Here is a 72089-nt window from a genome sequence, read left to right as displayed (position 1 = left end):
GCGACTTGAGCCCCAATTTTCCACTACTTTAAGAGAATCCCATTTTAAGGAACTTGTTGATTTGCCTGACGTAACACTGTCAGGCTCTTCGGTTTTATTTTACTCAAAAGCCAATCTCCTTGCTTTGTTGAGTGCTTTTTTTTCTTTTGGTATTATCATAGTGAGCTTAGAAAAATAGCGCGAGAGTTTCTGCTCTTTTAATCTTGGCATAAGCATAGTACGCTTAAAAAATTAAACAATATTTTTAGCTTTTGTATCATTTGGCATAATCATTGTAAGCTTAAAACAGTAACACATATTTTATGTTCATAAATTCCAACATCGACCTGGGATTGTTATCATTCAACCTATCGTTAGAAAATACATCGGATACAAATACCATTCTTGCCTGTCTAGAAGACTCCCCCTTAATTCACCCTCATTTCTCTAAAAGAAAGGGGAAGAGTACGGAAAGAGTAGTTGAATTGTCAGGTATCATTTATAGTGAAAGATTTCTGTCTGAAAATACTTAAAATATTGATTTTTGTTTTCAACTTCATGTATTACATTGCAATTTACTTCGTGAAACTAAAATTGTTCACACTGTTTGTTATAAATGAGTCGGAAAATATGAATAAATAGCAATTTATTAAATGTTATTTTGCCATATTCAAACGATACAGCCAAATAACCATAAATAAGATGGTATTCCAACTGCTGACTGTGAATAATATCGTTTATTAACTGCTTCCACCTATTACGGCTAAACAGCCAGAATTATATTGCACCAACTAAACCAACTTCATGAAACCGCATCGTTCCTTGCGGCTGGGTACATATTATAGCCGAGAGGGTTAACCTGTCAACCTCATGACTGATAGAACGGGAGGTGGTTGGATCCCAGCGTTGACACCACAAAATCTCCTAACTGTCCTTGAACACCTGAAGAATTCCCAATGTCTTGTGCACATCTTAATTTAATGTTATCTGGATTGTTAGAATAAGATACTCTCACTCAAGCTTTGATGGCAGCACCGTAGCTCCACTGTCAAGTTAAATTTCTTTTTAGGGTTTTGAAATCATGCTAGCTAAAAATGGTTTACAAAAAAAAAGGAATAATTTTGTATTCATGGTTTTTAGACCATACTAGTTGTGAACTGTTTCAAAACCGTAAAGGTAAAAATTGCTCTAAACTATGAACTTTGCGTAAATTGGACAGGATAATGAACTGGACAGACTACTGCCGGTTATTTAACTGTGATTTTCGAAAGAAAATTCTAACCGAGTGTTCAGTGCATGTAATCACGTTCCTCACTCACTTTTCCCTGTTATAGTTTTATTTACCAATTTAATTGTTTTCCTTTCATTTGTTTACTGACAACACATAATTTCAGGAGCATATGAATCAATTTGATGGATTCATTGCAAAACAATTTTGGCAAAAAGGGACATTTTTAATAATATATTCCTACTAATTTTTTAGTTTGTCAATTTTATATAATTTTTTGAAGGAGAACTACTGTTCAACTAGTTCGTGCGACAATATCAATGTCGTCAGCGAATGCAAACATTTGGACAGATTTATTAAAGATTGTTCCGCGGGTATTTATATTCGAGTCTTTCACAATCTTTTGCAAAGCAATATTGAAAAGCAGACAAGCCAGAGCATCCCCTTGTCTAAGTCCATTAGCAACAACAATAAGATCGGTAAGATCATTCTGAACTCTGACTCTGAGTTTTGTTTCAGATAGGGAAATGGCTGTCAGATTGACGAGTTTCTCTGGTACTGCAAACTCTCTCATTGCTTCGATGAGTAGATTTCTGTTAACGGAGTCATAGGCGGTCTTGAAGTCAATAAAAAGATGGTGTGTTGCTATGCCAAATTCATTGGTTTTTTCCAAGATTTACCTTATGTTGAAGATCTGTTGTCGATCTTCCACTACGAAAACCGCATTGGTAATCACCTGCAATGCTGTCAGCGTAGGTTACCAGTCTCTTGTAGAGTATATTGGAAAAAAGTTTGTAAAATACACATAGGAGACTAATTCCCCTATAGCTAATAGCTGCTTGGTTATCAGAAAATATAGTAACAGGAGCATCAATAATTTTTTTACAGTTCAGTTCATTTAACATATTTATTATCCACATAAGTTCTCGAGCTGTGTCAGCTGCAGCAAATAATTCAGCCTCACATGTTGAAAGTCCTACACATCTTTGCTTTCTACTTTTCCATGTTATAAGAGAATTACCAATCATAATTACACATCCTGAAAAAGGTTTTCCTCCTTTCTGCATTGCCCCAACTTGCATCCGCTCTACAATTTAAAAAACCGAATTCTTTACAATAAAACATGGCCCTATCTTTTGAACCGTTCAAGTATTTCAAAACTCTTTCAGCCAAAACAAAATGCCTTTTTTCAGGACGCTTATTTAATTGTGATAAATAACTGGTTACAGAAGCAATATCTGGTCGGGTTCTATTTGCTAAATATAAAAGTTCACCGACGATTTCCTGAAAATCAGTGTGATCAACTAAATCATCAGTAGGATTAAAACATCTATCTTCACCTTTAGCTATGGGAGTATTTGCTTTCTTATATTTTTCGAAACCATATTTTTTAATTAAAGTTTCAATGTAATGAGTTTGAGATAAACCAATTCCGTTTTCTTTTTGTGAAATCTCAATGCCTAAAATTTTGAATCATTAGTTGTTTCTTTTAATTCAAATGTTTGATTAAGTATTGAAATAATTTCCTTGTATAATTTCGAATTATTAGAAAATATTGCCAAATCATCTACGTATACACAAATTGCGAAAAAATCATTATCATTAATTTTAGTAAATACGCAATTCGCGATCGCAACGAACTACAGGGGGCGTTGTTGTATGAGACTAATACCTGCGATTTCTATATGAACAGTCATTCAGTTACTCTAGAGACGTCGTTAATGTAGCACGTAGCATTGCAACGTTCCCTCTTTATTGTGGCTAATTAAATTTAAAAAAGAAAAATGCTTGATATTCTTTCTTATGCAAACGAAAACAAAATGGTATAAGTATACATAAACACATAATGTTATACCATGTAATTTTTCAAAAAGAGTATTTTGAGAACAATTTTTATCAAAAAATTATAAACTAAAAAACGGAAAGTAAAGAATTCTTAGGATAAAAAAACGATTTTAAGAATTCTTTACATTGAATTAAAAACTTTCATATTGTTTCTTTTTTTATTATTCTTATAGTTCTTAATCAGACGTAAAAAACCATTCTGTAGAGAACCATCATCAAATGAAAAAAAAATATTTACAAGCATATTTTTTATTGTAAAAATCATTGCACTTACCTGATTTATAATTCCCGGAGAATTCCAAAATGATAAGTTCCTTGTTTGAAATTTTTATTCTCAAATAATGGATACATAGTTTATCCCTTCATTACTTTTAGATAACATACTACACAGCAAAATTTTATAATATATATGAATTTGAATATGTAGCTAAAGACAGAATAGCTGAATTCTAGCTGAACTTATTCTTTTAAAACTAAAAAATACTTACCAAGAAAACGATTGAAATTAATTAAGAATCAGCCCAAATGGCACTATTTCAAGTAACTTGGATAATTTTTTATTGTTGTTTTCCGAATTATATGGATACAGAAATATATACTATTCTATAACGAAGAAGAATATGCTATAACTATTACAATTCTGTATGTTCTGAATTCATATTTATTCACTGGAATGACGAAAGCAATGTTGACTTCACTTTAATTCGTAATGAATTGAAGACAGAAGAAATGCATTTTACCTTAATACACACATCTGTAACAGATCCGAACTCGGAAGTCATCAGTTGCAAGTTTGTTGATAATAGAAATTAAAAATAATTGAGGAATTTTTCTTCAAATGTTTGGCGTGTTCTGTTCCTGAAAGATTTACTAATATTCTGGAGATTTTTTTCAAATTCTTCGGCCTTTTCCTTAGGGAAATTTTGTTTCTTATTTGCTGCTAAAAAATGGCGTCTGATATCGATGGAACTAAATGAAAACGTAATGAATTAATGTCTGATATTTAATGTCTCCCGCTAGACGGCGTACTCGAGCGTTGCGATCGCGAATTGTCAGATGCAAGTTGAGTGAGACCAATCTTTTTAAGTTCATTCTTTAACTTTATATGCCAATTTCTACCAGATTGAGGTAGACCATAAATACTTTTATTTAATTTGCGCACTTTATTTTCACCATATTTATCTTCTAAACCTGGAGGTATTTCCATGTATACAGTTTCATCAATATCACCATATAAATATGCAGTTTCAATATCAAAAAATTTAACAAATAAATCCAATTTTGCTGCTAAATTAATTAATAACCTAAATGATTCAATATTTACCGCAGGTGAATATGATTCAGAAAAATCAACATTTTTTATTTGATTAAAATCAGCTGCAACCAGTCGCGCTTTAAAAATTTTGTTATTATTTTGTTTATTATCGTCATTTTTAATTGTGTCCACCCATTTACTTTTTATTATTTTTTCCCTCTTAGGCCTTTTAATTAATTCGAAAACCTCCATCGAAAGAAGTTCATTTTCCATTGTTGTTTTCCACTCCGAATGTTTATTACTATTTATCGCAGGGTCATAATTTTGAGGAATCCTTTCAAGGCTAAGTTCGTGTTCACGGATATTTTATTTTTTATTCTTTCAGAACGTCTTAATTTCGGAGTATTTTCGTTTTGCGAATCGGTACTTTCTTGAGACGATTTATGAGAAAAAGAATGTTCACTCCTTGATTCGGTTGGAGGGGAGTTTTGGGTTTCAGTTTCGTTTTGCGGTTGAGATATATTAAACTGGGTCAAATCCTCAATGTTCCATATGCTACATTCATTTTTGTTTGCTAGAAATTTACTTCCTCTTAATGATTCATTAAATTTAACAGATCGCTCTTCAATTACAATATTTTTATCGACATCATATATTCTATAAGCGCGCCTTTCTCTACAACAGTGATTCTCAACCACTATGCCGCGGCACTTTTGTGTGCCGCCAAATTCTTAAAATGTGCCGCCAAATATTGGAAATGAGGCAATAAAAATTATAATGATTTTTATGTATACTTTTTATAATTTGTCCATACTTTCACCGCGTAAACATCTTTGTCTTGTCTCAGACAATCTTAAAATAAGTTAGAATAAGAAGGAAGTGTTTAAATTGTCTTTGACAACTTAAAAAAATATTGAAATTATAGGTAGGAAATTTAATGACTATTAAAATTATTAATTAACAAAGGAAAGCAAGCTAAATATTAACTTCCAAACGGAAATAAAAACTAATCATTAAAGTAAGCTATGCAATAAATAGTTATAAAAACAAATTAACAAAGGATTACTAGCAATAAATAAGCCAACAATTAAGAATTAGCAAAAATACTAGTTTACAAGAAATCACAAAAAAATAAGAATTAATGTAAAAAAACGAACATATAATAACTATAGAAAACAAGCTAACAATTAATAACTAGCAAAAAAATAAATAACTGTTACTAACTAACAAAAAATTAGTCGGAAGATATAATTAATCCCTTAATAAACGTGCTTTTGTAGTACATATTATTTTATTTCTCATTCAAAATTATTATCACAAACTATTTAACACAGTGTATAATAGGTAAGTAAACAACTTTTAAACTAATTTTTTTCATTTTTTACCGTCAAATTTCGAAATCGTTAAAAGTGTGCCGCCACAACAAAAAGGTTGAGAATCACTGCTCTAAAATACCGACGAAAATCCCACGTTTTCCCGGAACATCAAATTTATTTCGGAATTGTTTAGGTATATGAAAATAAACGATGCATCCAAATACCTTTAAGTAGTTAAGTTTAGGTTCTTTTCCTGACCATATTTCAATCGGAAGATTTTGTTTACTTTTACGCGGTGTAAGATTAGAAATGTGAGTGCTAAAATTTATCGCTTCAGCCCAAAACTTTAATGGTAATTCACTTTCATATAAAATATCCTAATTCTTTCTACTAATACACTTATGACTCGCTCAGCACGCCCATTTGACGGTACTGTTTTTTCATGTATGATCCCGTATTTTTCTAAAAAAAACTATCAATCTCGTTATTGACAAATTCTAGACGGTTATCTGTTCTGAATCTTTTGATTTTCTTATTCATTAAATTTTCATACCTTTCTTTAAACATACAAAACATTTCAAATACATCATTTTTATGCTTCAAAAAATAAGAAAAGTGCATCCCAGAAAAATCATCCACTAGAACTAAAAGATATCTTGAATTCCCTAATAAATCACAATTTATTGGGTCTGCTAGGTCCGCATGAATTAACTCTAATATAGAATTACTTTGTGCGATATTAATTGTTGGATGATTCTTATGGGTTACTTTACATATGTCACAAGATTCACAATGATAATTTTCAAAATCTTTAAAATTTATGCCAAGGACATTTTGCATTTTAACCATGTATTGCGGATTTATGCCAAATATTATAAGTATCCAAATTACTTACATCATTACATTCTAACTCAGAATTATTTAAATCGTTATAATCAAAAAATTTAGGTGAAACGTTATTACAGGGTTCCATTAAAATTTCAAAACGATTTTTTACTTTTACAGCTTTTAAAACAATGCGATTGTCATTACTTAAAACCGAAATATTATTACCTTTAGATTCTATTTTATAACCTTTATCAATTAATTTAGATACTGAAATTAAATTGTTTCGTAAATCTGGTACAAATATTACATCATATATTGTTAGATTTTTTCTGCAATTATCAACTGTTGTAGCTTTTACAATACCAATTCCTTCAGAAATTAAATTTGACTTCTTTCCTGCTAGTTGTATTATTCCATTAATATAACTTATGTTTTCAAAAAAGTTTAAATCTTTTTAAAGTTAAATCTTACATGGTTTAAAGTTAAGTTAAATCACACATGGTAATGTGTGAAGTAGCACCAGAATCCATTTTGAAAACAGTTTTGTTTTTACCGGTAGCACTGGAATTTACGCGATGTTGTTCTTGTTCAGCGGTAAGCGCGAAATTTTCACTAGAATGTTTATCTTGATTTTCAAATGCACAATGAGCGTTATTGTTTTTGGTTTTGTTCATATCCGATTTATAGTTCGTAAATGTTCTTTTTTCTTGAAATGTTTGGTTTTGATTTCCCTCGTTCTTGTTTCGGAAATAGCAGTCTTTAGCTAGGTGATTCGTTTTATAGCAGATGAAACATTTCTTCCTGCTTCCATTTCCATATTTATATTTTACTCCGAATGCTTCTGTTCGTCTAGGAATATCATTCTTTAATTTTGATAAGATGTTTTCTTCTTCCCGCAGTATTTCTAAAATTTCATCCATTTGTTTTTCACGTTGGGTTTTCAGGATTTCTTTTATTTTTGCAAATTTTCTTCTTAATTCTCTAACAGTATAATAAACAAGTTCTCTTTCAGAAATTTTCAATCCCAGTGATGAGCATTTCGTTTGAAGTCCTTGTGATCTTGCAATATAGTCTGAAACATTTTCTTTTTCTTTCATTTCAAGATTTTTACTTCGTTACTTGCATCGATTTTTCGATCTTCTGTTTTACCAGTAAATGTGCTTTGAATTTTTTCCCATAGAATTCATGCGTTAGTTTCGTTTGCGAACTGAAGACTTTGGTCATCAGAAAGCGATAGTTGTATGTATGCAAATGCATCATCATTGTTTAGTGTTCATTGTTCTCGCAATTTTGGATCAACGGGGGCTTCTTCAGTTAGCACATTTGCAATTTTCTTAAGTGTCAGCAAAGCCTTGATTTTAATACTCCATTGATAGAAGTTGTCATTGTTCAGCAGTGGGATACTCGGCAGATCCCGATTCATTTTGGAATCCAAACGAAGTATGTCACAGCGAAACTAAGTGAAACTTTTTACTGCGTCATAATTTTCAAAACCACAGCCGTGCTGCCAACTGTAGTCCGTGGATCGAGATTCAGACAGAAAGTAAAGGTTTAATAACAAAAAGCAAACAAACACATATAAATTTAAGAAGAACGCCATCTGGCGTTATAAAAAGAAAAATGACTTCGTAGCAATCCTTCCCTGGGAATGACAACAGCTTACATTAGCTTACTACACCAAAAATGGTTACAACTATACACCAAAATTTTCTGTTGTGTACTTAACTATATGGAGGCTTTTGAATTACGTTCGAAATTTTCTTGTAAAACAAAATTAATCATATTTATTTAATAAGATTTTGTATTTTCAGATCCGATTTTTACTTTACTTTATAAATAGCTTATGCAGTTTCATATATTAATATTAAAAAAAAATACCCAGAAATCAAAAATTAATTTCCTTAACTGATAACTGCACACAGGTGCTTTGAAATAACCAAAGATGTGTTCTTAAGTTCCTTTTCAAAAATGAAGTCGAAAAACATAAACATAAGAAACATTAAAATAAGTTAGAAAGAAACAAATTATTGAAATCTGTCGAATCACTAGTGATAAAAGCGGAATAAAAACATCAAATCTAGTTTGATTGTAACAAAAACTTGGTAATGTTTCTAATTTTTCAAACTCTCTGGGTTTATTTTTTGGAAATCAAACTTTCAGTCTTATTCTAGTTACTGATTCGTTGCAATTCAGTTTTTTTGTTCAACAGAATTTTTTTTTCTTCATATTTTCTTGGTATTAATTTAAGACTTATAATGTCTATACCATTTTACTTCGTTTTTTAAAAAATGTTCTTAAAAATGCATATTAAGGGTAGTTTTTATATGGAGAACCACAGAAATACGAAGGATGAACGTTAGAATTTGAGTACTAAACAACTGATAGAAACTTAGTTACCTCAGTAATTAAAATCAGGCTACTCTCTGTTTTTATACTCTTATTTTCCTTAATTATTTCGAAATTCATCCGAAAACCTATATCCGCGAATAAATGTTTGTAATTCAACTAAAAAAAAGTTTTTTTACAACCAGGCATAAATTAAAAAAAAAGTTCCATTAAAATACTGAAAAACACCAGCTTGATCCATTTTCAGTCAATTATTATTTTCATCAAACATTTTTTGAATGTTTAAAAAAAATGCATAAAAGTAACTAACAATTAATGTCTATAACCTTGAGAATAAGCTTCTTTCTCTTATAAATAATTTGAGAATTATTTAGGAAGATCCATAAAGTATTGAATAATACTTTTTTAAATAGATTGTTCAATATCTCAGAAATATAGCGCCAACTTGGCATCTTTGTCTCAGCATCCTCGCCACCGTTTCTTGTAACTCCAAACAGTGGAAAATTAGTTGTTGATCTTATAGCAATAGCGTGCGCGTAGCACCAATGATAATAAAATCTTAAATACAGTCCTATAGCTATTTTATTCATTTGTAATCAAACGAACCTGAATAGAAGTCAATCAATTGGTATCGAACATTAGTCATCTTTAATTGCCGGAGATGGAAAAGGAAAAACTAAATAGATCGAAGCGTGCCGTCAAAGGTACCATAACGAAATTAGAAACTTACATAGATAGTCGAATTATCAGAATCCAACTGAATTAGAAGTGAAGCTTAAGCGTGTTGCACAATTATATCGAAAAGTAGATGAATTGAAGGATCAATATTACGGTTTAAAAGATGTAAGTGACCTAGAGATAACTGAAATAGAAACTGATTTAGAAGGAACAGTAGACAGACTAGAAGCTTTGGAGGTAAGAATTAAAGATATTCTTAACTCTTTGATGATTAAACCTTCAATAAATAATTGTGAAAATGAAATATCTCAGGCTGATTCGAAAACAAAGCTAGAAATTAAATTACCTGAGATACCACTACTGGTATTTCACGGTAAATTTGATGAATGGCCCAATTTTAAATCTCAATTTGATAACATTATAACTAAAAAGAATGATTTAAATGATTCTCAAAAACTGCATTATTTGAAAGCGTCATTGCTGGGCGACGCTAAACGTCTCGAAACTGCTGACGATTCTTTTGAGTCACTTTTAAAAGCATTAGAAAATAGATTTGAGAATAAACGTCTCCTCACTGAGACTTAGGTAAATCAAATTTTTGGAAATTGAAAAACTTGTAAATGAATCAGCTGGAGATATTAGAAACATGGTAGATATTTTAAAGAAAAATACCAGAGCCTTAAAGCTTCTAAATTTTGATCGTAATAATTTATCTGGCATACTTTTGCTTAACATCATTTTGAAAAAAGTAGATCGAGAAACTAGAAAACAATATGAACAAACAATCGCATCAAATAAAATACCAGAACTAGATAAGTTTTCAGAATTTTTAGAAAAAAGAAGCCAAATTCTTGATAGATTAGTCGAACAGCTTCTACTTCAATTTATAAACATAAGCTAGCTGTTAATAAGAGTAAATCTTTCCTGAATTCGAATAATAATCCCAACTCTTGTGTAATCTGTAAATTACCACACATGATTTATAAGAGCAACACTTTTCAAAATATGAAGGTTTCGGATAGATTTAATGAAATAAAACGTTTAGATTTGTGTATTAATTGCCTAAAGAATAATCACAAAGTAAAAAGACTGTAAATCGAATAATTCCAGCTTCGCTTACAAGAAACACCATAACACTTTATTGCATATTTATGAGATTTCTTTCCTGCCTCCTACCTCCTCTGTGTCTACAATGCCAGGCACCGATCAAACAACTGTCTCGCAAGTGCATGATTCATTCCCACAAGAACATTCGAACACTTTTTCGAATTATTTAGTATAAAAAAGGAAACAAAATATTCTCTTGCCAACTGCAATTGTTTATATTAGAAATGAATTGGGAGACTATTATCCATGCAGAGCGATTTTGGATTTCGCTTCTCATCTTTCTTTCTGTAAACAAAAATTAGCTAATAACTTAATGTTGAAAAAATAAAAAATAATGCTTCTGTTTCTGGATTGAGCGATATTTCGGTAAATATCAAACAAAGGGTAACCACTGTAACTATAAAAACAATTGTGGGAGTTTTTCAACATCTTTAGAATTTTTAATTGTTCCTTCGATTACAAATTTGACGATAATTAATCCAGTTGAAGTATCGAATATAAAGATTCCATCGGACATTAATTTGGCTGATCCAGAGTTTAACACACAAAAAGAAGTAGAATTAATTATAGGTTGCGATAAATTTTAAAGCCTAATCAGTTTCGATCGGCATGTAGTAATTGGTTGTTTCAAGAAACTGTATATGGTTACATTGTCGTGGGGAGCTCCGATAATAGTGCAAATAGAGTGTATTGTGGATTATCGCTTACTTCAGATATAAATTCAGAAAGCCTTGATAAACAGCTACAAGCATTTTGGAATATAGAAACTGTTGAGGAGCCCTGGGCTGAACATAGTGTTGAATTTGAGCTCTGCGAAACTCAATATAAAAGTACTCATTATCGAAATCATGAAGGGCGTTAAATAGTACAGTTGCCTTTGAAAGAGGATCCCCCTTCACTCGATGATTCTAAAGCCGTTACCGAAATGCGTTTAAATCAGTTATGGAAAAAACTGTTAAAAGATGAGGAGTTGCAATCACTTTATAAATCATTCTTAATAGAATATGCTGACTTGCAGTATATGCAATTAATTGTAGAATCTCTTGATAAAACCGCTTCATATTTTTTACCTTATCATGGTGTACTTCGCCCAGATAGTAAAACCATTAAGTTGAGGGTGGTATTTAACGCTTCCTCGGGTCTTTCTTTAAATGATATTTTGTACAAGGGCGGTACTATACAACAAGATTTATTTTCAATTCTTTTGCGATTCAGGCAACATGCATATGTGTTCACTCCTGACATTTCTAAAATGTTTAGGCAAATTTTGATTCACCCTGATCATCGGAATTTACAGTTGATATTCTGGAAGAACAGCGTGAATGACCCAGTGCGAACTTTCAAACTTAACACTGTTACATACAGAACCTCTTGTGCACCCTACTTAGTAACCAGAACTATTAAACAATTAGCCATTGATGAGGGGGATAGCTTTCCCTTAGCCGCTGCTGTAATAATTAGAGACACTTATATGGATGACATTTTTTCAAGTAGTTCAGATTTTCTGGAATTTCAATTACTACAAGAACAATTAAGGGACCTGTTTAAAAAAGCGGGTATGAGCTTACGCAAGTGGTGCACTAATACTCCAAAATTTCTTAATTCCATACCATTAGAAGACCAAGCCTATGATTTCTCTTGTGAGCCACCAAATACCATTAAATACCTGGGGGTTATCTGGAACCCAAATTTAGATTATTCTACATTCAAGGTTGGTGTAAATATACATGACTCATACACCAAACGAAAAGTCTAATCCACCATCTCACGCTTGTTCGACCCCCTTGGATTTCTTGGTCCCATTCTAACCAAGGCTAAATTGTTTCTCCAGAAACTCTGGATACTCAGGTTGGAATGGGATGAACCGCTTCCAGATTCAGTGGCTAAGGACTGCCAGTGTTTTGTTTCTACTCTACCTGCCATTGAAAACATGCAAATTTCTCGTCACTTGGGAGAGAAGAGTGGAATCGTGATTCACGGCTTCCTGTACATGCAGACAATTTCGGGAGAAACATCATATACGAGACTTTTGTGCAGCAAGTCCCGCGTTTCACCAGCAAAACCTATCACGATCCCTCGATTAGAATTGTGTGCCAGTGTTTTATTGGCACAGCTTTTGAACAAGGTTCTGAAGTCTCTAACCTTGCCCATTCAACAAATAATGTTGTGGACAGATTCTACAATTGTGTTGGCATGGCTTCAGCGGTCACCTGATCAACTCAAGACTTTTATCAGCAATCGAGTTAAAGTAATACAAGAACTCACTTAGAACTACCATTGGAATCACGTTGCGTCTGATAAAAATCCTGCAGCTGTCCTCCCTCGTGGTCTGAATGCTTCGGAAATTGCCTCCCATGAACTTTGGTGGTTCGGACCAGATTTTTTGAAAGTAGAACTGAATATCGTTACCGTAGATTTTGAAAAAATCTCCTCAGAATGTGAATTTTTAAAGGAACTCAAACCCTCTGCTAAAATACTTCTAACTTCTTATAAACTTGACTTAATTGACAATTTTTTAAATCGTAGCAATAATTATACTAAAATTTTGAATGTTTTAAGTTATTCTTTCAGATTAATTTTCAACTGTAAAAATCCAGGTAACAAAAGATTTGGTAAGTTATCCTCTAATGAACTAAAAGAGACGGAGTTCTTGCTAGCACAGATTCAAAGTTACAAACACATGTAATATTTGTTCTTGAATATATTTTTTATTTCACGTATTACACCACTTGCTTAATCGTAATCTACATGTGTGCTGGTGAGATTCCGATTCAAATGCAGAGTGTCAGAGACGCATTTTACGTTGAATACATTAATCTTCGTTTAAAGTCTAATTCTAAAGCATTGTTTTTAGGAGAATTCCATTTTAAAGAACTTGTTGATTTGCCTGACATAACATTGTCAGGCTCTTCGGTTATATTTTACACAAAAGCAAATCTTTTTGCTTTGTTGAGTGCTTTTATTTCGTTTGGTATTATCATAGTAAGTTTAGAAAAATAACACGAGATTTTCAGCTTTTGCATCGTTTGGCATAAGCATAGTAAGCTTAAATCAATACCGCGATATTTTCAGCTTTTGCATCGTTTGGCATAAGCATAGTAAGCTTAAAACAATAACGCGATATTTTCAGCTTTTGCATCGTTTGGCATAAGCATAGTAAGCTTAAAACAATAACGCGATATTTTATGTGCATAAAACCCTGCATCTATTCGGGATTGGCGTCATTCAACTCATCGTAAGACTGTACATTGTATAAAAATACCACACTTCCCTGTCTGGAAGAAATTTAATTTTCTTCCGGAATTCACCCTCATTTTTCACAGAAAAGGAGGAAGAGTACAGAAAAAAGTAGTTGAATTTTCAGGTATCACTTATAGTGAAAGGTTTTTGTCTGAAATTATCTAAAATATTGAACATTCAGAAAAAGCACTACTTTGTTTGTTTGTTATAACTGCACTGCATACATTTTGGTACATAGTTGAAACCATACTCAGTGTTGAGGTAAACTAAGATTGTTTACAGTGCATGTAGTCACGGTTTTCCTTTACTTTTCCCAGTTATAGTTTTTTTTTAAATTTTTTTTTTTTTGTTCAGTTGTTTAGTGGCAATGCATAATTTCAGGCGCATTTGAATCAATTTGATGGATTCATTGTAAAAACATCTCGTTGAAAACGGCACATCTTTAGTACTTTCTTTTTCTTACAATTTCTTTTATTTTGTCAATTTCATGTAATTTTTTGAAAGAGAACTACAGTTTTCTTCTTAAAAATATATTTAGCTTACATTAGTTTACTACGCCAAAAATGGGGGCAACTACACACCAAAATTTTCTACTGTGTGCTTTTTTATTTAGAGGCTTTTAAATTCCGTTAGAAATTTTCTTAAAAATTGAAATTAATCATCTTTATTTAATAAGATTTTATATTTTCTGATCTGATTTTTATTTTACTCATTCAAAAAAAAGCTTATACAATTTCTTATATTAGTATCAACATAAATACTGACCAATTAATGATTAATTTTCTAAACTAATATCTGTACACAGGTGTTTTGAAATAACCACCACGAAATGTGTATTTTTAAGTTTCTTTTCAAAAATCAAGTAAAAAAGACATAAACAACAGATAAATTGAATCAAATTAGGAAGAAACAAAAAAAGTTGTTAAAATCTGTTGAATCACCAGTGATAAAAGCAGAATAAAAACATTAAGTCTAGTTTGATTGTAACAAATAATTGGTATTGTTTCTGATTTCAAACCCTCTGGTTTTTTTTTCTGGAAACCAGTCTTTCCGTCTTTTTCTAGTAACTGACACGCTACAATTCAATTTTTTTTGTTCGATAGATTTGCTTTTTTTTTAAATATTTTCTTGATATTAATTTTAGACTTATAATGTCTAAACCATTTTACTTCATTTTTGAAAAAACCTCTTAAAATTACATATTAAGGGTTGGTTTTTATATGGAGAGCCACAGAAATACAAAGGGACGCTGGAATTTGAGTAGGGGAGAGTGGGGTCAATTGTAACAGGGTACGATTGTAATAGAGCAAAAATTTCGAGTGTCGGGTTCTAGATTTGGTTCCTAGGTAGCGCACAAGGTGTATTTAATAAGTCTACATGTACACCCCTGCTGGCTACTATTTTTATGTACTTTGTTAAGAGTTACATCACAAAAGATATTTTCCCGCTACGTAAGTACTTTTTTGGCATTAGAATATTATATTGCATCAAAGTAATTTTGTTTAAACAAATAAAAATTATTAACCGAATATGTAAGTGGACACCTTAATTAACATTCAAAAAAAAAAGATTAGTTTTGTTAATTAACTAGCATTGTTTTTAACAAATGAAGCTGAAATGGCGTCTTGGGGACGATTGTAACAACAAGTAAATGGACGATTGTAACTGCTGAAAATAAATAATCTTATGTTTACAAACCATTACTTAACTCTTTAAGAACCACCAATAGTTTCTTATATCATTTATATTATGTTGCATGTGCATTATTTTATTTGTTACCTTGCGCAGCATAAATTAAAATTTTTATCCCCTTAAAGTTAAAAGTTTAACCCTTTAGGTCTCTGCTCATTATTATTTTTACTCCTAAAATATCACAGATATTTTGATCAATAAAGAAATATATCACAACTATGATAATATGTATAATTAACTATGTTTTAGTTGAATTTATGAACTGTTACAATTGACCCCGTATGAGGGGACAATTGTAACAAGTGCACGACTGTCAGAAATTGCTAATAACTAATATAATAACATTTAACATAAGGTATTTTTTTTTCTAGTAGAGGATAGTCTACTTTGCTCGTCTGTCAATTAATACTAATAATATATAGGAATTTTTGTTAGGTAAAAATAATTAAGTAAAAAATGTTACAATTGGCCCCACTCTCCCCTACTAAAACACTGATAGAAACTTAATTACCTCAGCAAATAAAATCAGGCTAAATCAGCATATATAATATCAGGCTATTTACATTTATTTTCCTTTATTATTTCGAAATTCATCAGATAAGCTAATTAAGAGAATAAATGTTTGTTATTCAACTAAAAAAATTTTTTTTTGCAGTCAGACATAAATTAGAAAAAAAACTTACAGGAAAATATTGGAAGAACACCAGCTTGATCAATTTTCAGAAAATTATTATTTTAAATTTTTTTTTAATATTTAAAAAAATAAATAAATACAAAAACGTACGTAACAATTAATGTCCATAACCTTGCGAATAAGCTTCTTTCTCTTATAAATAATTTGAGAATTATTTAGGACGATCGATAAAGTAATAAATAATACTTTTTTTAATTTATTAAGTAGATATTAGTTTAAAAGGGATTGATTTATTGAATATACATTTAATTTCCTTTTCATTTCTTCGGAAAAACATTTGTAAGTTCAGCTAAGAATTTTTTCTAAGGAGACATGACATGATTATTATGTTGATTAAAAAACACAATGCAATTTTGTTTGCATTCTTCTTTTCGGTTTGAGTGCTAAAATCACGCGATCCATTTAAGACAATTTAAATTATATTAACATATTATTTTGATACATCACCTTGTACATGAATGCTATCAATTTGTTTTTCTTACAAAATAATTCATTATTAGCTCATCAGGTACGAAACTATCTTGTTTGAAAATTCAGAAATCTTTGAGTTGTTTTTTTTGTTATTTTTGACTATAGTTTCTTCACAAAATCACGGGATTTTCGATGAAGCGATAAATCTCAAATACTTGAAAAAATTGATATTCATTTGCGTGAATACAGGAATCACTTCGGGCACTTTTCTTTTATCTTAATTAGTTCATCTTCTTTCAAATCCTTTGCATTGTGTGATAAGGGATTGAAGGTATCGCGAAGTTAGACAAGCAGGTTTTCCGGCCGTTACAGAATATTCGTTCTATCACATTGTTCTTTTTATACTTATCCTTATGACGTATGTAAATTGATGAGTTACGTCTGAAAATTTTTGTCGAAACTCGTATCCTTCCATAAGAAAAGATAGCAAATTCTTCAATTTTACACTCGGAGCATCTACTGGGAAAACATTTCGTCAAAAGAGGAGAAAATTTTATGACTGAGTATTCACTGATTACAGTAGAATTTGGAATAAATAGTTTAATAGATTGTAAATTCCTTGATTTCACGCTCGGAACATCTCCCAGTAAAAGATTTCGTCAATAACAGAAAAAGTTTCATGACTGAGTGTCCCTTTATTACAGTGAAATTTGGAATAAATATTTAAAAGGATTTCAAATTCTTCAATTTCACGCTTGGTTCATATCCCGGTCAAATTGCATGATTTCATCAAAAGTTAAGGAAATTTCATGATTGCGTTTTTTCGTATTACAGTGAAATTTAGAATAAATATTTTTAAAAAAATCGAAATGCAGAAAATTTCTGTTGATACATGTAAGGAAAAATTCTGTTCACAATCTGTTGATAATACGCCTTTTCTTAAATGTTGTCTAATTTCGATAGGAATATTTGCTTCAAAATCGAAGTCAGTAAAAGCGATTGCTTACTTTTATATCATTTTGCTACATTTTGCGTTTTTAGATTCAACTATTTTGGCAATAATTTCTACAGTTGATAACACTTTGGATGTAAGAGCAACTTTAAGCGGAGTTTTTGGATTCATTTTCCAACTTTTAGTTTATCATTGTTTGAAAAGAAAAAAGAAAGACATCCTTCTTCTTATGAATAGCATTAAAAAATTTAAAACATCAAGTGAAGGATTAAGGAAAACGAGAGGAGTGGATTTATTGGCTAGCACAGTTATTATAGTTCCGATTGTATTTTATACTCTTTTTCTAATAATAATGAAGAAGAAATACGCCGTTATTTACTCTTATAACTATATGTTTAAACTTAAAATCGATAACGAAATTCTATCAAAATTCTGCCTTGCTGTCAACGTCTATGTGCTATATGCATTTCCATTGGTTGGCTTTGGAATAATATTATCAATTTTTATAAAATTCTGTCATTCCGCTGCGTCTTTACAGAGAGAATATTTAACAGATTTTGAAAAATCCCTCAATTCCCAAGATTTTCTTACACGGCAAAACCAATATGAACTGACTGAAAGATATGCTGACATAATCCACTTCTTGAAAAGAATGCAAAAAACCTTTTCTCACAGTTCTTTTTACATGTGCGCCAGTTGTATTTGCTACATGTTTATGCCGTTTGCTTCATTCCTTGCAAGCCCAGAACCAGAGTTGCTAACACATGCAATATTTTTATTTGAATATGGTTTTTACTTCATGTATTACACTGCTTCCTTAATTATAATCTACATGTGTGCTGATGAGATTCCGATTCAAATGCAGAATATCAGAGATGCATTTTACGCTGAATACATAAAGCTTCGTGTAAAGTCTAATTCTAAAGCTTTGCTTTTAAAAGAATCCCATTTGAAAGAACTTGTTGATTTGCCTAACGTAACATTGTCAGGTTCTTCTGTTTTATTTTACACGAAAGCAAATCTTTTTACTTTGTTGAGTGCTTTTGTATCGTTTGGTATTATCATAGTAAGCTTAGAAAAATAGCACGGGAGTTTCTGCTCTTTTAACTTTGCCATAAACATAGTAAGCTTAAAAAATCAAACGATATTTTCAGCTTTTGTATCGTTTGGCATAATCATTGTCAGCTTAAAACAATAACACATATTTTATGTTTATAAAACCCAACATCGCCTTGGGATTGGCGTCATTCAACCTATCGTAAGAAAATACATCGGATAAAAATACCATAGTTGCCTGTCTTGAAGACAATCACCCTTATTTCTCTAAAAGAAGGGGGAAGAGTACGGTAAGAGTAGTTGAATTGTAAGGTATCATTTATAGTGAAAGATTTTTGTCTGAAAATACTTGAAATATTGATTTTTGTTTTTAATTTCATGTATTACAAATTTACTTCGTGTAACTAAATTTGTTCGCACTGTTATAAATGTCTCGGAAAAAATGAATAAATAGCAATTTATCAAATTGTTATTTTGCCATATTCAAACGATACAGTCAAATAGCCAGAATTAAGGTGGTATTCAAACTGTCAACTGTGAGTAATATCGCCTATCAACTGCTTCCACCTAATACGGTTGAATAGCCATAATTATATTGCACCAACTAATCCCGCTTTATGAAACCACTTAGTTCGTTGCAGCTGGGTCCCGCAGTGTACTAATCGTTAAGACACGATACCCTGCAGATCACTGAAGTCAAGCATCACTGGCTGTGGTTAGTGTGCGGGTGGGTGACAACTTGGATCTGTCTGCGTTGAAACCGAGGGTTTACGATATTGGTCCTCGCTAAACTGTTCTACCGAAAAGTGCTCGACTTCACGTGCAGGTCGTCAGGCTACCGAAGCGGGGGTGCCATCCTCTCTGCGTAGGATAAAAATTGTGATGGCATGTCTTCGGATCATCCTCAGGGATGTTTCCCCGACCATCACCAATAGCCCATTGTGCCGCTGTAGTGCGACGACAACAGCAACAACCTAGCAGCTGGGTACATATTATAGCCAAATGGGTTAATCTTTCAACCTCTTGACTGATAGAACGGGAGGTGGTCGAACACCAACGTTGATACCACAAAATCTCCTACCTGTCCTTAAATACTTCAAGAGTTTCCAATGTCCTGTACACATCACAATTTACTGTTATCTGGATTGTTAGAATAAGATACTCTCACTCGCGCATTGATGGCAGCATCGCAGCTCCAGTGTCAAGTTAATTTCTTTTTAAGGTTTTGAAATCATGATAGTTAAAAATGGTTAAAAAAACGTATAATTTTGTATTTATGGTTTTTAGACCGTACTAGTTGTAAACTGTTTCAAAACCGTAAAGGTAAAAAAAGTTCTAAACCATAAACTTTACTTTAATGGGCCAGGATAATTGAATGGACAGACTGCTGCCGGGTACTTAACTGTGATTTTCAAAGGAAAATTCTAACAGTGCTCAGTGCATGTAATCACGTTCTTCATTTACTTTTCCCTGTTACAGTTTTATTTACTTATTCAATTTTTCTCTTTTCGTTTGTTTACTAACACCACATAATTTCAATCGCATTTGTTGGATTCACCGCAAAACAATTTTGGCAAAAAAGCACATTTTTTAAATTATATTCCTACTAATTTTTTATTTTAGCAATTTCGTGTAATGTTTCGAAAGAGAACTACAGTTCTCTTCCTAAAAATATTTTTTTAGCTTACATTAGTTCGTTATTACATTAGTTATTAGAAATATTTTTAGCTTACATTAGTTCGTTATTACGTTAGAAATTTTCTTAAGAGACAAAATTAATCATATTTATTTAATAAGATTTTGTATTTCCTGGTCCAATTTTTATTTTACTTTACAAATAGCTTATACAATTTCTTATATTAATATCAAAATAAATACCCACAAGTCAAAAATTCATTTCCTTAACTCATAACTGTACACAGGAGTTTTGAAATAACCAAAGATGTGTTCTAAAGTTCCTTTTTCTAAAATGAAGTTGGAAAACATAAGCATACGAAACATTAAAATGAGTTAGAAAGAAACAAACAACAAATTATCGAAATCTGTCGAGTCACCAGTGATAAAAGCGGAATAAAAACATCAAATCTAGTCAGATTGCAACAAAAACTTGAAAGTGTTGTCTAATTTATTCAAACTCTCTGGGTTTATTTTCTGGAGATCAAACTTTCAGTCTTACTCTAGTTACTGATTCGTTGCAATTCAGTTTTTCTGTTTGATAGAATTTTTTTTCTTTATATTTTCTTGGTATTAACTTAAGACTTATGATGTCTATACCATTTTACTTCATTTTTGAAAAACGCTTTTAAAAATACATATTAAGGGTACTTTTTATACGGTGAACCACAAAAATACAAAGGACTTCGGAATTTGAGTGCTAAAAAACTGATAGAAACTTAGTTACCTCAGTAACTAAAATCAGTCTACTCTCTGTTTTTATACTCTTATTTTTCTTAATTATTTCGAAATTTACTCAAAAAGCTAATTCTCAGAATAAATGGTTGTTATTCAACTAAAAAAAAATTTTTTTTACTACCAGGCATAAATTGAAAAAAAAAGTTCCATTAAAATAATGGAAAACACCAGTAAATTAAAATATTGGAAAACAACATAAAAGTCACTAGCAATTAATGTCTATAACCTTGAGAATAAGCATCTTTTGCCTATAAATAATTTGAGAATTATTTTGGAATATCCATAACGTTCTGAATAATACTTTTTCAAGTAGATAATAATTAAAAAGGGATTGGCTTATTGCATGTGCATTTATTTTTTTTTTCTCCTTTGTTGTGAAAAACATTATGAAGTTAAAATAAGTTTTATAAAGAAACACGACATGATTATTATGTTGATTAAAAAAAGCAATGCAATTTTGTTACGCACGAGATTACGCAGTTTGAATGTTAAAATCACGCGATCCACTTTAGATTATTTAAATTATACTATTTTGATACTTTACTTAATATATAAATCCCTACGTTGTTCTCCTTGAAAAATAATTCACTCTTAGAACAATCTCAGATACAAAACTCTACAATTTGAAGATTCAACAATTTTTTTTAACTGTATTTTTTAATTTTTGACTATAATTTCTTCAAGAAATCACGTGATTTTCAACAAAACGATAATCTTAAATACTTGATAAAACTAATATTTAATCGTGTGTATACTTGGATCTCTTAGGATAAATTTTTTTAAATCTTATTTATTTCCTCTGCATTAAAAATCGTTTGCATTGTGTGACACGGGGTTGAAGATATAAGGAGGTTTGACAAGCAGGTTTTCCGGCTTCAAATCACGGCTGTTACTGAGTATTTGTTCAATCACATTTCTCTTTTTGTACTTCCTAATGACGTACATTAATTGATGTATTACATCCAAATAATTTTGTCGAAATCCCTTTCCTCTGATAATTAAAGATTGTAAATTCTTCAATTTTACGCTCGGAGCATCTCTCGGGAAAAATTTCCTCGTACTAATTGAAATTTAGAATAAATATTTTCAGACAAATCGAAATGCAGAAAAATTATGTTTCTACACACAAGAAAAAAGGCTGTTCAAAATCTGTTAGTGATTCACCTTTTTTTGTATGTTGCTTAGTTTCGATAGGAATATTTACTTCCAAATTGAATTCAGTAAAAGCAATTGCATATTTTTATATGATTTTGCAACGTTTTGTGCTTTTAGATACAACTGTTTTGGCAATAACATCCACAGTTAAAAACAATTCAGATGTTAGATTAACTTTTAGCGTAGTTTTTGGATTCACTTTTCAACTTTTAGCATATCATTCTTTGAAAAGCGAAAAGAAAAATATCCTTCTTCTTTTGAATACCATTAAAAAATTGAAAAAGTTAAAAGCATCGAGTGAAAGATTAAAGAAATCGAATGGAGTGGATTTATTGGTTTCTTCAGTTATTATAGTTCCAATTATATTTTATACTGTATTTCTAATAATAATGAAGAAGCAATTAGCGGATATTTATTCTTTTAACTATATGCATAAACTTAAAATCGATAACGAAATCTTATCAAAAATCTGCCTAGTTGTCAACTTGTACGTAGTATGCGCTTTTCCAATGGTTGGCTTTGGAATAATATTATCAGTTTTTATAAAATTCTGTCATTTCGCTGCGTCCTTACAGAGAGAATATTTAACAGATTTTGAAAAATCTCTCAAATCTCAAGATTTTCTTACACGGCAAAGCCAGTATGAGCTGACTGAAAGATTTGCTGACATAATTCACTTCTTAAAAAAAATGCAAGAAACCTTTTCTAACAGCTCTTTCTACATGTGCGCCAGTTGTATTTGCTACATGTTTATGTTGTTTGCTTTATTACACGCAGGCCAAAAACCGGAGTTGTTAACACATGTAATATTTTTACTTGAATTTGTTTTTTACTTCGCGTATTACACCACTTGCTTAATTGTAATCCACTTGTGTGCTGGTGAGATTCCAATTCAAATGCAGAAGGTCAGAGACGCATTTTACGCTGAATACATAAAGCTTCGTGTAAAGTCTAATTCTGAAGCATTGTTTTTAAGAGAATCCCATTTTAAAGAACTTGTTGATTTGCCTGTAATAACACTGTCAGGCTCTTCCGTTTTATTTTACACAAAAGCAAATCTTTTTGCTTTGTTGAGTGCTTTTGTATCGTTTGGTATTATCATAGTAAGCTTAGAAAAGTAACGCGAGATTTTCAATTCTTTTAACGCTTGGCATAATAGTAAGCTTAAGACAATAACACATCTTTTATGTATATAAAACCCTGCATCGACTGGCGATTGGCATCACTCAACCTATGGTAAGAAAATACGTAGGATAAAAGCACCACATCTTTCTATCCAGAAGACATTTAACTCTCTCCCTAAATTCACCCTCATTTCTCTCAGAAAAAGATGAAGAGTACATAAAAAAGTAGTTGAATTTTCAAGTATCATTTACAGTGAAAGGTGTTTGTCTGAAATTATCTAAAATATTGAATATTCAGAAAAAACACTATTTTGTTTGTCTGTTATAACTACACTGTATAAATTTCGGTTCATAGTTGAAACATTCACAGTGTTGAGGTAAACTAAGATTGTTTACAGTGCATGTAGTCACGTTTTTCATTTATTTTTCCCAGTTATAGTTTTTTTAAAAATTATTATATTTTCTTTTTGTTCAGTTGTTTACTGGTAACTCATAATTTCAGGCGCATTTGAATCAATTTGATGGATTTATTGTGAAAACAACTCTTTGAAAACAGCACATATTTAATAATATATATTCTTACTAATTCTTTTATTTTGGTAATTTCATGTAATTTTTTGAAAGAGAATTACAGCTTTCTTCTTAAAATTATTTTTAGCATATATCAGTTCGCTACATCAAAAATGGTTACAACTATACACCAAAATTTTTTACTGTGTACTTTTTCATTTAAAAGCTTTTAAATTACGTTAGAAATTTTCTTAAAAAACAAAATTAATCATATTTATTCAATAAGATTTTGTATTTTCTAAACCGATTTTTTTTTACTCATTTAAAAAAAAACTTATAAATTTTTTTTATATTAGTATCAACATAAATACCGACCGATCAATGATTAATTTCCTAAATATTATCTGTACACAGGTGTTTTGAAATAACCCCTACGGAATAAGTATTTTAATTTTCATTTCAAAAATGAAGTGAAAAAAGACATAAACATCAGGAACTGTGAATCAAGTTAGAAAGAAATAAAAAAAAAGTTATTAAAATTTGTCGATTCACCAGTGATAAAAGAGGAATAAAACAACAAATCTAGCTTAATTTTTACAAAAACTTGGTAGTTTTTCTAATTTCAAATCCTTTCAGTTCATTTTCTGGAAATCTAATTTTCAGTCTTATTCAAGTAACTGATTGAAATAACAAAAACGGAATAAGTATTTTAAATTTCTTTTCAAAAATGTAGTAAAAAAGATATAAACATCAGGAACTGTGAATCAAGTTAGGAAGAAATAAAAAAAAAGTTATTAAAATTTGTCGATTCACCAGTGATAAAAGAGGAATAAAAACATCAAATCTAGTTTGATTTTTACAAAAACTTTTTCTCGATAGATTTTTTTTCTTTACATTTTCTTTGGGCTAATTGGAGACTTTTAATTTCTAGACCATTTTACTTCCTTTTTGAAAAAAGCTTTCGAAACTACATATTAAGGATGATTTTTTTGAAGGGGAACTACAGAATTACAAATGGGAAGTCGGAATTTGAGTTCTAAAAAACAGAAATAAACTTAATTACCTCAGTTATAAAAATCAGGTTACTCTCTGTTTTTATACTTTTATTTTCCTTAATTATTTCGAAATTCATCCGAAATGGTAATTCCCAGAACAAATGTTTCTGTAAGTTTTTTTTTTTTTTTTTTTTTTTTTTGTTAAGTTTATGCCTGGTTGTAATAAATACTATCAAGTTGTTTTCCTTGCAAAATAATTCATTATTAGAAACACTCTCAGTTACAAAACTCTTCTTTTTGAAGATTCACAAATTTTTGAGTTGTATTTTGTAATTTTTGACTATAATTTCTTCACGAAATCACGTGATTCTCAATGAAATGGTAAATCTCAAACGCTTGACGTAATTGATATTACTTCGTGTGTATACTGGGACCTCTTAGGGCACTTTTCCATCTTTATTATTTCATCTTCATTCAAAATCATTTGCATTGTGTGACAAGGGTTTGGAGGTATAACGAGGATTGATAAGCAGGTTTTCCGGCTTTAAATCCCGGCTGATAATGAGTATTCTTTCAATCACATTTTTCTTTTCGCACTTCCTTATGACGTTTGTTAATTGATGTGTTACGTCCAAATAATTTTGTCGAAATTCGTATCCTCCAAAAAGAAAAGATTGTAAATTCCTCATTTTTACGCTCGGAGCATCTCCCGGGAAAAGATTTCGTCAAAAATGGAGAAAATTTTATGATTGAGTATCCACTTATTACAGTAGAATTTAGAATAAATATTTTAAAAACATTGCAAATTCTTCAATTTCCAAATATTTTAAAACAAATCGAAATGCAGATAAATTATGTTTCTACACACAAAAAGAAATGCTGTTCGAAATCTGTCGATGATTCGCCTTTTCTTGTTTGTTGCTTAGTTTCGATAGGAATATTTACTTCAAAGTCGAATCCAGCAAAAGCAATTGCATATTTTTATATGATTTTGCTACATTTTGTGTTTTTAGATTCAAGCATTTTGGCAATAACATCTGCAATTGAAAGTGATTCGGATATCAGAGTAACTTTCAGCGTTGTTTCTAGATTCATTTTTCAACTTTTAGCTTATCATTCTCTGAAAAGAGAAAAGAAAGACATCCTTCTTCTTTTGAATATCATTAAAAAACTGAAAACATCGAGTGAAGGATTAAAGAAAACGAGAGGAGTGGATTTATTGGTTTGTTCAGTTATTATAGTTCCGATTATATTTTATACTGTATTTCTAATGATAATGAAGAATGAATATGTGGATATTTACTCTTATTACTATACGCATAACCTTAAAATCGACAACGAAATCTTATCAAAATTAAGCGTTGTTGTGCACCTATATGTGGTATATGCTTTTCCAATGGTTGGCTTTGGAATAATATTATCAGTTTTTATAATTTCTGTCATTCCGCCACGTTTTTGCAAAGAGAATATTTATCAGATTTTAAAAAATCACTCAATTCCCAAGATTTTCTTACACGGGAAAACCAATATGAACTGACTGAAAGATATGCTGATATAATCCACTTCTTAAAAAAAATACAAGAAACCTTTTTTCACAGTTCTTTCTACATGTGCGCCAGTTGTATTTGCTCCCTGTTTTTGTCGTTTGCTTCATTTCTTGCTCGCCCATACCCTGAGTTGTTAACACATGTAATATTTTTAGTTAATTTTGTTTTTTTCTACGTGTATTACACCGCTTCATTAATTGTAGTCTACATGTGTGCTGGCGAGATTCCGATTCAAATGCAGAATATCAGAGACGCATTTCACGCTGAATACATAAAGCTTAATGTAAAGTCTAATTCTAATGCATTACTTTTAAAAGAATACCATTTCAAAGAACTTGTTGATTTGCCTGAAATAACATTGTCAGGCTATTCTGTTTTATTTTACACAAAAGCAAATCTTTTTGCTTTGTTGAGTGCTTTTGTATCGTTTGGTATTATCATAGTAAGCGTAGAAAAATAACACGAGCTTTTCAACTCTTTTAACTCTTGTCATAATCATAGTAAGCTTAAGAGAATAACACATATTTTATGTATATAAAACCATACATCGACTCGGGATTAGCATCACTCAACCTATGGTAAGAAAATACGTAGGATAAAAACACCACATCTTTCTATCTGGTAGACATTTAATTCTCCCCCTAAATTCATTCTCATTTCTCTCAAAGAAAGGAGAAGAGTACAGAAAAGGGTAGCTGAATTGTCAGGTAACATCAATGGCGAAAGTTTTTTGTCTGAAAATATCTAAATATTGATTTGTGCTTTTTTACTTCATGTATTACATTGTAATTTACACTTCATGTAACTAAAATTGCTCACAGTGCATATAATCACGTTCTTCATTTACTTTTCCCTGTTGTAGTTTTATTCACTTCGTTTGTATGCTGGCAACACATAATTTCAGGCGCATTTGATGGATTCATTGTAACATATTTTTAATAATATATTTGCTCTAGCTATTTATTTTGTCAATATCATATAATTATTTGCACGAGAACTACAGTTTTCGATTTAAAAATATATTTAGTCTAAGCAACACTAAAAATGATGGCACTAAAATTTACATCAATTATATATCAATTATATTCCAATTAATTATACACCAAAAGTTTTTACTGTGTACTTTACTGTAAAGTTGTTCTTAAATTACGTTAAAAATTTTCTTCAAAACAAAATTAATCATATTAAATCAATAATATTTTGTATTTTCTGAGCAAGTTTTTATTTTACTCATTTAAAAAAATAGCTTATATAATTTCTTATATTAGTATCAAAATAAATACCGACCAATCAATGATTAATTTCCTAAACTAATATCTATACACTTGTGTATTTTTAAGTTCCTTGTCAAAAATGAAGCAAAAAAAAAAAAAAGCATCAGAGACTTTAAGTTAGAAAGAAACAAAGAAACGTTATTGAAATCTGTCGAATCACTAGTGATAAAAGCGGAATAAAAACATCAAATCTAGTTTGATAGTAACAAAAACTTGATAGTGTTTCTAATTTCAAACCCTCTGGGTTTTCGTTCTGGAAATCAAACTTTCAGTCTTATTCTAGTTAATGATTCGTTTCAATTCAATTTTTTTTGTTCAATTGATTTGTTTTATTTTTCTTTATATTTTCTTTGTATTAATTTAAAACTTATAATGTCTATATCTTTCTACTTCATTTTCAAAAAAAGCTTTTACGAATACATATTAAGTTTAGCTTTTATATGGAGAACTACAGAAATACAAAGGGACATCGGAATTTGAGTTCTAAAAATCTGATTGAAACTTAATTACCTCAGTAATTAAATCAGGCTACTCTCTGTTTTTATACTCTCATTTTCCTTAATTATTTAGAAATTCATCATAAAAGCTAATTCACAGAATAAATGTTTGTTATTCAACTAAAAAAAGTTTTTTTGCAACCAGGTATAAATTTTAAAAAAATTTCCAGGAAACCAGCAACTTGATCAATTAATGTTTAAAACCTTGAGAATAAGCTTCTTTTGCTTATGAAATAATTTTCGAGTTCTTCAGGAGGATCGACAAAGTATTAAGTAATACTTTTTTATAATTTATTCCGAAGATAATTCTTTAAAAAGGGTTTGAATTATTGAATGTGCATTTAATTTCCCTTTCATTTGTTATGAAAGACATTAGGAAGCTCAGTTAAGAATTTGTTCTTCAGAGACATGAACGATAATTATGTTGATTAAAAAAAGAACAATGCAATTTTGCTTCAAAAGAGAGCACGCAGTTTGAATGTTAAAATCACGCGATCCATTTAAGACCATTTAAATTATATTAACAAATTATTTTGATACATTACTTTGTATATAAATACTATCAAGTTGTTTTCGTTGCAAAATAATTCATTATTAAAACACTCTCAGATACAAAACTCTCCTATTTGAATATTCACAAATCTTTTAGTCGCATTTTGTAATTTTTGACTGTAATTTCTTCACGAAATCGCGAGATTTTCGATGAAGCGATTTAATCTCAAATACTTGACAAAATTGATAGTCATTCGTGTGTATACTGGGATCACTTCGCGGGCTTTTTCTTTTATCTTAAATAGTTCATCTTCTTTCAAAATTGTTTGCATCGTGTGACAATGGGATGGAGGTATAACGAGGTTTGACGAGCAGGTTATCCGACTTTAAATCCCGGCTGATACTGAGTACTCGTTCAATCACATTTTTCATTTCGTACTTCCTTTGTTAATTGATGTGTTACGTCTAAATAATTTTTTTCGAAAATCGTATCCTCCAATAAGAAAAGATTGTTAATACTTCAATTTAACACTCGGAGCATTTCCTGGGAAAACATTTCGTCAAAAGCGGAGAAAATTATCTGACTGAGTATCCATTTATTACAGTGATATTTGGTATAAATACTTTTATAAAATTATAAATTTTTGAATTTCACGCTCGGAGCTTCCTTAGGGAATTGATTTCGTCAAAGTTGAGTTCCCTCTTATTACAGTGAAATTAAGAAAAAATACTTTAAAACAAATCGAAATGCAGAAAAATTATGTTTCTTCACACAAGAAAAAATGCTGTTCAAAATATGTTGGTGATTCACCTTTTCTTGCATGTTGCTTAGTTACGATAGGAATATTTACTTCAAAATCGAAATCAGTAAAAGCAATTGCATATTTTAATATCATTTTGCTATATTTTGTGTTTTTAGATTCAAATATTTTGGTAATAACATCTTTAGTTGAAAACGTTATGGATGTCAGAGTAGCTTTTAGCGTTGTTTCTGGATTCATTTTTCAACTTTTAGCTTATCACTCTTTGAAACGAGAAAAGAAAAATATCCTTCTTCTTTTGAAGATCATTAAAAAATTGAAAAAGTTAAAAATGTCGAGTGAAGGATTAAAGAAATCGAGGGGAGTGGATTTATTGGTTTGTTCAGTTATTATAGTTCCGATTCTATTTTATACTGTATTTCTAATAATAATGAAAAAGGAATACGCGGATATTTTCTCTTATAACTATATGCATAAACTTAAAATTGATAGCGAAATCCTATCAAAATTCTGCCTTGTGGTCAACCTGTATGTACTATGTGCTTTTCCCATGGTTGAGTTTGGAATAATGTTAACAATTTTTATAAAATTCTGCCATTCCGCTACGTCCTTGCAAAGAGAATATTTAACAGAATTTGAAAAATCACTCAAATCGCAAGATTTTCTTACGCGACAAAACCAATATGAACTGACTGAAAGATATGCTGACATAATTCACTTCTTAAAAAAAATACAAAAAACCTTTTCTCACAGTTCTTTCTACATGTGCGCCAGTTGTATTTGCTACATGTTTATGTCGTTTGCTTCATTTCTTGCTAGTACAGATTCAGAGTTTCTAACACATGTAATATTTCTTCTTGATTTTGTATTTTATTTCATGTATTACACCGCTTCCTTAATTATAATCTACATGTGTGCTGATGAGATTCCGATTCAAATGCAGAATGTCAGAGACGCATTTTACGCTGAATACATGAAGCTCCGTGTAAAGTCTAATTCTAAGGCATTGTTTTTAAGAGAATCCCATTTGAAAGAACTTGTTGATTTGCCTGACGTAACAATGTCAGGCTCTTCGGTTTTATTTTACTCAAAAGCCAATCTCCTTGCTTTGTTGAGTGCTTTTGTTTCATTTGGTATTATCATAGTGAGCTTAGAAAAATAGCGCGAGAGTTTCTGCTCTTTTAATCTTGGCATAAGCATAGTACGCTTAAAAAATTAAACAATATTTTTAGCTTTTGTATCATTTGGCATAATCATTGTAAGCTTAAAACAGTAACACATATTTTATGTTCATAAATTCCAACATCGACCTGGGATTGTTATCATTCAACCTATCGTTAGAAAATACATCGGATACAAATACCATTCTTGCCTGTCTAGAAGACTCCCCCTTAATTCACCCTCATTTCTCTAAAAGAAAGGGGAAGAGTACGGAAAGAGTAGTTGAATTGTCAGGTATCATTTATAGTGAAAGATTTCTGTCTGAAAATACTTAAAATATTGATTTTTGTTTTCAACTTCATGTATTACATTGCAATTTACTTCGTGAAACTAAAATTGTTCACACTGTTTGTTATAAATGAGTCGGAAAATATGAATAAATAGCAATTTATTAAATGTTATTTTGCCATATTCAAACGATACAGCCAAATAACCATAAATAAGATGGTATTCAAACTGCTGACTGTGAATAATATCGTTTATTAACTGCTTCCACCTATTACGGCTAAACAGCCAGAATTATATTGCACCAACTAAACCAACTTCATGAAACCGCATCGTTCCTTGCGGCTGGGTACATATTATAGCCGAGAGGGTTAACCTGTCAACCTCATGACTGATAGAACGGGAGGTGGTTGAATCCCAGCGCTGACACCACAAAATCTCCTAAATTTTCTTGAACACCTGAAGAATTTCCAATGTCTTGTGCACATCTTAATTTACTGTTGTCTGGATTGTTAGAATAAGATACTCTCACTCAAGCTTTGATGGCAGCACCGTAGCTCCACTGTCAAGTTAAATTTCTTTTTAGGGTTTTGAAATCATGCTAGCTAAAAATGGTTTACAAAAAAAAGGAATAATTTTGTATTCATGGTTTTTAGACCATACTAGTTGTGAGCTGTTTCAAAACCGTAAAGGTAAAAATTGTTCTAAACCATAAACTTTACGTAAATTGGACAGAATAATGGACTGGACAGACTACTGCCGGTTATTTAACTGTGATTTTCGAAGGAAAATTCTAACAGTGTGCATGTAATCACGTTCCTCTCTCACTTTTCCCTGTTATAGTTTTATTTACCAATTTAATTGTTTTCCTTTCATTTGTTTACTGACAACACATAATTTCAGGAGCATATGAATCAATTTGATGGATTCATTGCAAAACAATTTTAGCAAAAAGGCACATTTTTAATAATATATTCCTACTAATTTTTTAGTTTGTCAATTTTATATAATTTTTTGAAGGAGAACTACTGTACTCAACTTGAAACAATATTTAGCTTATGTCGTCCGTGGATCGAGATTCAGACAGAAAGTAAAGGTTTATTAACAAAAAGCAAGCAAACATATACAAATTTAAAAAGAACGCCATCTGGAGTTATATAAAAAAAAAAGACTTCGTAGCAATCCTTCCCTGGGAATGACAACAATCTCCCCCTGCAAGAAGGATTTTACTTTTTAACACAAATAACAATATACATAAAAAATATTAATTCTCTTAATGTAAATTTCAAATTAAGCTTATTTTTTCCAAAGAGAAAATAAACTTCGCAAAAGTTACAGCTTTAGTTAAAAAATCAGAAATATTATCATTTTTATTCTTATAAACAGTTTTTAATATTTTATCTTCAATCATATCTCTCACAAAATGAAATTTAAGATTTACATGCCTGGTTTTGTTTGAAGATTTACCATTATTCAATCCGTCAATAGCTGCTTCTTCTTCTTTGGCTTGACAGCTCAGGATGGGCCCTTGCCTTCGGCAGAGTTGAACTCCAGGCTCTTCTACACTTGGCCATAGACATCCAATTTGTGACTTTTAGAGTATTTAAATCACTTTCGAGGCAGTCGAGACAACTAAGTCTAGGTCTTCCTCTTTTTCGAGTCCCTAATGGTCTGGCAGAGATCTTTTTTAAAACGCGGTTATTATCCATTCTTGATAGGTGTCCCGACCATCTGATTCTCTGAAGTAAAGTTCGGAGTTAGTTCTTCTTCTCCAGATATTGTTACATTTAAGGCCACCAAATATGCTTCTTAAAATTTTTCTTTCAAACACAGAAACAATGTGCTTTACTTTTTCTGTCGTTGTCCAAGTCTCAGCAGAGTAAGTAAGAATGGGTCTTATCAAACTTTTGTATATCAGAATCTTTGTTTTTCTTCTGATTAAGTTAGATTTCAGATACTTTTTAAGGCCGAAAAAACATCGATTAGCTGCTGTGACTCTACTACGGATCTCAGGCAGGATGTCGTTAAGACTATTGACTTCAGATCCCAAGTATTTAAAATTGTTCACGGTTTCAAATTTATAATCCCCAATTACAAGATAAGGGCTGGTATAATTGTTACAGGTCATATACTAAGTTTTGTACTGGTTGATTACAAAATGCATTCTGCAGGCTGCGGCCTCAAGTGAAGTAAAAGCCTCTTTTAGTGCCTCAGGAGTTCGTGCGACAATATCAATGGCGTCAGCGAATGCAAACATTTGGACAGATTTATTAAAGATTGTTCCGCGGGTATTTATATTCGAGTCTTTCACAATCTTTTGCAAAGCAATATTGAAAAGCAGACAAGCCAGAGCATCCCCTTGTCTAAGTCCATTAGCAACAACAATAGGATCGGTAAGATCATTCTGAACTCTGACTCTGAGTTTTGTTTCAGATAGGGAAATGGCTGTCAGATTGACGAGTTTCTCAGGTATTGCAAACTCTCTCATTGCTTCGAAGAGTAGATTTCTGTTAACGGAGTCATAGGCGGTCTTGAAGTCAATAAAAAGAAGGTGTGTTGCTATGCCAAATTCATTGGTTTTTTCCAAGATTTACCTTATGTTGAAGATCTGTTGTCGATCTTCCACTACGAAAACCGCATTGGTAATCGCCTACAATCAACACCTCCTAGAAGTATGAAGGCCTCAGCACGGATTAATTTAGTAGTCCGATGTGACGAAGTTAACTGCGCAGTTGATGAAAAATAAGAAAGATGTCATTACGTTCGGGGCACTAAGCTGCGCAGTGGTTGGAAATACGATATATGTCATTACGTTTGGACTACTAAAGGATATTTATGGTAACCCGTGCAGAGGCCTACTCTTTTCTAGGAGGTGTTGCTACAATGCTGTCAGCGTAGGTTACCAGTCACATGGAGAGTATATTGGAAAAAAGTTTGTAAAATACACAAAGGAGACTAATTCCCCTATAGCTAATAGCTGCTTGGCTATCAGAAAATATAGTAACCGGAGCATCAATAAATTTTTTGCTGTTCAGTTCATTTAACATATTTATTATCCACGTAAGTTCTCGAGCTGTGTCAGCTGCAGCAAATAATTCAGCCAGTTGTTTCTTTTAATGCAAATGTTTGATTAAGTATTGAAATAATTTCCTTGTATAATTTCGAATTATTAGAAAATATTGCCAAATCATCTACGTATACACAAATTGCGAAAAAATCATTATCATTAATTTTAGTAAATACGCAATTGTCAGATGCAAGTTGAGTGAGACCAATCTTTTTAAGTTCATTCTTTAACTTTATATGCCAATTTCTACCAGATTGAGGTAGACCATAAATACTTTTATTTAATTTGCGCACTTTATTTTTACCATATTTATCTTCTAAACCTGGAGGTATTTCCATGTATACAGTTTCATCAATATCACCATATAAATATGCAGTTTTAATATCAAAAAACTTAACAAATAAATCCAATTTTGCTGCTAAATAAATTAATAGCCTAAATGATTCAATATTTACCACAGGTGAATATGATTCAGAATAATCAACGTTTTTTATTTGATTAAAATCAGCTGCAACCAGTCGCGCTTTAAAAATTTTGTTATTATTTTGTTTATTATCGTCATTTTTAATTGTGTCCACCCATTTACTTATAATTATTTTTTCCTTCTTAGGCCTCTCAATTAATTCGAAAACCTCCGTCGAAAGAAGTTCATTTTCCATTGTTGTTTTCCACTCCGAATGTTTATTACTATTTATTGCCGGGTCATAATTTTGAGGAATCCTTTCAAGGCTAAGTTCGCGTTCACGGATATTTTATTCTTTCAGAATGTTTTAATTCCGGAGTATTATGATTATTTTAGTTTTACGAATCGGTACTTTCTTGAGACGATTTCTGAGAAAAAGAATGTTCACTCCTTGATTCGGTTGGAGGGGAGTTTTGGGTTTCAGTTTCGATTTGCGGTTGAGATATATTAAACTGGGTCAAATTCTCAATGTTCCATATGCTACACTCATTTTTGTTTGTTAGAAATTTACTTCCTCTTAATGATTCGTTAAATTTAACAGATCGCTCTTCAATTACAATATTTTTATCGACATCATATATTCTATAAGCGCGCCTTTCTCTAGAATACCGACGAAAATCCCACGTTTTCCCGGAACATCAAATTTATTTCGGAATTGTTTAGGTATATGAAAATAAACGATGCATCCAAATACCTTTAAGTAGTTAAGTTTAGGTTCTTTTCCTGACCATATTTCAATCGGAAGATTTTGTTTACTTTTACGCGGTGTAAGATTAGAAATGTGAGTGCTAAAATTTATCGCTTCGGCCCAAAACTTTAATGGTAATTCACTTTCATATAAAATGTCCTAATTCTTTCTACTAATACACTTACGACTCGCTCAGCACGCCCATTTGACGGTACTGTTTTTTCATGTATGATCCCGTATTTTTCTAAAAAAAACTATCAATCTCGTTATTGACAAATTCTAGATGGTTATCTGTTCTGAATCTTTTAATTTTCTTATTCATTAAATTTTCATACCTTTCTTTAAACATACAAAACATTTCAAATACATCATTTTTATGCTTCAAAAAATATGAAAAGTACATCCCAGAAAAATCATCCACTAGAACTAAAAGATATCTTGAATTCCCTAATAAATCACAATTTATTGGGTCTGCTAGGTCCGCATGAATTAACTCTAATATAGAATTACTTTGTGCGATATTAATTGTTGGATGATTCTTATGGGTTACTTTACATATGTCACAAGATTCACAATGATAATTTTCAAAATCTTTAAAATTTATGCCAAGGACATTTTACATTTTAACCATGTATTGCGGATTTAAATGACATAGTCCTTTATGCCAAATATTATAAGTGTCCAAATTACTTACTTCATTACATTCTAACTCAGAATTATTTAAATCGTTATAATCAAAAAATTTAGGTGAAACGTTATTACAGGGTTCCATTAAAATTTCAAAACGATTTTTTACTTTTACAGCTTTTAAAACAATGCGATTGTCATTACTTAAAACCAAAATATTATTACCTTTAGATTCTATTTTATAACCTTTATCAATTAATTTAGATACTGAAATTAAATTGTTTCGTAAATCTGGTACAAATATTACATCATATATTGTTAGATTTTTTCTGCAATTATCAACTGTTGTAGCTTTTACAATACCAATTCCTTCAGAAATTAAATTTGACTTCTTTCCTGCTAATTGTATTATTCCATTAATATAACTTACGTTTTCAGAAAAGTTTAAATCTTTTTAATGTTAAATCACACATGGTTTAAAGTTAAGTTAAATCACACATGGTAATGTGTGAAGTAGCACCAGAATCCATTTTGAAAACAGTTTTGTTTTTACCGGTAGCGCTAGAATTTACGTGATGTTGTTCTTGTTCAGAGGTAAGTGCGAAATTTTCACTAGAATGTTTATCCTGGTTTTCAAATGCACAATGAGCGTTATTGTTTTTGGTTTTCTTCATATCCGATTTATAGTTCGTAAATGTCCTTTTTTCTTGAGATGTTTGGTTTTGATTTCCCTCGTTCTTGTTTCGGAAATAGCAGTCTTTAGCTAGGTGATTCGTTTTATAGCAGATGAAACATTTCTTCCTGCTTCCATTTCCATATTTATATTTTACTCCGAATGCTTCTGTTCGTCTAGGAATATCATTCTTTAATTTTGATAAGATGTTTTCTTCTTCCCGCAGTATTTCTAAAATTTCATGCATTTGTTTTTTACGTTGGGTTTTCAGGATTTCTTTTATTTTTGCAAATTTTCTTCTTAATCCTCTAACAGTATAATAAACAAGTTCTCTTTCAGAAATTTTCAATCCCAGTGATGAGCATTTCGTTTGAAGTCCTTGTGATCTTGCAATATAGTCTGAAACATTTTCTTTTTCTTTCATTTCAAGATTTTTTTACTTCGTTACTTGCATCGATTTTTCGATCTTCTGTTTTACCAGTAAATGTGCTTTGAATTTTTTCCCATAGAATTCATGCGTTAGTTTCGTTTGCGAACTGAAGACTTTGGTCATCAGAAAGCGATAGTTGTATGTATGCAACTGCATCATCATTGTTTAGTGTTCATTGTTCTCGCAATTTTGGATCAACGGGGGCTTCTTCAGTTAGCACATTTGCAATTTTCTTAAGTGTCAGCAAAGCCTGGATTTTAATACTTCATTGATAGAAGTTGTCATTGTTCAGCAGTGGGATACTCGGCAGATCCAGATTCATTTTGGAATCCAAACGAAGTATGTCACAGCGAAACTAAGTGAAACTTTTTACTGCGTCATAATTTTCAAACCACAGCCGTGCTGCCAACGTAGTCCGTGGATCGAGATTCAGACAGAAAGTAAAGGTTTAATAACAAAAAGCAAACAAACACATATAAATTTAAAAAGAACACCATCTGGCGTTATAAAAAGAAAAAAGACTTCGTAGCAATCCTTCCCTGGGAATGACAACAGCTTACATTAGCTTACTACACCAAAAATGGTTACAACTATACACCAAAATTTTCTGTTGTGTACTTAACTATATGGAGGCTTTTGAATTACGTTCGAAATTTTCTTGTAAAACAAAATTAATCAAATTTATTTAATGAGATTTTGTATTTTCAGATCCGATTTTTACTTTACCTTATAAATAGCTTATGCAGTTTCATATATTAATATTAAAAAAAATACCCAGAAATCAAAAATTAATTTCCTTAACTGATAACTGCACACAGTTGCTTCGAAATAACCAAAGATGTGTTCTTAAGTTCCTTTTCAAAAATGAAGTCGAAAAACATAAACATAAGAAACATTAAAATAAGTTAGAAAGAAACAAACTATTGAAATCTGTCGAATCACTAGTGATAAAAGCGGAATAAAAACATCAAATCTAGTTTGATTGTAACAAAAACTTGGTAGTGTTTCTAATTTTTCAAACTCTCTGGGTTTATTTTTTGGAAATCAAACTTTCAGTCTTATTCTAGTTACTGATTCGTTGCAATGCAGTTTTTTTGTTCAATAGTGAATTTCAATAACTCTCACAAATGGACTGTACACTTTTAATTATTTTATTTAACACTATTTTTACACAAATATTTTCACTGTTGTGTAAACACATCCGCTTAATTGCGGAACTCAATAAACACTAATTGAAATATTTAGAACTCTAAGAGATGGCGCTTGTGTCGCAGTGGGCACAAACATCCCGCCCCACATTGACATGTTTACATTCAATTACTCACTCTAATTTAATAAAATGCAATTAATGAAAATAAAACAAAAACACAATATAACAATAACATTGAATCACACACACAAAAATTATACATTAATAGGTAAAATACAAATTTTTGAAATGGGGCGTTTGAAAATTCCTGATTGAGTTTTGACTTTTACGACTCTTACATGTTTATCACTGCCAAAATAAAGCTCAATTATTCTACCTAATGCCCATTTTTGCGGGGGTAGATTTTCATCCTTAAGGAGAACTAGCTCATTAATTTTTACATTATCCTTTTTTACCATCCACTTGGACCTCTGTTGCAAATTGTTGAGGTATTGTATGTGCCATTTCTTCCAAAAGATTTGAACTATTTTAGTTAATTTCTTCCAATTAGACAGTTGATTGTCCTTATTTTGACTTAAATTTGGTTCTACAATAGCGTTTAAAGGTCTACCGATTAAGAAATGAGCAGGAGTTAATGCATCATAAACATCAGAATCAGGTGACAGAGGTACAAGTGGTCGCGAATTTAGAATTCCTTCTATTTGGGTTGTTACAGTGAGGAATTCTTCGTAACTCAATCTGGAATTGCCCACAACTCTTTTAAAATGAAATTTAAAAGCTTTAACGCCACTTTCCCACAGACCACCGAAATTGGGTGCTCTCGGTGGGAGAAAGTGCCATTCTATTCCCTCAGTTGTTAAATAGTTAGCCAAGCAATCGTCTGGTTTTACAACCAAATTATGTAATTTTGATAATTCTTTGTTGGCTGCTGTGAAATTTGTGGCATTGTCCGAAAACAACTTAGAACATAAACCCCTACGAGCCACAAATCTCTTTAAACACGCAACAAAGGCATTTGAGGTTAGATCCGTTACTAATTCTAGGTGTATTGCCTTAGTCACTAAACACACAAAAATGCAAACATAAATTTTATGATAAATTCCCTTCCGTTGATGTTTGTACTTTATAAAAAATGGACCACAGAAATCTGTGCCCGAGCAATTGAAAGGAAAATCAGGAGTTACTCTTTCTTTCGGGAGATTTCCCATTAACTGTTCAACTCCTAAAGGTTTTACTTTAAAGCAATCAATGCAATCGTGCACAATTTTCCTGCACGTTGCTTTACCCTGAACAGGCCAAAATTTCTGTCTAACATAATGTAGTAAAGCAGTAGGCCCTAAATGAAAATATCGTTTGTGAAAGAACTCTAAAATTAGCCTAGTTAATTTATGACCTTTAGGCAGGATAATTTGAAATTTACTATTAAATTCTACATTAGCATGATTTATTCTGCCATTTACTCTTAACACTCCTTCTTCATCTAAAAAAGGATTTAAATTTTTTATCTTACTTTTGTGTGGCACGTTTTGTTGAGCCCTTAAACACTGCAGATCTTCTGCAAACGCTATACCTTGTACGTTTTTTATCAGAAAGGTTTCACTCTTACTTCTTTCTTTCGTAGTAAGAGGCCCCAACATCCTATTTCCAGGATTCCTTACATTGTGGATAAATCTGAAAAGATAACTAATAACATGCAATACTTTAGAATAACTATTACTAATATCAAGTAATTCAAGAATAAAAGGGTTAGACGTCACAGTAAGCACAGGTAAGTTAATTTGTTCTAAATGTCTAATCTCGCAGGTGAACTCATCATTTAGGATCGATGAAGGAATTTCCCGATTGGGATACTCTCGCTCATTCAGAAAATCAGGTCCCTTGAACCACAGTTTATTTCCATTCAACTTCTCAGGATTCATCCCTCTGGAGATGAGATCCGCCGGATTGTTCTCAGAAGATACGTGACGCCATTGTTGAACTTGTGTCAAGTGTTGAATTGATGCTACCCGGTTCGCAATGTATGTTTTTAAATGAAACGGCTCTTTCCGTATCCAGGAGAGGACGATCATCGAGTCGCTCCACAGGAAAATGTCAGCTGATTCAAATTCTAAAGCACTTTTCACTTTGGTTATGAGTCTTGCCAAAAGGACTGCAGCACATAACTCTAATCTTGGAATGGTAACACGCTTAAGAGGCGATACCCTTGATTTACCACAAATCAAGTTCACTTCAAAGGTATCGTCTTTTGAATATGATTTGCAATAAATGACGCATCCGTAGGCAGATTCGGAAGCGTCCGTAAATCCGTGAAGCTCAATATGCACTGGATTTTCTATTAAAATGCATCTCTTAATACTGATGTTGTTAATTGATGGCAAAGCATTGCTGAAGCTTTCCCATTGTTGAGCCTCCATTTCAGGAAGCGGATCGTTCCAGTCAAGCTTAAGACACCACAATTGTTGTAAAAAGATTTTCGCTTTTGTGATCACCGGACCCAATATACCAAGAGGGTCGTAAATGCGTGCTATTATTGACAGCACTGATCTCTTTGTTGGTGGCACAGTACTTTCAATGGAAGTTTGGAACGCAAAATGATCATCGGCAGGTTTCCAAATTACACCGAGTGTCTTTGTCTCATCTTGGAAATTATAGTTATTGTCAGACCCTGTTAATTCCGGGTTGTTGCAGTACCACTTGTGCAGGAGCATGCCGCCACTATTTAAAACCTTTGATAACTCTGACTGCAATTTTTTTGCTTTACTCAAGGAGTCAGCACCACTTAAAACGTCATCGACGTAAAAGTCTTTTTCTAACACTGGACAAGCTAGAGGATAGTTGTTAGACTCATCTCTTGCTAATTGCAATAAAACTCTTGTGGCTAAGTAAGGTGCACTGGTTGTGCCATAGGTGACAGTTTTGAGTTCGTAGGTCTTAACTGGGTCATTTACCCCCTCCCTCCAAAGAATTCTTAAAAGTTTGGTTTGACTCTGATCAATTAAAATCATTCTATACATTTGTTTGATGTCAGCTACAAATGCATAAATATGTTTGCGAAATTTTGTTATTATTTTAAATAGATCTTCCTGAATAACTCCACCGTTATATTGTATAGAGTTGAGTGAATTACCTAAAGTTGTTGGTGAGGATGCATTAAACACGACACGAAGCTTTGTTGTCATTTTATCCGGGCGATAAATTCCTAAGTGTGGAATATAATAGGTTCCTGCTTCTTCCTCACATTCCGAAACTTCGGTCATATGACCTAATGTTTCATACTCATGTAAAAAATCTCTATACAAAGCTAAATATTCAGGATCTTTTAAAAACCGATTCCACAGAGAATTTAATTTTTTAAGCGCAATATCTTTTGATTTTCCCAAACACCTCGGATCATCTTTCAATGGCATTTTCACAATATACCTCCCCGTTTTATCTCTTTTAACGTTTTCCTCAAAGTGTTTTTCGCAAATTATTGCTTCTTTATTTTTGGGTACCTCACACTGCACCTCCTCTATATCCCAAAATTTCTCTATATTTTTGTTTAGTTCAGTATTATCCTGAATAAAACCACAGTGTACCCTTTCCTCTGATTCCATGGGAACGTTACCACAAGCCACGTATCCAAAAACTGTATTTTGAAAAATCAAAGTACCATTACGCGGATAAATTTGACCTGGCAGCAATAATTCGTAAAATATCTCAGCACTTAAAAGTACATCGATACGACTTGGAACATTAAAGTTTTCATCGGCTAGTTTAATAAACTCTAATTCAGGTAAATTTATCTTTATCATTTTTGACGGCATAAAATCTGTAATTTTAGGTACAATTAAAAAATCTAAATCTCTTTCAAAACTTCCCTCAAAATTAGAAATTGTAGCATTAACAAAGGATTTAATTGTTGTGAATGTATCACCTAAACCGCAAACCGTTATGTTTGTTTTTTCTTTCTTTAAGTTTAAGCTATTTGCACAATCTGAAGTCATAAAATTATTCATTGCACCCTGATCTAATATTCCACGGACTCTATATTTATTGCCTCGATTATCTTTCAATAAGCAATTAATCGTACTCAGCAAAACAGTTTTTCTCTGATTTATTACTCTCGATGAAAGAATCGGATTGTTTTGACTTTGAGTAGAGCCAGACGCCTGAAATATTGGTGCGATTGGCGAGAGAGTCGATTTGTTTACTCTAGGAGAGGGGGAAAGAAGTTCTCGACCTACAGCTGCCTCATTAGCATTTTCATTTTTCCCATTCTCAATACTTTCGTTTCTAGGATAATGTAAAGAGAAATGATGTCTTTTATTTTTTCCTTCTTGCTTGCATATTGAACAAGAAAATTTTGAATTACACTTACTCACTAAATGTTTTCCCAGGCAATTAAAACAATGGTTATTTTTCTTAATTACTTCTACTCTTTCAGAAACGGGTAATCCCCAATAATAATTACATTTATATAAAGGATGACTTTCCGATGAACACATGATACACTTTAAACTCTTGCTATCAGCTAAAAATGCTCTTGACATATTTCTCATATTAGACGATTTATGACTGTTGACCTCCGTTAAAGATTTTCCTCGCGAGACAAAAAATAAATCAGCTTCTTTGCCCAAACTTACGGGATCAAACCAGCCGCTAGACTGTCTAATGCTTATATGAGAAGCGGTTTCCTTATCTAAAGTTTGATATAATTTGTCCGATACAATTAATTGTTTTAGCTTTTCAAAATCAGACACTTCTCTCAATTTTAAGTAATAATTAAAACTAGTAGTTAAACGTGATGCAAATTGCAAATGGGTTTCATTTGTGTGCCTAGTAGTTTTCTTAAATTTTTCTAAACAATACTGGGGGGTCGGTTCAAACTCTCTCAATACAATTGTTTTTATTTTATCATAATCACTGAGTTCGTTATCACTTATGTAAGAAATTACGTTTGATGCTTTTTCGCCTAGTAAATTCAAAAGAATTTCAGCTTTGAATTTATCGGGTACATTTTTTGTTATAAAGGACCTTTCCAAGGATGCAAAAAATAAACCCCACCCTTCTGGCTGACTCGGAACTCTAATAGTTAAAGTTTTTATACTTTTTATTATCGAATCCAGCGATTCGCAATTCTCAACTTTGTTTTCAGAATGATTATCATTAGTTTTTTGAATTGGCTGCTTGCGCAACAATTCCAATTCAGCTTTCGCTCTCTCTAATTTTATTTGTTCCAATTGTAACTCTTGTTGTTTACTTTTCTCAAGTTCCTCTAATTCTGTTTTCCTATCATCTATTATCCCCTCGATTAGATCAGTTACCATATTAGGATCTGTTTTGTAACTCTCAGTATTTTTTATAAGATTGGTAAGATCTATATTTGTCATTTTATCACTGATTATCACGCCTAACTCAGTAGCGGCAAGTTGTAAGTCAACTTTTTTCGCTCCTTTAAACATTTTGCAAACAAAATACAATCACAAAATTAACATATATATCTTAACTCATATGGGTAAATACAGAATTTAACTGGGGGAGTAAATGACCAGAAAGTTCATGCACCTACTTCGTTCGACACTAGATGCTTATCCAAGAAGTTTCACTTTTGATTTTACAGTTTCACTTTGATTACGTCGTAACTTACGCACAATGAACATTAATTACACATCTCAAATTTAATCCATAGCTCACTAATCAGTCCGGTTTGTGCGGACCAGATGAATTTCAATAACTCTCACAAATGGACTGTACACTTTTAATTATTTTATTTAACACTATTTTTACACAAATATTTTCACTGTTGTGTAAACACATCCGCTTAATTGCGGAACTCAATAAACACTAATTGAAATATTTAGAACTCTAAGAGATGGCGCTTGTGTCGCAGTGGGCACAAACAAATAGAATTTTTTCTTCTTTATATTTTCTTGGTATTAATTTAAGACTTATAATGTCTATACCATTTTACTTCGTTTTTTAAAAAAGGTTCTTAACAATGCATATTAAGGGTAGTTTTTATATGGAGAACCACAGAAATACGAAGGAACGTTAGAATTTGAGTACTGAACAACTGATAGAAACTTAGTTACCTCAGTAATTAAAATCAGGCTACTCTCTGTTTTTATACTCTTATTTTCCTTAATTATTTCGAAATTCATCCGAAAACCTATATCCGTGAATAAATGTTTGTAATTCAACTAAAAAAAAGTTTTTTTATTACCAGGCATAAATTAAAAAAAAAGTTCCATTAAAATACTGGAAAACACCAGCTTGATCCATTTTCAGTCAATTATTATTTTCATCAAAAATTTTTTCAATGTTTAAAAAAAATGCATAAAAGTAACTAACAATTAATGTCTATAACCTTGAGAATAAGCTTCTTTCTCCTATAAATGATTTGAGAATTATTTAGGAAGATCCATAAAGTACTGAATAATACTTTTTTAAATAGATTGTTCAATATCTCAGAAATATAGCGCCAACTTGCAGGCGGCATCTTTGTCTCAGCATCCTCGCCACCGTTTCTTGTAACCCCTAACAGTTTAAAATTAGTTGTTGATCTTATAGCAATAGCGTAAGCGTAGCACCAATGATAATAAAATCTTAAATACAGTCCTATAGCTACTTTATTCATTTGTTATCAATTGAACCTGAATAGAAGTCAATCAATTGGTATCGAACATTAGTCATCTTTAATTACCGGAGATGGAAAAGGAGAAACTAAATAGTTAGATCGAAGCGTGCCGTCAAAGGTACCATAACGAAATTAGAAACTTACATAGATCAGTCGAAGGATCAGAATCCAACTGAATTAGAAGTGAAGCTTAAGCGTGTTGCACAATTACATCGAAAAGTAGATGAATTGAAGGATCAATATTACGGTTTAAAAGATGTAAGTGACCTAGAGATAACTGAAATAGAAACTGGTTCAGAAGGAACAGTAGACAGACTAGAACCTTTGGAGGTAAGAATTAAAGATATTCTTAACTCTTTGATGATTAAACCTTCAATAAATAATTGTGAAAATGAAATATCTCAGGCTGATTCGAAAACAAAGCTAGAAATTAAATTACCTGAGATACCACTACCGGTATTTCACGGTAAATTTGATGAATGGCCCAATTTTAAATCTCAATTTGATAACATTATAACTAAAAACAAAGATTTAAATGGTTCTCAAAAACTGCATTATTTGAAAGCGTCACTGCTGGGCGACGCTAAACGTCTCGAAACTGCTGACGATTCTTTTGAGTCACTTTTAAAGGCATTAGAAAATAGATTTGAGAATAAACGTCTCCTCACTGAGACTTACGTAAATCAAATTTTGGAAATTGAAAAACTTGTAAATGATCAGCTGGAGATATTAGAAACATGGTAGATATTTTAAAGAAAAATATCAGAGCCTTAAAGCTTCTAAATTTTGATCGTAATAATTTATCTGGCATACTTTTGCTCAACATCATTTTGAAAAAAGTAGATCGAGAAACTAGAAAACAATATGAACAAACAATCGCATCAAATAAAATACCAGAACTAGATAAGTTTTCAGAATTTTTAGAAAAAAGAAGCCAAATTCTTGATAGTATTAGTCGAACAGCTTCTACTTCAATTTATAAACATAAGCTAGCTGTTAATAAGAGTAAATCTTTCCTGAATTCGAATAATAATCCCAACTCTTGTGTAATCTGTAAATTACCACACATGATTTATAAGTGCAACACTTTTCAAAATATGAAGGTTTCGGATAGATTTAATGAAATAAAACGTTTAAATTTGTGTATTAATTGCTTAAAGAATAACCACAAAGGAAAAGACTGTAAATCGAATAATTCCTGCTTCGTTTACACGAAACGCCATAACACTTTATTGCATATTTATGAGATTTATTTCCCGCCTCCTACCTCCTCAGTTTCTACAATGCCAGGCGCCGATCAAACAACTGTCTCGCAAGTGCATGATTCATTCCCACAAGAACATTCGAACACTTTTTCAAATTATTTAGTATAAAAAAGGAAACAAAATATTCTCATGCCAACTGCAATTGTTTATATTAGAAATGAATTGGGAGACGATCCATGCAGAGCGATTTTGGATTCCGCATCTCATCTTTCTTTCTGTAAACAAAAATTAGCTAATAACTTAATGTTGAAAAAAGAAAAAATAATGCCTCTGTTTCTGGATTGAGCGATATTTCGGTAATTATCAAACAAAGGGTAACCACAGTAACTATAAAAACAATAGTGGGAGTTTTTCAACATGTTTAGAATTTTTAATTGTTCCTTCGATTACAAATTTGACGATAATTAATCCAGTTGGAGTATCGAATATAAAGATTCCATCGGACATTAATTTGGCTGATCCAGAGTTTAACACACAAAAAGAAGTAGAATTAATTATAGGTTGCGAGATCTTTTTTGAAATTTTAAAGCCTAATCAGTTTCGATCGGCATGTAGTCAGTGGCGTACGCAGAATTTTTTCAAGGGGGGTGTTCATAATTTTCTGAAACTACTAAGAGAAATTCGAGTCTGTTATAGTCTGCACTATTATTTCCCTAATTTAGACAGCTAGACAATTTTGACATATTATTTAGACAACATTGTTTAGTTAAATTTTGATTTTTTATGTTTAAGAACATAATGTAATATCTTCTGAAAAAAGTCCAATGTCATATGGGTGAGAGGTAACACTTTGAGGGCCACTTTCACATTCATCAGATTTTGTTATGCTAGAAACGTTTTCTTCAACGGAAGTATCACATTTCTGTACAACAGAAAAACTTACATTGGTACTAGATGCTGTCACCTCACTAATTTTTCAGGTAGTGATTTATTCTAAAAATAATTAAAAATTGCTAAATTGCTTTGACATCCTAAAGATCCAAGAACAGCAAATATATATATATATATATATATATATATATATATATATATATATATATATATATATATATATATATATATATATAAGCTCAAAATGAAGATAAAACAAAGTAAAATTATAGACAAATGCAAAAAGGGGGGGGGAATAATAATAAAAAATAACAAACAACTGATTAAAAAAATATCTAATGAGTTCTGTTGACTCGAAGCTTATGCGCAATAAATGAAACTTGTTGTTTTTCTTAACTTTCTTCTTGTTTTCTTGTATTTATTTATCTTGTTGTATATATTTATATCTATATAGGCCCAGAAATATCCGCTATGCTACGATCTCGGAGTTTCGAGCTGGAATGAATAACTTCAACGGGTACAGTATCTCCAATGGTATTGTTACTGATTTCTTCACTAGTCGAAATAGTGGCGACGACGGGTTCGGCGATTGAATGAACTTCTTGTTAAGACAAAATAAAACAGATTTAGCGACAAGCTCCGAAAGACAAGCGGCAGAGATAACTCGATCTAAGTCTGACTAACTAACTCCACTGTACTCCGTTCCCCCTTTTATACAATTTTTCACAGCATCTCCAAAATTCTCGAATTGTCTCAAAGATGACAGAACGTCTAGGATTCCAGAATCATCGCGTAAAGACCTCGCGAATGACAGCCAGTCTCGAAAACTATACTGGCAGGACAGAAAGGAACCAGTCCGTAACAGTATCACGTGAATTTGGTTTCAAAAGTACAACCCTATTATAGTAAATGTTTTTTCAGTATTCTGAGAAATGCCGTGAGAGAAAAAAAAGTAGGCATAAGGCAAATAAAAATAAATAGTCTTATAATTTTTACTAAAATTTTTATTTTTGCCATTTTTTCTGAGTTCAGGGGGGGTGTTTAAACCCCTAAACCCCTCCCTTGCGTACGCCACTGCATGTAGTAATTGGTAGTGTTGTTTCAAGAAACTGTATTTGGTTACATTGTCGTGGGGAGCTCCGATAATAGTGCAAATAGAGCGTATTGTGGATTAGCGCTTACTTCAGATATAAATTTAGAAAGCCTTGATAAACAGCTACAAGCATTTTGAAATATAGAAACTGTTGACGAGCCCTGTGTTGAACATAGTGTTGAATTTGAGCTCTACGAAACTCAATATAAAAGTACTCATTATCGAAATCATGAAGGGCGTTAAATAGTACAGTTGCCTTTGAAAGAGGATCCCCCTTCGCTCGATGATTCTAAAGCCGTTGCCGAAATGCGTTTAAATCAGTTATGGAAAAAACTGTTAAAAGATGACTTGCAGCATATGCAATTAGTTGTAGAATCTCTTGATGAAACCGCTTCATATTTTTTACCTTATCATGGTGTACTTCGCCCAGATAGTAAAACCACTAAGTTGAGGGTGGTATTTAACGCTTCCTCGGGTCTTTCTTTAAATGATATTTTGTACAAGGGCGGTACTATACAACAAGATTTATTTTCAATTCTTTTGCGATTCAGGCAACATGCATATGTGTTCACTCCTGACATTTCTAAAATGTTTAGACAAATTTTGATTCACCCTGATCATCGGAATTTACAGTTGATATTCTGGAAGAACAGCGTGAATGACCCAGTGCGAACTTTCAAACTTAACACTGTTACATACGGAACCTCTTGTGCACCCTACTTAGTAACCAGAACTATTAAACAATTAGCCATTGATGAGGGGGATAGGTTTCCCTTAACCGCTGCTGTAATAATTAGAGACACTTATATGGATGACATTTTTTCAAGTAGTTCAGATTTTCTAGAATTTCAATTACTACAAGAACAAGTAAGGGACCTGTTTAAAAAAGCGGGTATGAGCTTACGCAAGTGGTGCACTAATACTCCAAAATTTCTTAATTCCATACTATTAGAAAACCAAGCCTATGATTTCTTTTGTGAGCCACCAAATACCATTAAATCCCTTGGGGTTATCTGAAACCCAAATTTAGATTATTTTACATTCAAGGTTGATGTAAATATACATGACTCATACACCAAACGAAAAGTTTTATCCACCATCTCACGCTTGTTCAACCCCCTTGGATTTCTTGGTCCCATTCTAACCAAGGCTAAATTGTTTCTCCAGAAACTCTGGATACTCAAGTTGGAATGGGATGAACCGCTTCCAGCTTCAGTGGCTAAGGACTGGCAGTGTTTTGTTTCTACTCTACCTGCCATTGAAAACATGCAAATTTCTCGTCACTTGGGGGAGAAGAGTGGAATCGTGATTCACGGCTTCCTGTACATGCAGACAATTTCGGGAGAAATATCATATACGAGACTTTTGTGCAGCAAGTCCCGCGTTTCACCAGTAAAACCTATCACGATCCCTCGATTAGAATTGTGTGCCAGTGTTTTATTGGCACAGCTTTTGAACAAGGTTCTTAAGTCTCTAACCTTGCCCATTCAACAAATAATGTTGTGGACAGATTCTACAATTGTGTTGGCATGGCTTCAGCGGTCACCTGATCAACTCAAGACTTTTATCAGCAATCGAGTTAAAGTAATACAAGAACTCACTTAGAACTGCCATTGGAATCACGTTGCGTCTGATAAAAATCCTGCAGCTGTCTTCTCTCGTGGTCTGAATGCTTCGGAAATTGCCTCCCATGAACTTTGGTGGTTCGGACCAGATTTTTTGAAAGTGGAACTGAATATCGTTACCGTAGATTTTGAAAAACTCTCCTCAGAATGTGAATTTTTAAAGGAACTCAAACCCTCTGCCAAAATACTTCTAACTTCTTATAAACTTGACTTAATTGACAATTTTTTTAAATCGTAGCAATAATTATACTAAAATTTTGAATGTTTTAAGTTATGCTTTTAGATTAATTTTCAACTGCAAAAATCCAGGTAACAAAAGATTTGGTAAGTTATCCTCTAATGAACTAAAAGAGACGGAGTTCTTTTTAGTTAGAAATGTACAAGCATCCGCTTATAAGGAAGAGATAGAGGCCATTTCCATGGGCAGGGCTTTTTCAGGTAAGAGTAAACTTAACTCTTTAAATCCTTTTCTTGATGGTCATCAAATTCTCAGAGTGGGTGGTCGTTTGCATAATGCTGCTCTGAATTATTCTCAAAAACATCCAGCTATACTACCTGCAGACCATCCTTTCACTAAATTGTTAATGACTCATTTGCATATCAAAAATCTCCATTTAGGACATCAAGCGTTATTATATTGCACTAGAGAAAGGTTTTGACTACTTCGTGGTCGATCGATAGCTAGGAAAATTGTTCATAAATGCATAGTTTGTTTTAAACATAAACCCCTTGTTACAAATCAAATTATGGGAACCTTGCCTCGAGAAAGAGTAAACCCTAATTATCCTTTTTTGCACTCTGGTGTTGAGTATTGCGGCCCTTTTCAAATTAAATATAAACATCAGAGAAAAGGGAATTTCCAACGGATTTATGTTGCAATATTTGTGCGTTTAGCCTCGAAGGCGATTCACTTAGAAGTTGTTTCCGATTTTACAACCGATGCTTTTCTTGCTACCTTAAAGCGTTTTGTGGCTAGGCGTAGCAAATGTGCTACAATATCATCTGATAATGCAAAAAACTTTGTTGCGGCTAGTAGGGAATTGCAGGATTTAACAAGATTTCCTGACGAAAAACTAGTATCCTATTTGGCATTTGAAGGGATAGTTTGGAATTTTATTCCTCCCAGATCTCCAAATTTCGGGGGCCTCTGGGAGGCTGGGGTCAAATCCTTTAAGTTTTACTTAAAACGAGCTACAGGAAATCTAAAATTAACATTTGAGGAATTCCTTACAATAACGACACAAGTCGAAGGAATCCTAAATTCTCGGCCATTAACACCTTTGTCAGATGATATTGATGACCTGGATGTTCTAACACCAGGACATTTTTTGGTTGGAAGGTCTATAACTGCCATAGCTAAACCAAGTTTGTTGGATAAATCGGAAACCCGACTTTCTCGATGGCAAAGGTTGACAGAAATTGTTCAATACATTTGGACTAAGTGGTCTCGGGACTATCTGAACAACTTGCAACAAAGAACAAAATGGAAAGTAGAGAAAACCAACATAAATTTAAATGCGATGGTTTTAACAAAGGAGGATAATCTTCCTGTAAATCAGTGGAGCTTGGGACGAATTTTAAAACTATTTCCTGGAACGGATGGAAAGGTCAGAGTAGCGGAGATTAAAACAAGCAAGGGGATTGTTGAACGTAGTATTAGTAAATTGTGTATTTTGCCATTGGACAATTAAAAAATATGTATGCTGATTTTCTCATGTGTCTATTCAACAGCATCTATTCACTCTTTGTAAATTTTATATTGGAATATGTTTATGTTTTATTGTTATGCTAATTTGTATGTTTATTGAATACTAGCCGCTAAAGGCGGCCAGCTGTCCGCCACGCTAACGGTTTTCACAAATAAAGTTTTTTAAAACATAGCAGGAAATCTGAAAATTAGTGGACAATTAAAGTGTTCCTGTCCTGCAATTTTGTCTTCACATCCAGTTCTGTTGCAGATGTGTTATAGCTCTTGAGGATGTTTGATGATGTAACTTTGGTATGGTAACATAAGGCCTATGGTAACCTAAGGCCTATGGTAACCTAACCTATAATATAACTATCAGGTGGAGACTTGTTTTTTTTTTTTTTTTTTTTTTTTTTTTTTTTTTTTTTTTTTTAAAAACCCTCAGAAATTGTAAAAGCATAATATAAAAGTTGCTTTCGAAATCATCATTGGCCAATAGGTGAAAACCTCTTCTAATCTTCTTTGACGTTTCTCTGATACTTCTTGGGCTCTAGAATTGCTTGTCGAAATTCGGTCATGTTCCATCCTTCTTTGACGTTCCACAGATGCTTCTTGGGCCCTTCTTCTTCTTTGAGAATCTCTTAATATCCTTTTCTTTGACAAAATACAAAGTTTTTCGGAAGGCGGTTCTGCCATCATGTCAGTAATCGGGTTTTTAAGAAGTCAACGAATACTTTAGAACATACTATGAAAGCAAATCATGAAACTTCAGTATTAAAATCTAAGTGCTTACCTGCAAACTGAAACTTTCTGAAATAACTAATTACATTTAATAAAAACTGTTAAAATAAAGAATAGAAAAACCAAAGAGATCCAAGGTAAGTGTGATCGTTCCTTCAAAAACAATTTAATTCCTATTTTATATATTATATGGCTACAACGCTTAAGAAAAAAAACTAAAATGCTAAATACATGAAAAGAACACAAAAACGGGGAAAAATATACTTGAGGGTGCCCCTTGGCGAAATCGGTGACTTATGTTTGGCGTCTTACTTGGTTGCCAGAACTCCGTGGTAACAGGAATAGCGGCCAAAACATAGTGATATTTCAATGAAATAATTGAAAATTTAAACAAAGCTTTTTAAAATTGCAGTGAACAGAATAGAATCAAAATTAATAAACCCACTAAAATGCATTTTGAATTGAAACAAAAATTAATGGAGTAAGCACAGAAAGAAAAAGAGAAAAATAACTCACTTCTTCATTAAGCTTGAATATCTTCAGATTTTCGTGCACAGAATTCTCTAATTGCAGTTAGGTACTGTCTAAACTACGATCCCTTTCTAATAGATCTTTTTATGTTGGGAGCATTTGAACCTTTCACACGACCCATTCAAATCCATCTGATCAATCTTTACGTTCAACCAGAGACATCTTTCCCACAAACAGGACATTTATATCTATTACTAATTAAACCTTCATTCATACACCAGTCAATCACTACTTTTTTTCCTTTGTTATTCAAATCGTACAGAAACTTAAGATTTGTCTTATTGACAGTATTCATTTTTAGTACCAGAAGCAAAAGTAACCTTACCAGCCAGTATCCAAAGTAGAACTAACGGATCTCTGAAATTACATTTAAAAACAACGCTAAATTCTTAACCAATCAGAATCACGATTAAAATCTAAACCAATCAGAATAACGATTGGTTTTCAGCATCGCCCAGCTTGGCGATCAACCTCGATCACAACTTGGCGGGGGCACCCTCAAATATAGTCTACCCCAAAAACGAATTAATTTTTTATGGTATCAATTTCTATTTCTACATTGCTACAAAAATTATCGTCTTCGCTTAAGAAAAAAAAATAGAGCGTGGAAAGAAGAAGAAAAACTTATTATAACAATTATGAACAGCGACAAATAAATCAAAGCAAAGCGTTCTATTTACGTATGGAATAAGTTGCCACATTTTTAATACAAAAGTTAAACTTTTCTCCACTTTGATAAATGTAAACAAATGCGAACCTTAAGTTGTCGAAATTTAATATTTCAATTGTAAGGCTCGCATTAGCATACATTTATAAGAGATAGGCATTTTTTAATATGGCTCTTATTTGAAGACGAAATAGCATAGATTTTCTTAGAAAATGACTGATAACTAAAAAACTAATCCAAATTTTTGAAAAAGAAAAAAAATACTTCTTCATTATGTCAAAACACAATTTTGTGTCAAGTTTCGTGCCTGGGCGAGGCTTCTGGGGCGATATATTGTTATTACAGACAGACACACAGCCGCTTTTATTATTATGTATAGATAATTCAACGGCGGGTGGATGTTCAATATCTCAAAAATATAGCGCCAACTTGGCATCTTTGTCTTAGCATCCTCGTCACCGTTTCTTGTAACCCCTAACAGTTTAAAATTAGTTGTTGATCTTATAGCAATAGCGTGCTCGTAGCATCAATGATAATTAAATCTTAAATACAGTCCTATAGCTATTTTATTCATTTGTTATCAAACGAACCAGCATAGAAATCAATCAATTGGTATCGAACATAGATAATAATTAAAAAGGAATTGGTTTATTGCATGCGCATTTAATTTCCGTTTCCTTTGCTATGAAAAACATTATGAAGTTCAGTTTAAAAAAGTTTTATAAAGAGACATGACATGATTTTTATATTGATTAAAACAAACAATGCAATTTAGTTACGCACGAGATTATACAGTTTGAATCTTAAAATCACGCGATCCATTTTAAATTATTTAAATTATACTATTTTGATATATTACTTAATATATAAAAGCTATCACGTTGTTCTCCTTGCAAAATAATTCACTTTTAGAACAATCTCAGATGCAAAACTCTACAATTTGGAGATTAAACAATCTTTGAACTGTATTTTGTAATTTTTGACTGTAATTTCTTCAAGAAATCACGTGTTTTTCAACGAAGCGATAATCTTAAATACTTGGAAAAAGTTGATATTCAATCGTGTGTATACTGGGATCTCTTAGGGTATTTTTTTTTTAAATCTTACTTATTTCATCTGCATTCAAAATCGTTTGCATCGTGTGATACGGGGTTGGAGGTATAACGAGGTTTGACAAGCAAGTTTTCCGGCTTCAAATCCCGGCTGTTACTGAGTATCCGTTCAATCACATTTCTCTTTTCATACTTCCTAATGACGTATGTTAATTGATGTGTTACGTCCAAATTATTTTGTCGAAATCCGCTTCCTCTGATAATTAAGGATTGTAAATTCTTCAATTTTACGCTCGGAACATCTCTCGGGAAAAAAATTCCTCTTATTAATTGAAATTTAGAATTAATATTTTCAGACAAATCGAAATGCAGAAAGATTATGCTGGTACACACAAGAAAAAATGCTGTTCAAAATCTGTTGATGATTCGTCTTTTCTTGTATGTTGCTTAGTTTTGATAGGAATATTTACTTCAAAATCGAATTCAGTAAAAGCAATTGCATATTTTTACATGATTTTGCTACATTGTGTGCTTTTAGATACAATTGCTTTGGTAATAACATCTACAGTAGAAAACGATTCGGATGTTAGAATAACTTTTAGCGTTGTTTTTGGATTCATTTTTCAACTTTTAGCTTATCACTCTTTGAAAAGGGAAAAGAAAAATATCCTTCTTCTTTTGAATATCATTAAAAAATTGAAAAAGTTAAAAATATCGTGTGAAGGATTAAAGAAATCGAGAGGAGTGGATTTATTGGTTTGTTCAGTTATTATAGTTCCGATTGTATTTTATACTGTATTTCTAATAATAATCAAGAAGGAATACGTGGATAGTTACTCTTATTACTATATGCATAAACTTAAAATCGATAACGAAATCCTATCAAAAGTCTGCCTAGTTGTCAACTTGTACGTAGTATGTGCTTTTCCAATGGTTGGCTTTGGAATAATATTATCAATTTTTATAAAATTCTGTCATTCTGCTACGTCCTTGCAAAGAGAATATTTAACAGATTTTGAAAAATCACTCAATTCCCAAGATTTTCTTACGCGGCAAAACCAATATGAACTGACTGAAAGATATGCTGACATAATCCACTTCTTAAAAAAAATGCAAAAAACCTTTTCTCACAGTTCTTTCTACATGTGCACCTGTTGTATTTGCTACATGTTTATGTCGTTTGCTTCATTTCTTGCTGGGCCTCAACCAGAGTTGTTAACGCATCTAACACTTTTACTTGAATATATTTTTTACTTCACGTATTACACCACTTGCTTAATCGTAATCTACATGTGTGCTGGTGAGATTCCAATTCAAATGCAGAATGTCAGAGACGCATTTTACCCTGAATACATTAATCTTCGTATAAAGTCTAATTCTAAAGCATTGTTTTTAGGAGAATTCCATTTCAAAGAACTTGTTGATTTGTCTGAAATAACATTGTCTGGCTCTTCGGTTATATTTTACACAAAAGCAAATCTTTTTGCTTTGTTGAGTGCTTTTATTTCGTTTGGAATTATCATAGTAAGCTTAGAAAAATAACACGAGATTTTCATCTTTTGAATCGTTTGGCATAAGCATAGTAAGCTTAAATCAATAACTCGATATTTTCAGCTTTTGCATCGTTTGGCATAAGCATAGTAAGCTTAAAACAATACCACATATTTTATGCATATAAAACCCTGCATCGATTCGGGATTGAGTTCATTCTACCCATTGTAAGACAATACATCGGATAAAAATACCACATTTTTCTATCTAGAAGACATTTAATTCTTCCCCTAAATTCTCCCTCATTTCTCTCCGAAAAGGATGAAGAGTACAGAAAAAAGTAGTTGAATTTTCAAGTATCATTTACAGTGAAAGGTGTTTGTCTGAAAGTATCTGAAATATTGAACATTCAGAAAAAACACTATTTTTTTGTTTGTTATAACTGCAATGTATAAAGTTTGGTACACAGTTGAAACCATTCTCAGTGCTGAGGAAAACTAAGATTGTTTACAGTGCATGTAGTCACTTTTTTTCATTTATTTTTCCCAGTTATAGTTTTTTTTAAAATTATTTATTTGTTTTTTTTTTTGTTCAGTTGTTTACTGGCAATACATATTTTTTGGCGCATTTGAATCAATTCGATGGATTCATTTTAAAAACAACTCGTTGAAAACGGCACATCTTTAGTAATATATTCTTACAAATTCTTTTATTTTAGCAATTTTGTGCAATTTTTTGAAAGAGAACTACAGTTTTCTTCTTAAAAATATATTTAGCTTGCATTAGTTTACCACACCAAAAAGGGGGGCAACTACACACCAAAATTTTCTACTGTGTACATTTTTATTTAGAGGCTTTTAAATTCCGTTAGAAATTTTCTTAAAAAACAAAATTAATCATATTTATTCAATAAGATTTTGTATTTTCTGATCCAGTTTTTTATTTTACTCATTTTAGAAAAAAATTATACAATTTCTTATATTACTATCAACATAAATAGCGACCAATCAATGATTAATTTCCTAAACTAATATCTATACACATGTGTTTTGAAATAACCACCACGGAATGTGTATTTTTAAGTTCCTTATCAAAAAGGAAGTAAAAAAGACATAAACATCAGATAAATTGAATCAAGTTAGGAAGCGAGAAAAAAACGTTATTAAAATCTGTCGAATCACTAGTGATAAAAGCATCAAATCTAGTTTGGTTGTAACAAAAAATAGGTAGTGTTTCTAATTTCACACCCTCTGGGTTCCTTTTCTGGAAATCAGTTTTTCCGTCTTTTTCTAGTAACTGACTCGTTACAATTCAAATTTTTTTGTTCGATAGATTTGTTTTTTTTTTCTTTATATTTTCTTCGTATTAATTTAAAACTTATAATGTCTATACCATTTCACTTCGTTTCTGAAAAAAGCTTTTGAAAATACATATTAAGGGTGGTTTTTATATGGAGAGCCGCAGAAATACAAAGGGACGTCGCAAATTTGAGTACTAAAAAACTGATAGAAACTTAATTACGTCAGTAATTAAAATTAGGCTACTCTCTGTTTTTTTACTATTTTTTTCCTTAATTATTTCGAAATTCATCTGAAAAGCTAATTCCCAGGATAATTGTTTTCTATTCAATTAAATTTCTTTTACAGCCAGACATAAGTGAAAAAATAACTTACGTCATAATGAAAATATTGGCAAAAATACCAGCTTGATCAATATGAAGTCAATTATTTTTTTCCTAAATTTTTTTTTGATATTTAACGAAAAAACCCTGAAAATAGGCTGCTTTAGCGCATGGAATAATTTACGATTCATTTAGAAAGATCGATAAGGTACTGAATAATACATTTTTTAATTTATTAAGTAGACAAAAAGGAATTGATTTATTGCATGTGCATTTAATTTCCTTTTCATTTGTTATGAAAAGCATTAGAAAGTTTAGTGAAGAATTTTTTCTAAGCAGACATTACACCATTATTGAGTTGATTAAAAAATTATATTTTTTTACTCAGAGAGTACGCAGTTTGAATTTTAAAATCACGCTCTTCGCTTAATGCCCTTTAAATCATATTAACATACTTACTATTTTGTTACATTGCTTTGTATAGAAATGCTATCAAGTTGTTTTCCTTGCAAAAGGATTCATTATTAGAACTCTCTCAGATACAAAACTCTCCTTTTTGAAAATTCAATAATCTTAGCTGTTTTTTTAATTTCTGACTTTAATTTCTTCATGAAATCACGTGATTTTCGACAAAACGATAAATCTCAAATACATGACAAAATTGATATTCATTCGTGTGTATACTGGGATCACTTTTGGCATATTTATTTTATCCTATTTATTTCATCTTCTTTCAAAATCGTTTGCATCTTGTGACAAGGGGTTGGAGGTATAGCGAGGTTTAACGAGCAGGTTTTCTGGGTTCAAATCCCGGCTGATACTGAGTATTCATTCAATCATATTTTTCTTTTTGTACTTCCTTATGACGTATGTTAATTGATGTGTTACGTTCAAATAATTTTGTCGAAATTTGTATCCTCTGATTAAAAAAGATTGTAAATCCTTCAATTTTACGCTCGGAGCATCTCCCGGGAAACTATTTCGTCAAAAGTGAAGAAAATTTCATGATTGAGTTTCCTCTTATTACAGTGAAATTTGGAATAAATATTTTAAAGCAAATTGAAATGCAGAAAAATTCTGTTGATACATTTAAGAAAAAATGCTGTTTACGAACTGTTGGTGATTCGCATTTTCTTGTATCTTGCTTAGTTTCGATAGAAATATTTACTTCTAAATCGAAATCAATAAAAGCGATTGCTTATTTTTATATCATTTCGCTACATTTTGCGATTTTAAATTCAACTATTTTGGCAATTATTTCCGTAGTTGAAAATGATTCGGATATCAGAGTAACTTTTAGCTTAGTTTTTGGATTCTATTTTCAATTTTTAGCTTATCATTCCTTGAAAAGAGAAAAGAAAGACATCCTTCTTCTTTTGAACATCATTAAAAAATTGAAAAAGTTAAAAACATCGAGTGAAAGATTAAAGGAATCTAGAGGAGTGGATTTATTGGTTTGTTCAGTTATTATAGTTCCGATTATATTTTATATTGCATTTCTAATTATAATGAAGAAGGAATACATGGATATTTACTCTTTTTTCTATATGTATAAACTTAAAATCGATAACGAAATCCTATCAAAATTCTGCCTAGTTGTCAACCTGTATGTAGTATGTGCTTTTCCAATGGTTGGCTTTGGAATAATATTATCAGTTTTTATAAAATTCTGTCATTCCGCTGCGTCCTTACAGAGAGAATATTTAACAGATTTTGAAAAATCACTCAATTCCCAAGATTTTCTTACACGGCAAAATCAATATGAACTGATTGAAAGATATGCTGACATAATTCACTTCTTAAAAAAAATACAAAAAACCTTTTCTCACAGTATTTTTTACATGTGCGCCAGTTGTATTTGCTACATGTTTATGTCGTTTGCTTTATATCTTGCTAGTCCGGAATCAGAGTTACTAACCCATGTAGCACTCTTACTTGAATTTGTTTTTTACTTTACGTATTACACCACTTCCTTAATTATAATCTACATGTGTGCTGGTGGGATTCCAATTCAAATGCAGAATGTCAGAGACGCATTTTACCCTGAATACATTAATCTTCGTGTAAATTCTAATTGTAAAGCATCGTTTTTAAGAGAATCCCATTTTAAAGAACTTGTTGATTGGCCTGAAATAACATTGTCAGGCTCTTCTGTTTTATTTTACACAAAAGCAAATCTTTTTGCTTTGTTGAGTGCTTTTGTTTCGTTTGGCATCATCATAGTTAGCTTAGAAAAATAATACGAGGTTTTCACTTTTTGTGTCGTTTTGCATAATCATAGTAAGCTTAGAAAATATCACGAGATTTTCAGCTTTTGTATCACCTGACATAATCATAGTAAGCTTAGCTTAGTTACACAGAATGTTTTGTATCTTCATTTTTCTAAGATTTTGCAATAAGTCAATAGAATTTCTCAAGTTTAAGAAAATTAAGCTTTGTAATTTATTTTCCTTCCCGTTTCCTCATAATGTTTTCTTTTTAGTGAAAACTTTTTAAAAGTTATGTGATTGTATACATAAGGAGTTTTAAAACAGAATCTTATCATAAGATATAATTATATTAAAACCTTATTGTCATAAATGCATTGCAAATACTAAAATGTTCAAGTTTATACACTGCTTTCCGTAAACTTTAAATTCCTCTTGTTTGGTAAAAAACTGTTTACAGTCAACAAATATAATTTTAATGCATGCAATAGTAAAAATTGAACAGTATTGTATTAATATTGAGGCATAGAAAGAACAGAATTTACGCTGGTAGGTATAATCGATTTATTAACAAACGTCTAGAATACACAGAACATGGTTACTACCGTTTCCAATTGAAACGCATGAACTTATCCTACAGTGAAATCAAGAAACGGAAATGACGTAAGAGAATGTTCTGGTTGGTTGGTTCTAATACCACTTGCCACACGGGCAAGCCTGTTTGGTGAAACTGAGCAAATTTAAGGCAGAGTGTGTGATTCTTGTTTTTCAGTGGCACCTTCTATGACCAAGAATTCGACTTCTGCCACAAAATACGTCACACCTGTTTATAAGGCGGACCCATTCATACATCCATTCATTCATCCACAGATTTGACCTGAATCAGAGAACGATCGGTACCAGTACCCCCAGAGGTATTGATTTGTTATGAGAACATGGAAGACTTTGCGACTCGACGGAATTTTAACGCACATCCGGCGGGATTCGAACCCACGGACTCTCGGACATGGGCCCAGTACCCTACTGACCAGTCTATCTCGGCCATAGAATGTTCCAGAAGCTTCTAGAACATTCCATAAAAATAGATAAAGTCACTAACAACTTATATACATGCTTCTAAATTGTTGTTAGAAATCGGGAGAACTTAGAGGATTGAACTCAAGACCTCCGACTTGCCAAGTGAGTGCCTTCTGCCGCACTACCGTCCCTCTAACGTAAATATGGACACGTTCCGTATCCATATCTACCCTATTTAACACTCGTGGAATTATTAAATGTGTTTTTGGATAACCAAAAAATTAATCAAGCAATTTAGAACCAAACAAAAATTTTGTACAAATCCAAATGCAAAAAATTCTTGATTCTGGAAATCTAGAAGAATATTAAATTAACCATGTAAAAGAGTCACCAGTTCTTGTATACTGATGAGCCTCATGTGAAATTCTAAAATCAAAATTAAAACCAACCAAATTGATTGGATTTTTGTGCATAGTTTTGTGACATCTTGGGTTTCCCGATTCAAGCAGTTCACTGAGTTGGCAAGAAAGCAGATGTTGTCATAGTGGTTGTGAGGATTCCTCTTTCATCTGTTTTAGCTTTCTATTCACTGAAGAATGCGAAAAACAGTTTTGTACTTCTTTTGAATGGCTTTAAAAAAACTGAACAAATCGAATAGGGGAACAAAGATAAAAAAAAAACGAAATCTTTTTTTTCATCATTTTTATAACCAGTGTTGAACAGCCGACTCAATACTAAGTTTACGACTATCAATGTTCAACTTCGTAGCCATGTAGTTTTAAATCCAACCCAGAAGACAAGGGAAGTCTTGAATTAAGCAATGCATTAAACTAGCCTTCGTGGAGGACTTTTTGATGGAACTAACCAGCATTGTGCTACATGGGAAGGAAAACCACGAAAACCTCCCTCAGTCATCCCGACGGCAAGGAGATTCTAACCCATAATCCAACTACTACTAAGAGTATTTTACGTCAGCACTGTGGTCGGCGCGAACCGGGGGCAGAATATGAATAAGCCAGTCATCGCTAGGCTTCGAACCTGGGTCACTTCAATGGGAGACGAACGCTGCCCTAGAGCCATTGAGGCTAAGCGGGATGGAATCGTGAACTTTTATTGTTACTTTTATTGAATTCTGTTATTATTCTCTTTGTTAACTTACTCATTACTTCAGTTACTTTAATTAACTTTTATTATCATTCTGTTTGTTAACTTGTTCATTATTTCAGTTACTTTTATTATCATTCTGTTTGCTTACTTATTCATTATTTCAGTTTCTTTTACTAACTTTTATTATCATTCTGTTCTTATGATATTTTGTACCGTATTTATGCTGGTATTGACGAAGAAAATCATGGATGATTACGTTTTTTACTATACTCACAATTTAAAAGTTAATAAAGAAATTATGTCAAAAGTTTGCTTTTTTTATCCAATTGTTTGTGATTTATGATTTTCCGATTATTCAGTTTTGAAACGATGCTAAAACGTTTCCTTAAAATGCTCCATTCCTCTTCGTTTTTGCGACAAAACAAAATTTAATCACTTTCAACAAAATTTTTAATTAATTTTCAAATATCACTTGCTTGTTATTACGCTTATTACACAGCAAATAGACTGCAGACGCATTGAAAGATACGCATAGTTCATCTCTTAAAAGAAATATAAGAAGTTTTTTTCTACACGACTGTCAATTGTTTTTGCTATATGTTTTTTTTATTGCTATATTCCTCCTTGGATTGAAGTCTAAGTGGATATTCACATGTTTCTGTCACTTAAAACGTGTGAATATGTTCTGTCGTTCCTTCACACGTAAACTGATTTAAGCTCATTTATATGGAATTATACTAAACATTGATCATTTATATAAAAAATGAAGTTTCGTCATTTGGAATGTTGTTTTAATTAGTATCATTCCATCGTGAATTAATGTAAGATTCTAAAATCTGTTTAAGCATGTTTAAACAATTTTGGCCCATTTTTGAGCATTAATGATACAAACAATTATTTTGTTCTCGATTAAAACAAAATAGTGCAATTGTTTTAGCAGATACTAGAGATTAAATGCAATAATTCTTTAGAATTAGTTCTTATACTTAACTAATTTTAAAGAATTATTATTATTAATCCTTAGTATCTGCTGATGATTAATAATTAATTATTCTTTAAAATTAGCACTGTCACTATCGTATACTACAGGAACTTTTAGTTTAGTGCTGTTAATATTTCTATGAAACTTCTTGGTTTGTACGTCAGTTTACTTGAGACTGAACAGGGTAATTTTCTTTTAATTATTACCAAAAATGTAACTTAGTAATAACATGGTAACTTATAATGTAACTTGTAATATAACATGTAACTTATAATGTAACTTGTAATATAACATGTAACTTGTAATGTAAATTGATAATATCTGGCTTTAATTTGAAATCAACAACATTTATCAGCAAATCTACAAAAAAAAAAAAATTCTGCATTGCAGGTGTTGACTGCAGTAATTTCAATGGTAACAAGTTTTCAATTTCATCTTTTATTCTGATATTACTTCGTACTTTGTTAGAGGGAATTTGGGTACTTATCAACCGCGGCCTCCACCCCGGAGTTGTTCGAGTTGACTGCTCGGGTTCTGTAAAATGCCCTCTTTGCCTACTAGCTATCTGTTATCTTTATCGCCCTCTTTACCATTGTTGTCGTTGTTGTGACTATCGTTTCCGGATTATACAGAGATTATACTCTTTACAGATTATATTTCATTACTAAAATGTTACCGTAGTCACGATAGAATAATCTATTATCATAGTTTTATTGCAGTGTACGAATCTTTTGTAAAATTTATAAAAATATGATCTCCTAACAAACAATGATTAAAAGCCAGTGAATTTATTTAACTTTTGACACTTTTTGAATTTCTGAGGCTTCAAAAAAAGAATTCAATTTTAATGAATGATAATGCAACATAACAAATCGATCAAGTGAGTTGAAAGCATGCGCTTCTTCGAATTGTGAATACAACTGCAATTAGTGCTCTGATTTTCAAAAATTTTTTTTAATGCTCAAAGTCTAGTTTCTTTTTCAGTTCAGAGATTTTGCGTCGCTATTTGTGGATTTATCAACAAGGATTCGAATAAATTACATTATTAAAAGCACTCTTTTATTTTACTTACTTCTGTTTTGTCACTATCCTTCAATGTTCTTAGTACCGCGGATATTAGTCTAAAATGTTGCTTTGGAAGTTTTACGTCGTTTTTTTTAATAAAAGAAGAATGCTGTTCAATAAAGATTTTCGTTAATTTCTTCACATTTTAATTTCAATAAAAAAAATTAAAAACGTTTTCAAAAACTAATCTTATTTCTATTTTTCGGTTTTGTTCTTTATGGCTCTTAAGACTTTAATAAACATTTTTTTATTTCAGATTTTGATTTTTTCAAACCAAGAAAGTATCTAATAGCTAGTGTTTAACCAAGTAAGGAAAAACACGAATTTATTTATTTGTTTGGCTATCCTTCCTGTAGTTTTATAAACTCTTATGTAAGTATTAATACTGAAGCGTATTTTATTATTTGGAAGGAAAAAAAAACATGTTATTAAAAATTAAAAGTTTCACTTCCTTTTTAATACAGTTACGAAAAAATAACTTCGTTATAAAAAGAGGAAAAAATATCTCAGCTATTACGAAAAAACACCTCGATATAATTTGACCTCAGGTCAGACGACGCGGAGAGTCAAAATTCCACACCACAATTAATGAGAGGACTTTCGACCACGACATATTTAAAGTGCATCTTGCTGCATATATAGTTTGTCTCTAGAAAAAACTCCCCTTGTAAAGAAGTCTAAGGTCGTTTTCTGCTATGGAAACAAGAAATAGCACATTTCAAAGAGGGAAGCTTCTTTCTCCCCTTGATTTTTTTTCTCTCGCCGACCCGAGCAAAGACCTGTCTTATCCAACTCCCCTACTTGAAATAGTCAAGCCTCGTAACCATAGTCACCGCCACTACTCAAGACGAATGGATTGGGGAGTTCTTTACATAGACTAACTATACTTACCGTTTGTTCTATCGACTATCAGGATCGACACTCTAATAGACTTTGAATGCGCCACCAGAACGTTATACCGCTTCACATTATTATTGGAAATGATGTAAAAAATATAAATTACAATAATAATAATAAGGTGTAAATTATGGGAATAATTGGAAGATGTAAATTAGGAGAATAATGCTAGTGTGTAAATGATGAGAATAATGTAAATAATGAGAAGATGTAAATTAGGAGAATAATGCGAGTATGTAAATGATGAGAGTAATGAGAAGATGTAAATTTCGAGAATAATGAGGTAGAAGTAAATTACGAGAATAATTAGAAGTTATAAAGTATGCCGTTTAATATCCTATAGAAATGAATGTACTCAAATTATGAGCTGAATATAATAAAATTATGAGCTTAACAAGAAAAGAGTTTATAAAAATAAAAATATTTCGATTTTTACTCAGCCAACTACTTTTAAAAATTAGCAAATATGTCACAAAATAATGTCTTCTATATATACTTCCGTTTGCAATTTATGTAATTTGTTTATCGTTTTATCTTAAAATCATTTCTTTTTACCTCTTCCGGTCACACATCTGACACACGAGATTCGAAATTCTAAATATGGTTGAAATAAATTCAATGAAAAGTCGAAGTAATTAAGAAGCCGCACGCAATCTCAATATCTTTTGCAATGAGATGTGTCCATCATTTTTAGGAAGTAAAAAAATTTCCTTCCATTCACAGTTCCATCACATATATAAACGTTTTGGAATGAAATATACGAGTTAGAACTTGAAAAGAAATTCTGGAACATTGGAGGCTTTATAGTAAGTATCAAGAATATATTTTCAATCAAAATTTAAACAATTATTATTAAATACTGAGATAATTCGAGGACTGAGGTCAAAAGAATAATACGTTATATTTTCAAACAATTCAGAAGATCCTTTTTAGTGCAAAAAATCATTATTGATTTTTATGTAAGAAATAACACGTTTCTACGTACCGTGCTTATGGAACTATTTATCTGGAAACGATAATAAGGATAAATTTGATGATTGCATGTCATCTTTGAAAAAAATGTGACCTATCACTATTCTAAGTGCAAAATTTGTTTTCAAAACAAGTTTTAATTTATCTTAAAATTTTTAAAACTTTTCGATTCATCAAAAATATGCTTTTAGATATAAATTCTGTAGCTCGAGCGAAATCAAGGAAATGCGACAGATTTTGCACAAATTTCAGAATTCTTTACAGAAAGCTATATAGTTTCAAACGTTGTAGAATTTCATATACCATAAAATTCAAACTTTTTTCGATCATTATCAAACTAAATAGTGAAAAAAAAAGAAGTAATTCTAAAATTTTTTTGTGTGGTTATCTTTTGATACACAAATTTTATAATTTTGCTCAATTTTTTTTAAAATTTTTATTTTAAATTAGCTCAAACAGCTCATCGATATGGTAAATTGTGTAAAAAGAAAAACAAAATCAACATTAAGAGTCAGAAATTTTAGAGCTCTCTCCAGACTAAACGACTCGGAGCATAATTTCCAAATTTTTGTTACATCTGCAGGTCAAAAATTTGATATAATGAAAAAAAATGGGCATGCTTCTTCAAAGATAAAACTTTTTTGTTTTCAATTTCGTAGTTTGAAATATCAACTTTATTAATCAATACGGCGTACAGTTGCGGCTATTAAACTGTCAATAAATACTCGAAAATGCAATTTTTTGATCAAAAGTTATTCACGTATTTCATTTTTCAAATAAACCACGCAGTAAAGTTGACATTCCTCCGAAAATGTTAGATGAAAATATAAAATTTGCTTAATAAAACATCACTTATTAAAAAAAAAACTATTTGACAAATTTGAGTAAACATTTTATATTCCTCATTATAAAGTTAACAATTCTTTTCGTGCAAATTTTATTTTCCAATTTGAATGGTTAAAAAAATATTCTTTGACATATTTGCAATACAATGCGTCCTCATTGGGTAAGCAATCAATCTAACTCACAGTACATCAAGTAATATTTAAAAAGAAAATAATTAAAAAATTAAACGATTTCTTATTGGTGTCAAACTAAATCTAAAAATTACAAATTTGTTTCATTTTTGTAAAAGACTAATGTACTCTAAAACATTTTAGTTTTCGTATTGAAATGATCTAGGCTTTCTCATCATTTGTTCGATTGTTTTGTTTTTGTTATTATTATTTTATTTTTCGAGACCAGTTATTAGATTTTTTTTAATACCCCATCCATTCTAGTCTGATAACGTTCGAGTAAAAAAAAAAGTATTACTGATACATCTTAATAGAAAATTACTGACGTGATTTGATTTTCACGATTTGTCGCGTTAAGTACAATTTACAGGTAAACTTTAAAACAACTTGTACATTAATAGATGGCAGCACCAAAGAGATGAATATTCTGAATATCACATGCGATTTACTGCAAAACTACATTATTACTATTAAAAACTATTAATCTCGTATATAAGTCACAATCAATTGTTTTAGTTTCCTTTCGTACTTATATTTTTTTTTTTTTAGAAAGTTAGTAGATTTTAATTTAATTTGTAGGAGGCTGAAAAGTTATTTTTCTTCTTTTTCACTCATTTTTATAGCAAAATTTCCGAAAAGAATAAAAAAATAGAATAATAAATTTTTTATCTTTTAAATTACTATGTTTTGGTTGTTTTCTATGGATTGTTAAGAACTGTGTGTTGAAATTATTAATATGAAGTTATGTCGAAGAAAGAGACAGTGGATAAGTGGAATAAAAAAGGGCGAGTTTTTTAAAGCTCCATCAAAGAAACATTAAAAAAAATTTTTTTTTTTAAAATGAAAAATTTAAATTTATGTTTTAAGTTCTAATATTTTTATGAAATTTGTATTGTGTGAATTAAATTTTTGAAAAGCTCTATTTAAGATTAAATATTTTTTTTAATAAAAATTATGATTTACATTTTTAAAAAATAATTTAATAAAATAATTTCGTAAAATATAGTCTAACAGAAAATATTATTTGTTGCTATTTCATAAAATTATATCAGTTTTGAGAGAGGGTTTATATTTGACTTTAAAAATCTGCTTTCTTCAGAAAGAAATGGTAGATTTCCTTTCTTTTCAGAACATCAAAATATTCCATTACCTATTTGTCCATTTCATATGCAGAGACATGGGCCTTTCCTTTTTCTTAGAAAGGTATATGCATACCCCAAATTTTTTATTTTATTCTCTGTTTTCTCCTTGATATGTTTTATTTCGTTTATATTTTTACTTAATGTGCGTAGTTTTCGTAAAAAACGTTTTAAATTTTTTTGAGTGCTCCTCACACTATTGTATTGATATAGTATTTTGCTTGGTCTGTAATGATACAATATTAGAAAGCACTCCTTTTTGTGGATATAATCGTGTGAGCTGATGAAGAGATTATTTTCATTATTTTATTTTCTGGATATTTAAATTGCTTTTTAAAAATTATTTTAATAATTTTTCTCTTCATTATTCTCTATTATTTTCCATGTTTTCTCTATATTTTTAACTTATATATATTTCAGTAAGTTTTCAATGATTTGAAAAAAATCTTTATTGTTATTACATATTTTTGATTATTTTGACTTTTAGCTTTTGTAGATAACCCTAAAACTTCCGAGGGTATCAAAGTTTAGTTGAACTTACTTTGAACTAAATTTTTTTCTAAAGCCCGTATTCGCTGAATTCAGCCCATCCGCAGACTTTAAACTCATTTTTCTTAATTTAATAGTTTGACCTACCACGCAAGACAGCGCGCAATGTGATGTTCTTTTTGGGAAGAAAAAAAAAGAAGATATTTTCTAAATTTCTGAACTTTTACAAAAAATTGATTTTAGTTTTTAAAAATTGTGAATATAACTCATCACCTTATACATATTATTACATATATTAAAAAATTCTAGTGCTATTTTTAAACAAACTGTAACCTATTGATAACAGATAAAATATTTTGCTTTTACGTATACCCGAGCACTGCTCAAGTACGGATATAGAGAAGTTTTCTGCGCTACATAATGCGCAATATTTATGAAAAAAGCAAATGACTGAATAATTTTGCTTTTTTGAAAAATGGGTGTGAGAAAATTCGTGCTCAGATTCGATTTTCCTTATAGTGTCTATGCTACCGTGAATGACCAAAATCAAGAGAATGTTGACTTTCACCGGTGAATGTCAACAATCATATAGTCGTTTTGGTGAATAACCGAAATATTTGTTATATCCGATTTGATATTAATTTATTCGTTGATATTATTATATTTATTCTGTATTTTAATATCTGCTGAGGATAGATTAGAAGAAACATCAGTGTTCGGAATACCGGTTAAATGCATACTGGGAAGTGACACTTGACCTTTAAAAAACATTGATGTAGGACACACTGGGAAAATGTATACCGGGCTGTGGCACTTAATTAAACCTAGTATATACATTTCAGACATTTACCAAAGCGACTATGTGATTGTCAACATTTTCTGGTGGAAGGCAACAACCATCAATTTCGGCCATTCACAATAAAATCTACATTTGATTCTTTCAATTAGTATCATCCATCATGAAATTGATTGGTCCGTGAAATCGTCTGAATAAGCAGCAAACGCCAATTAAAAGTTTACGCTAATTACTTCATCTTGGGTAGCGTTAACCATATATATATATATATATATGCTAATTAAATGATTCATATCAAGTTACTCAGCAATAACGCTATTTTAAGAAAATATATCTTTCATATTTTTGAAAGATTTCAAATGAATTATTATTATTTTTTACAGAGGACACGCAAAATTTTTACTAATCTATACTTTTATTCTGTTGTATGAATGCTTTGATTTAAATATGCACAAAGGAAATGCTTTCTGTACTGTACTTGATGTAATGAACAATATTCATGAAAAAAAGCTGAATAATTTTTACTTTCAGGCATGGATGTAATGAGCAATATTCATGAAAAAAATTCATGCAATTTTTACTTTGAGGCATGGATGTAATGAGCAACATTCATGAAATAAAAGCTAATGCGGCATGTAAAAGATCCCTGGAGTGCCTTATTGGCTCTTGGCATTTCCGGCAAAATTAAATTCCTAGTGCACTTTAGCATCCAAATAGAGTCTCGGTGCTGTCATCTAGTGTGGCAGAAACTAAACGCCCAAATTAACATGATCAACGGTATCTCACCCATTGTGGTGGATACCACCTCTGGAGAACGCACTAGGTCTGCTCATCGGCAAGACCGATTGTGCAGCTCATTGGAAATAAAAAAATAAAATAAAAATTTCTTTCAAGTATGGATGTAATGAACAATATTCATGAAAAAAAGGCAAAATAATTTTTACTTTCGGACATGGATGTAATGAGCAATCTTCATGAGAAAAAAAAACTAAATAATTTTTGCTTTCAGGTTTGGATGTAATAAACAATATTTTTGAAATAAAGCTAACTAATTTTTACTTTTAGACATGGATTATTCTGGAAAACTTATCACTTTGTGCCTGTGCTTTCTCCTGGTGTCACTTGTTATTGATGGACAAGGACATGGTGGAGGAGGTATAATGAGTCGATTATCTGGTGGTGGGGGTAAGCATGGTGGCTCACAAGGTGCAATCGAAGCTCTCTTGGCCGCAGGACTTCTCGCAAAAATTCTAGGAAGGAAACACCACAAGCATCATGAAGAACACCATGTGCAATATGTTCCCATTTTTGTCGGTCAAGAGCATCATGGTGATATTGGACACGGTGAGCTTGGTCATGGCGAGATGCATGGGTGGTGAATAAACCAGAAAGAAAGATGAATCATAATGTAATTTTTCGTCATTTAAAATATTGTACATAGAATAGCATAAGTTGTAAATAAATATCATCTTAGTTCGTTCCTTTTGTTTTCGATTTTGATTATTAAATTATCTAAAACACAATATATAGCATGAAGCATTCATTATTCTATACTGGTCAGAAGAATCTCTGCTTCCAAATTATTTTAAAGTTATTCAAGTATGAAGAATGCAGTTTGAAACAGTGTAGAAATGGGTTTTTTTCAAACTATGAATTATTTTTGAAAAAACGAAGAAGAAGATTAAATCTGATAGTTTTTAATAAATATATATTAAGAACATTTGTAAAAAAAAAAATGAAGTAAAAGTATTTTTTTGCTCACCTAGGGCTTTAAATTATTTAAGTAAATAAGAGTAAACAGATTTTGTAACTACTCAATCACTATTGAGATCAATAAAAGCAAATCAAAGAAAAGATTTAAACCACTTAAAACTAAATGATTCGATCAATGTTCGATGAAATGAAGCTCAAAAGACAGTTTCAAATAAAAGTTATCTGCGGTCCTGTCCCATTAGACAAATATGACAGTTTCTGACGATTTTAATCCCTCCTTTGCGCTTCCCAACCTTACTAATGACTGATCTAGGTTAGAGTTTTCCTTTTACTTAAAAATTTAGTTGTACGTAGTTTTTGTTTAATTTATTTATTTTATTTTATAACCGTCGTTGAACAGCCGAGCCAATTTCATGGGTTTACGACTACTTACGTTCAACTCCGTAGCCTTGTAATTTTGAACCAATCCAGAAAACAAGGAAACTCCTGGATCAGTACCCCCAGAGGTATTGATTTGTTGTGAGAACATGGAGGACTTTGAGACTCGACAGATTTACCGTGCATCAGTCACCATTTACTACACGGGGAGTCTTCGGCCGGCGAGGATCGAACCCACGACCTCTTGGATATGGGCCCAGCGCCCTACCGACCAGGCTATCCCGGCCTCGTAATAATTTATTTATTCGAAGAATCGAAAAATGCTTATCACATATATTGTCATTACGAAGCACCGTTTTAGTAATTGTGCAAAACTTTTCACCTTGTACACGCCTAATTATTGGGCAAATTCTGTATTAGTCACAAAGTTATGCCTCCATTTGAATTCATGTTGATGTTCCCGCGAATGACCGAAATCAAGAGAATGCTGACTTTCGCCGGTGAATATCAACAGTCACGTAGTCGCTTTGGTGAATGTCCGAAATATTTGTTATATTCTATTGGATATTAATTTATTCGTTGATATTATTACATTTATTCGATATTTTAACATCTGTTGAGGATAGATTAGGAGAAACATCAGTATTCGAAGTACCGGTTAAATGCATACCGGGCAGTGACCTAAAAAAAACATCACTGTAGTGTATACCGGGGAAATGTTCACCGGGCTTCGGCACTTAACTAGACCTAGTATATATTTCGGACATTTACCAAAGCGACTATGTGATTGTCAACATTAACCGATGGAAGTCAACAACCACCGATTTCGCTCAAGCACAGTAACATTTCTTTATCGAATAACTGTCTTATTACGTTATAATTCATTGGAGAATGGAAATTTAAAGTTTAAAAGGATTACGAAATGGACGCTTTTTATAAAATTGCTCGATCTAATATAATCGAATTTCAAATCCCATTTACCCTCTATTGAGTATAGTGACATGCACGAAATTGAATAGTTTCAAAAACGTCATATCATCGCTAAATGACGCATCCTCAAAGAGACGAAGTTCAAACTTAATTTGTTTATTACGATCAAATATTCGAAAGAAGAAAATCTAACTAGTTATAAGTTTACATTTGTTATAAG

The 72089-nt window shown here is 31.5% G+C and overlaps 4 protein-coding genes across 4 annotated transcripts; 3 read left to right on the top strand and 1 right to left on the bottom strand.

Moving 5' to 3' along the window:
• Nucleotides 1-32971: 32971 nt before the first annotated feature.
• On the bottom strand, nucleotides 32972-43382 carry LOC147814547 (uncharacterized). The gene is made up of 2 exons (XM_087156477.1): nucleotides 38277-43382; nucleotides 32972-33370 (listed from the first exon to the last, which is right to left on the bottom strand). Exons 1-2 carry the CDS (start codon nucleotides 43380-43382, stop codon nucleotides 32972-32974), a joined length of 5505 nt encoding a protein of 1834 aa, XP_087012603.1.
• A 49-nt stretch (nucleotides 43383-43431) lies between these two features.
• Nucleotides 43432-45301, top strand: LOC147814546 (uncharacterized). Its single transcript, XM_087156476.1, has 2 exons — nucleotides 43432-43435; nucleotides 44706-45301. Exons 1-2 carry the CDS (start codon nucleotides 43432-43434, stop codon nucleotides 45299-45301), a joined length of 600 nt encoding a protein of 199 aa, XP_087012602.1.
• Nucleotides 45302-48052: 2751 nt separating this feature from the next.
• On the top strand, nucleotides 48053-49351 carry LOC147814545 (uncharacterized). Its single transcript, XM_087156475.1, has 2 exons — nucleotides 48053-48613; nucleotides 48794-49351. Exons 1-2 carry the CDS (start codon nucleotides 48053-48055, stop codon nucleotides 49349-49351), a joined length of 1119 nt encoding a protein of 372 aa, XP_087012601.1.
• A 766-nt stretch (nucleotides 49352-50117) lies between these two features.
• On the top strand, nucleotides 50118-51062 carry LOC147814544 (uncharacterized). The gene has a single exon (XM_087156473.1). It carries the CDS (start codon nucleotides 50118-50120, stop codon nucleotides 51060-51062), a length of 945 nt encoding a protein of 314 aa, XP_087012599.1.
• Nucleotides 51063-72089: the final 21027 nt, after the last annotated feature.

Source organism: Parasteatoda tepidariorum, chromosome 2 (genome assembly GCF_982258835.1).
Source record: "Parasteatoda tepidariorum strain Cologne lab strain chromosome 2, Ptep-v5.0, whole genome shotgun sequence".
Lineage (NCBI taxonomy): Eukaryota > Metazoa > Arthropoda > Arachnida > Araneae > Theridiidae > Parasteatoda > Parasteatoda tepidariorum.
Note: the sequence above shows the minus strand (reverse complement) of the source record. Positions and strands in the feature narration are given on the sequence as shown.

Bases quoted from the DNA above. Each gene is read 5' to 3' on its own strand.
- LOC147814547 (XM_087156477.1), bottom strand. From the start codon at position 43,382: ATGTTTAAAGGAGCGAAAAAAGTTGACTTACAACTTGCCGCTACTGAG. The intron at 33,371-38,276 runs GTAAGAGTCGTA...ATTGACTTCAAG, and splicing joins ATTTTGGCAGTGATAAACAT to ACCGCCTATGACTCCGTTAA.
- LOC147814545 (XM_087156475.1), top strand. From the start codon at position 48,053: ATGCGTTTAAATCAGTTATGGAAAAAACTGTTAAAAGATGACTTGCAG. The intron at 48,614-48,793 runs GTAAGGGACCTG...TTTACATTCAAG, and splicing joins TTCAATTACTACAAGAACAA to GTTGATGTAAATATACATGA.
- LOC147814544 (XM_087156473.1), top strand. From the start codon at position 50,118: ATGGGAACCTTGCCTCGAGAAAGAGTAAACCCTAATTATCCTTTTTTG.